We start from the raw sequence: 70,268 nt of genomic DNA, 5'->3' as shown, positions 1-70,268 counted from the left end.
GAGCGTCTGCATTTGAGCAATCAGCGCGCCAAGGAAGTCACAGGTGATATTGATGAGTTGCTAGAGTGGTTCCGTGATATGGATACCACTTTGCGTGAGGCCGATCCACCTGCTATGGAGCCGAAATTGGTGCGCGCTCAGTTGCAGGAACATCGCTCCATCAATGACGACATTTCCAGTCAGAAGGGACGCGTGCGCGACGTCACCGCCGCCTCCAAGAAGGTGCTGCGTGAATCGCCGCAAAGCGAAAATACTGCAACGCTGCGCGAGAAGCTGGACGACCTTAAGGAGATTGTGGACACCGTTGCACAGCTCTGCAGTGAACGTTTGGGTATCTTAGAGCAAGCCTTGCCACTTTCCGAGCACTTTGCCGACTCGCATTCGGGTCTGACCACCTGGTTGGATGACATGGAGCAGCAAATCTCACGCCTGAGCATGCCAGCTCTGCGGCCCGATCAGATCACGCTGCAGCAAGACAAGAACGAGCGTCTTCTGCACTCCATAGCCGAGCATAAGCCACTGCTGGATAAGCTGAACAAAACAGGTGAAGCTCTGGGCGCTCTGGTCGCCGACGAAGATAGCGCCAAGATCAATGAGATTCTCGACACGGACAATGCCCGCTATGCGGCGCTGCGTCTGGAACTGCGCGAACGTCAACAGGCGCTGGAGAGCGCTCTGCAGGAGTCCAGTCAGTTCTCTGACAAACTTGAGGGCATGTTGCGTGCGCTGGCCAACACAGTGGATCAGGTGAATCAATTGGATCCACTGTCAGCACTGCCACAGAAGATACGCGAGCAAATCGAGGACAATGATGCTTTGATGGATGATCTGGATAAGCGTCAGGATGCTTTTAGCGCTGTGCAGCGTGCTGCCAACGATGTCATTGCTAAGGCTGGCAACAAGGCTGATCCTGCTGTGCGCGACATCAAAGCTAAACTAGAGAAGCTCAATAATCTGTGGAACGATGTTCAGAAGGCTACCAAGAAACGTGGCAGCTCCCTGGATGACATACTCAGTGTTGCGGAGCCGTTCTGGAAGCAGTTGAATAGCGTCATGAAAACACTCAAAGATCTGGAGGAGACGCTGTCCTGCCAGGAGCCACCAGCGGCACAGCCGCAAGATATCAAGAAGCAACAGGTGGCACTGCAGGAGATACGCCACGAAATCGATCAGACCAAGCCCGAAGTGGAGCAAGTGCGTCGCCATGGTAGCAATCTAATGAACATGTGCGGTGAACCTGACAAGCCAGAGGTCAAGAAGCACATCGAGGATTTGGATAATGCCTGGGACAACATTACAGCGCTTTATGCTAAGCGGGAGGAGAACCTTATCGATGCCATGGAGAAAGCCATGGAGTTCCATGAAACACTGCAGAACTTGCTCAAGTTCCTCACCAAGGCTGAGGACAAGTTTGCTCACTTGGGACCTGTGGGCTCCGACATTGATGCCGTCAAGCGACAGATTGAACAGCTCAAGTCGTTCAAGGACGAAGTCGATCCGCATATGGTCGAAGTAGAAGCATTAAACAGGTAAGCTTTAAATTGCTTGAAAATTTCAATTCTCATATCTAATAATTTGTAATAATGATATATATCAACGCCGTGTTTGTGTGGTCTACCTTCAATCGTACAATTGGCAGAGGTCTAGAAAGGCAAGATAGTTTCAAAATTTCGTACGTTCTCTATTGTTCGTTCGTAATTGTTGTGTACATTTAAGAGCCTGCATTGTGAGATGTGAAATGTGAAATGAGATGTGATCAGCGATCAGAGATCTGTGATTTCTATAAAATTTCTTATTTTTAATCTTCAATCTTTGGTCTATAATCTACGATCTGTAATGTCTGATCTGTGATCCCCGATCTCTGATTTGTGATCTCTAATGTGCTTTGCGCATGTTTCTTATGATTTACGCCAAAAGCCACTGGAGCCAGCGGTTCCAAAGTCGCAATTGCATGTGCACCGGCAAGCCGCCAGTTTTTATTATTATTGTTGCGTTCTGCCTGCATCTTGAGCACCAGCCATACACAACGCATGTTAATACTTTCTTGACCAATTACAGACAAGCTGTGGAATTAACGGAACGCACTTCGCCGGAGCAGGCGGCATCGATAAGGGAGCCATTGTCCGTAGTCAATCGCCGTTGGGAGGCATTGCTGCGTGGCATGGTCGATCGGCAAAAGCAGCTGGAGCATGCGCTGCTCCATTTGGGACAATTCCAGCATGCACTCAACGAGCTGTTGGTCTGGATTAACAAAACAGACAGCACATTGGATCAGTTGAAACCGGTAAGATAGCGAAGGAGTAGCTTCCAACTGGCCAAAATCTAATTACGTGTCTTATTTGCAGATTCCCGGCGATCCGCAACTACTTGAGGTTGAGCTTGCCAAGCTTAAGGTGCTGGCCAATGATATACAGGCGCATCAGAACTCAGTGGACACTCTCAACGATGCCGGACGCCAGCTGATTGAGACAGAGAAGGGTTCTGTGGAGGCCTCTACGACGCAGGAGAAGCTGCGTAAGCTAAACAATGAGTGGAAGCAACTGTTACAAAATGCCAGCGATCGCCAGCACGAGTTGGAGGAGTCTCTGCGCGAAGCTCAAGGCTACATTGCTGAGGTCCAGGACATATTGGGCTGGTTGGGCGATGTGGATGCCGTGATTGGTGCCAGCAAGCCGGTGGGTGGTCTGCCAGAGACAGCGACCGAGCAGCTGGAACGCTTTATGGAGGTCTACAATGAGCTGGAAGAAAACAGACCCAAGGTTGAGACAATACAGGCGCAGGGTCAGGAGTACATTAAGCGCCAGAACCAAATGAAGGTCTCCTCCAGTAATCTGCAGCATACACTGCGCACACTGAAACAACGCTGGGATGCGGTGGTTTCGCGTGCATCCGATAAAAAGATCAAACTAGAGATTGCACTTAAGGAGGCCACCGAATTCCATGAGACACTTCAGGCCTTTGTCGAGTGGCTCACCCAGGCTGAGAAGCAGCTTTCCAATGCTGAGCCCGTTTCGCGCGTACTGGAGACCATTCAAGCCCAGATGGAGGAGCACAAGGTCCTGCAAAAGGATGTGAGCACACATCGTGAGGCTATGCTGCTGCTAGACAAAAAGGGCACGCATCTTAAATACTTCAGTCAGAAGCAGGATGTGATTCTTATCAAGAATCTGCTCGTCTCAGTGCAGCATCGCTGGGAGCGTGTGGTCAGCAAAGCGGCAGAGCGCACACGTGCTCTGGATCATGGCTACAAGGAGGCTCGTGAGTTCAATGATGCCTGGAATAGCATGATGCAGTATCTGCAGGAAACCGAACAGGTGCTGGATCAAATCATCGAAGAAGCAACCGCCTCTAAGGAGCCGCAAAAGATCAAGAAATACATTGGCAAGCTAAAGGAAACACATCGCCAGCTGGGCGCCAAGCAGTCCGTCTACGATGGCACAATGCGCACAGGCAAGAACCTCATGGAGCGTGCACCAAAGGGCGATCGCCCAGTGCTGGACAAGATGCTGCTGGAGCTAAAGGAGCAATGGACTCGTGTCTGGTCGAAGAGCATTGAACGTCAGCGCAAACTAGAGGAGGCCTTGCTGCTCTCCGGACAGTTTAGCGACGCTCTGGGCGAGCTGCTCGACTGGCTGAAGAAGGCCAAGAGCCGGCTCAACGAGAACGGACCCGTGCACGGTGATCTGGAGACGGTGCAGGGCTTGTGTGAGCATCACAAGCACATTGAACAGGATCTTCAGAAGCGCTCCGCTCAAATGCAGGGCGTGCTGAAGACCGGTCGTGACCTGGAGCGTTCGGGCAATAATCCTGAAGTGGGTCGCCAGCTCGACGAGCTGCAATCCATTTGGGAGGAGGTCCAGAAGGCTGTGGGCAAACGCGGAGAGCGACTCCAAGTGGCTCTGGTGGATGCTGAAAAGCTTAATGCACGCGTTCAGGCTCTGTTCGATTGGCTGGATCATGCGGAACACAAATTGCGCTATGCCAAGAATGCGCCCGATGATGAGAAGGTCTCACGCGAAATGATGGACATTCACACCGAGTTTATGCGAGATCTGCGCGTGCGTGAGCGTGAGAAGAGCGAAACGTTCGAGTATGCAGAGGAGATTATTGGCAAGGCCTATCCGGATGCCATACCCATCATCAAGAACTGGCTATCGATTATACAGCAACGTTGGGAGGAGGTGCGACAATGGGCCATCAATCGCGAGTCGAAGCTGGAATTGCATTTGCAATCGCTCAAGGATCTGGATGATACCATTGAGGAGCTGCTCGCTTGGCTCAGCGGACTCGAAGGCACCCTATTGAGTAAGTTATCCATATTGGCAGCTTTTTGGTCGATTTCTATTTCTGTTCTCCTCATATAGATCTGAAGCACGAACAGCTGCCGGATGAGATACCACCTGTTGAGAAATTGATTGAAGATCACAAGGAGTTCATGGAGAACACAGCACGTCGCCAGAATGAAGTGGATCGCGCCTGCAAGCCTCGACAACTGCCTCCTGGCGCGCGCAAACCATCGCGAAGTGGCAAGACGCCAGTGTGAGTATTTCGAAATTGTCATCTGACTTTTGTATATATGAGTATTTTATTTTATTTTATTTTTTATTTTTATTTCTTTTGCTATTTTTCACCAATTTTATTGCTACAAATATCAAATATTTTCCCCTGCAACGATTTGCACACAAACTTTTGCCTATCGTCTACCCAAAATATACCACAATATACCAAATACTCTACACCTTGCAACAACAACAACTCTATATATATATATACAACTGTAGTCGTGGCTCCAGTCACGATCTGCGCGAACAGTCGCCCGATGGTCAGCTTCGACGTCAAAGGTTTGACAGCTACTTTATACTGTACTCTAAAAATTGCAAGCCACTTAAAACAAAGAGGCGAATGCGCTTACCAACACTACCTCACACACACGCACACATTACCAACTGGTTCAAGACTGCATTTTGCTTTACATTGCAACATTAAACAATATAAAAAAAAACTCAAATATCAGGCAAACCATTGCTTAAATATAGCTATAGCTATATCCTATGTCCTATGTAGTGCTAAAATGAGCTAACATACTAAGTATGTTTGCTAAGCCCACCTGTATCAACTACCATACCATGAGCTCATCACAACAACATAAATAAATTGTTTCATAATTAAAGAAATCCTTTTTAACAAGAGCAAATCTATACCCTATGTCCACTGCACGCTAGTTGAGTTGTGTTAACTAAACTGGCAGCTGCCCCGCCTGGGCTATAGATATTGCTATACCTGAACTAATGTATTTATAAGGTATATAGCTTGTAACTATTACCTGTGCATTACTTTAAAATAATACCTTATGTAGCTCACAAGAAAATGCTAACTTATCTACTTAGTTAGTACTTATACCATCTACCACACCACGTAGTATCCACTGCAATACATGCACCTCGCACACACTGCCTCGTTCACAGCACCCGGCTTATACACACTGCTGCTAAAACTGTTGCTTAATCTTGTTTTTTCCAACACTGAGTTTTGTGCAACTTTTTTAATATGCAAATGCTACCCTCTTTTTCACAGCTTCAAGGGCTCACGCGATCAAGGACTCAACGCACGCAAGGGCAGGTGAGTTATCAGCTTTTTTAAGGGCGGTTCTTGAATAGTTCCAAAAATAACTGTGCATGCACTTTCAAAATTATCAATGAAATTTCTTTTGTTTTTCTCAAACTTTACTTTTTTGTTGGCTCTATGCAACACTATTTTTGGAAATGCTGCGAAATGTTATTTATTTTATGTGTATATATATATATTTATATACAAATTTTTGATAATCGTTATTTTTGTCTTTTACATTGTGTATTTGTGTATATTGTTTCGTTATTTGATCGTTTTTGTTTTTGTCTCTCTCTTTTGTCTCTTTTTTGTGATTCTACTTTCATCACGCTACGTAAACGTTGTCTCATATCAATCTCTATGCATCTTGCTGCTTAAATATTTGCTCTGCATCATCAATATATCAAAAATATATATATATATATATATATGTAAATCGCCTGTACAGTCGTGTTACGCCCACGCGTGATACGCCCGACAGAGATCGCCTGCCGCACTATGGCCCCCGTTTCTCGCCAAGGTAAGTGGCCCGCCGCTCTTCATTTAACATTCAGTGCAGCGCAAACTGTGCGCTCATGCTAAATACTCTGTTAAATATTTTGTGTATATTAAGCATTTTGTAGTTTCGTTATTTGTTTTTTTCTATCTAATTAGCTGTCTTTATGTAATACGCCTTATAACTATCCTATAAACTTAAGCATATATTAATAATATTCAACTATATCCAAGCAGCTCTACCGGTACCGAACTTGAATTCCGTTCACCACGCGCCAAACTCTTGTGGAACAAGTGGCGCGATGTCTGGATGCTGTCATGGGAGCGTCAGCGTTTGTTGCACGAGCATCTCATGTATCTGAAGGATGTGGAGCGTGCTCGCAACTTTAGCTGGGATGATTGGCGCAAGCGCGTAAGTAACTCCCCATATATAGAACTGAGTAAACAATCTATATACTTCCAATTTCCAATTCCTTTAATTTGCAGTTCCTCAAGTACATGAACCACAAGAAATCGCGCTTGACTGATTTGTTCCGGAAAATGGATAAGGATAACAATGGCATGATACCACGCGATGTCTTTATCGATGGCATACTGAATACGAGTAAGTTTTTAAAATAAACATAGTTTTCTTTCTGCAGCTTTTCTCATGATATTTTTGAACCATTTTCTATTAGAATTCGATACTTCTGGCCTGGAAATGAAGGCTGTTGCCGATCTGTTTGATCGCAATGGCGAGGGTCTCATCGACTGGCAGGAATTCATTGCCGCTCTGCGCCCCGATTGGCAAGAACGTAAACCCGCCAACGATTCCGATAAAATACACGATGAGGTCAAACGTTTGGTCATGCTTTGCACATGTCGTCAAAAGTTCCGTGTGTTCCAAGTTGGCGAAGGCAAATACAGAGTAAGTTTACATTTTCCTAAGAGTTACTCAACAGCAGTTAACGGTGTGTGTTATGTTAATCTTTACAGTTTGGTGATTCCCAGAAACTGCGCCTGGTACGCATCCTGCGCAGCACTGTCATGGTGCGCGTGGGTGGCGGCTGGGTCGCCTTGGACGAATTCCTGCAGAAGAACGATCCTTGTCGCGGTAAGTTCTATACTCAAACATAACAGACAAACGCTCTCTATAAATATTTAGTACACGTACATACACGAAAATTATCGATAAATCTTGTTGGATTTCATACATTTATCGCATATTATTTCTAGTGTAATTTTTGTAGTCCACCATATCACAAAACTTTAAAAAACATAAACATTCCATTCCCATCTCAGCTCATGCATTTTGTCTATACCTTAGATTAAACATATATGCATCATTCTTTTTAAAAACCATTTTTGATCATGTCTCTTAATTCACATACATAAACATAGGTACAGTTGTGCTTAACAACTAATTATACAATTTTTTCTTACAAATGCTAAACATTTTTTAAAACATACCAAATATCATATTAATAATACCAAACGGATATGGTCATTTAACCAACAAATAAAAATATATATTAAAAAGAAAACTTGTGCCTAAAAAAATATTACTAGCATATGAACCCAAAAGAAAAACAAAAACAACATAACCTTAAAACAAAACATAATTTTTGAAAACCTCATTAATTTGTTTGGTCGAAAAGCTGCTTAAAAAATACAAATAAGAAATTAACAGTGCGCCTTATTTTTGAAGAATTTTTTGCCATTTAGTCGGCGCCTATTTTGACGCCTCTCATACACACAATAACCAAACGAGATCAAGAATCTAAACAAAAACCAAAAACCTATCCTCAAGCCCGAAAACTGAAAAGCTCACAGTGTAGGGTTGCCATTTAGTAATCATGCTCATATTTTTGTTGCTTTTATATGTTAACTCTGCGTTTTACCCTACCCCATTCCACACATTGTATTTATCTACTTATATAGTATTATTTTTTAATCTGGGTTACGAACCACTACCTATATTGCCTAGAATCTAACTTAACCAAAATTTGATCTAAAAAAAAAACTTGCTTAGTAATTATGTAGTGCATGATGCTTTCTTTTATTTTGCTTTATTCTCTTGCTACAGTTGTGCTGGCTGTTAACTAACAGCTGTGCCGACCTTACTTAGCTGTAACTGTACTTTTTCATGTCACGCTGCGTAAATTTGTTCATTTCTGTATGTTGTGCGTCCAACTTTTTGAATACTCGAATTTTTGTATTAATAATTTTGTATACCGTTTTTCGTTTTTACTAATCAAATTTTATGTTTTCCCCCTTTTTCTTTTTCAAATGTTTTTTTTTTTGTATTAAAATGAAACCGATAACGATAACGCAATGTGCCCGATATTTAAATGTAAACCCGTGTGTACCACAAATATCCGCTTGCGCTGCCCACGCCCACGCCCACGCCCAACATGCACTCGCCTGCGCCCAAAAATTACCACAAAAATACCAACAACAAAATACCAAACTCTGAAAATTACTATGCGGTAACAAAATTTCGTTGTTATTGTTGTTGTTATATGTTCGCCCTGCAACAAAATCAAAATTACAAAAAAAAAAAACAAAACAACAAATGCACACGCTCCCACAAACGCGTGTTTGGTATATATAAATATATGTATATGTATATTTGTATAAATATATATATATATGTTTATATATGTACCACATGGTATATTCCCGGCATTGAACGGAGCAGCCAAGGGACGCACTAACATTGAGCTACGCGAGCAATTCATATTGGCCGATGGCGTCTCACAGAGCATGGCCGCCTTTACGTCCAGACGTTCCACGCCCAATGCTGCCCAAACTGCCAACAGTTCGCAAAATGGCGGCGCCGGTAGCCCCAACTTGCCGCCATATATGAGTGGACAGGGTCCCATCATAAAGGTAAATCAACAAACCAGTGACAGTTGTGGGTTAACAAAAGAAATAAGAAGAAAACAAAATTTCCCTAAAACATGAATTTCCCCCACAATCCCAACACTATTCCCAAATACTCTAAGTGTATATCCCATGTTAGGCTTTTATAAGTATTATCTGAGAGGTAAGTTTTGAGCTTTCGTTTTGGGTTTATTGTGTGTGTTGTTGACAAAAACAAAAAAAAAAAAAACAAAACATCTTTTCAAACAAAAAATATAATCGCTCGCTGCTGCCGCTGCGTCGCGCTGACTCTTGATTTTTGTGCATGAGAATTTATATAATTCTATATATATTTATTGTATTGAACGTATTGTTGTTGCTATACTACATACATCGTATATCGTATATATCTTTTATAAATATTTATTTGTTACTCCTTGAATTGTTTTATGTTACGCTGCGTCATATATTTTGAGTTGAATGCTAGATAAATTACACCTGCGCGCGCTCTCTGTCGCGCTTTGTGAGGTTAGGTTCCATTGAGGTTATGTGCAGTCATTATGAGGTTATGTTGAATTTTCTTTGTATAGAGGCCAGTTGCTTAAATGATCATATACCGTTTAGTCAGCTATAAGCTATATTGAGCAAAATGCCAACAACAACAAAATTGTATTTCTATATATGTAGCTGATGAGCACTTGGCCGAGTTAATGCCAATATTTGAGAAAATCCGTGCACAAGACCAAGTCCCATGCGCCTTTCCCATACACATGGGCGCCGGCGGCACAGTATTCGTGCGCTGCAATACCAGCCGCTCGGTACCACTGAGTCCACATGTGCTCCATTGTCATCCAACAACACACTGGGTAAGTCGAACTCAACTGAGGAAGCAGACGGAAGTAAAGCAACAGGAAACAGGGCCATTAGCAGGGGGCACTAATAGATACCCACCCCCCCAAAAGATTGCATCACTAATCTTTCATTTTTGTTTACCCAACACCACCACCAGGTACGCGAGCGTTCGGTACGATCCATACCGATGTCAAGGCCATCGCGGTCTTCGCTTTCAGCCAGCACGCCCGATTCGCTTAGCGACAATGAGGGCAGCCATGGAGGACCCTCTGGCCGTTATACGCCGCGCAAGGTCACCTATACGAGCACACGCACGGGTCTGACGCCAGGCGGATCGCGTGCCGGCTCCAAGCCCAACTCACGCCCGCTCAGCAGACAAGGCTCCAAGCCGCCGTCACGCCATGGCTCCACGCTCTCGCTCGATAGCACAGGTAGGTGCTCAATTCAAATGAAAAGCAATCAGATTTGAACCAACGCCTTTTCGTTGCAGATGATCACACGCCATCGCGCATACCACAGCGCAAGGCATCCGCTGCGAGCACCATTAGCGGCACTGGTACCACCCCACGCCCGGCGCGTCTGTCTGTAGCTACAGCAGCCACACCGGGCAGCCGGTTGAATGGCACCAGCACCATCACACGCAAAACGGCATCCGGTTCGGCAAGTCCAGCGCCTACAAGGTAAGAATTCGTCTTGTCTTTCTGTTGGGGGCTTAGCGGGGGTTTTCGATAAACTAATTTTCAATTTATTAATTTATCAATTTATTTTTGAAATTATTTTCGGTTACTGCATTAACTTTTGACAAAACTCATACAACAACATAAAAATACCAACAAAATATATAAAAAAAAAAAAAAAAAACAAAACATTTTCAACATAATACCAAAATCACCATTTTACATGCTACTTACAAAACGAATTGGCTTATATAAAAAACAAAAATCATTAAATACCAAATATACCAAATAAATACCACCATTGAAACGCTAACCTTCAAAACGAATTGGCTTTGTTGAAATCAAATATCATATCAAAATTGAAATGCTTGAATGCAACTAACTGCAACATCAAAATACTATACAATAAATACCAAAAAATATACCGACTTGTGCCTGAATCAAAAATTATAAATACTGCAAAAAACAGCAATGGAGGCATGAGTAGATCATCCAGTATACCAGCACTAACAGGCTTCGGCTTCAAACCCACTAGGTAATGCCCAAAAACAACAACCACAAACAATACTAAACATAACATTATCTTATTATTATTATAATTTTATCAATCTAAGTTAAATCAATCAAGTCTTAGCGCTAGTATTTTAGCTATAGCTCGTAAGATATACATTTTGGTAATGGTTGTACTTATGCTAACTATTCACAAACATATACTAAAGCCGCCCATCACGGATACCGGTTAAGATACCCCTCAACGATTCCAAAACATCATCGCCCACCAGCTCGTCTGCAAATCCAAGCAGCTTGGGGTAAATTTCTATATATCATATATAGAGAGTGCTATAAGCATATATACTTATATATAAATAAGCATCCACTGTAGACAGTTATGAAATTATTCAGCAAATAGTAGCAAGTAATTATTATTATTTTTATATATATTTATTTATGTTAATTGTTTCAAATTGCGTTATCAATTGTAACCAGTGCATGTCAAACTGCAATTGCCTGGATTGTTTTCTAATTCCGACTAATGCTTTAAGTACTATTTTGTTATATAACCCTGCAGAGGATATTATGATTGAGAGTCAAAACGAGAGAGATAAAACGTCCGAATGTAAAGAACTTCACACCATATAATGCAATTTTATAGAGCCGCACGATAAGTAGAGAGAACTATTCAGTGTCTTCTCTTAAAAAATAGTTAATAAGTTTAAAAAAGGATTTAAGGGAATCGCAGCTGAAGTAAGCTAACGGATTGGAGAAAATGATTTGAAAAAAGTAGATAATATTTTGATAGTTATTCAAATCATTTAATTTAAAAGAGACGTTTTATTTATATCTTCTTAAAAGTATGACCATTATTACTATCTGGTAATTTGATCTTCTGTCTTGTCTTCAGGAATTTTACTATAAAATTGTGTGCTCTAAAAAAGTTGGGCAAATATTAATAGGATTCATATATCTGCACGGGTATTAAATCTTCGGCACGCCGAGACTAGCTTTTATTGTTCGCATATATATATTGTTTATTGAATTGTTAAACTGTTCTAGTTTTTCTTTTAAATTGAAATTTCCAAGTGCCTTGGCCTATACTTATATATTTTTTGGACTTCCTTTCCATAGGCGCAACATCAGCGGCAGTTCAACGCCGTCGGGCATGCAGACGCCGCGCAAGAGTTCCGCGGAGCCGACATTCAGCTCGACGATGCGACGCACATCGCGTGGAACCACGCCCACTGAGAAGCGTGAACCGTTCCGGCTTTAGGGCGGACGCAACAGTTGCCAATAAACAATTAAAAACAAATAACAAAAAAAAAAACAACACAAAAATCTTAAAACAACTAACTACGCACTGAAGTTCTTTCAACTAATCAACCACAAATTATGAACTTTCCCCCTGACCCCCGCCAGACTCTACACACGCAACAGAGAGACTACATTGCTGTAGAAAATGTAGCAACAGGAACCAGTTCAAACAATCGCTGAGAATTTATACAAAAAGTATTTTGTAAAAAACAGCGTTAGAAAATTTGCAAATCTTGGTTAAGCGTAAAAGACACAAAAAAAACTCAACAAAATGAGAGTTTAGAGAACTGCAAAAATAAGTTTTTATAGCAACCGTTATAAAGAAAACACACACACGCAAAGTTGAGAAAGCTACTTGCAAGTAATACTAACTACTACGAACCTTTTGCTACTACTAATATTTAATGCCTACTATATACTAGTTGTACTTTAATATTGATTTCCAAATTTATAATTTGTATATACTTATATAAAATTCAAAATACACTCCAAGTGCTTAAGCCAATTCAAAATCTAAAAAAAAAAATGAAACAAAAATTATAAAAATTAACAAAACAGAAAATGAAAAAAAAAAACAAAAGAAAATGAAAAAACATTCGAATTAAATGTCGCTGCGCGCTGTCATTAGTCCTTGCAGTCTCTGAATGCGTACACAAAATCGCCAGTTTGTGGGCGTGCTCAAGCTGTGGGCGTGCCAGTTGCGTATGCGACCAAAAAAAGTAAACCCAATCGTTTAAGAGAAATTTGATTTTGTTCTGTTGAAACTAATAGAAAAAGTAAAGCTTGACAGCCGCATAAAAAAAAAAACAAAAAATATTTAATTATATACTAAAAGTCATTACTCTAAGTTTAATTAATATTTAGTTAGTAAGCCTAAAACAAGAAGATACCAACCACACACACAATTTGTAATGCATAATTATTTTTTGTTTTTTATATGCAAGTGGAACATATAACTAATATTATAGAGTGAAAGAGAAAAAGAAAAAGAAAAGAGAAATAATGCAAAACTTTATATAAATATTGTATAATACTAATACTAAATTATTTTGTTATACGAAACAATAGAAATGCATTCAACGTTTTTTGTAATTCTATTAAATTAAAACAATTTAAACGAGAAATAAACCTTTACAAAAAAAAAAAAAAAAATTAATAACATAATCTGACATGTGTTTTTAGTCACAGACATTCAAGAAATATTTTCATTTATTGTGTATATACAAAAGTGTAACAAGTATTTTTTGTCGATTTGCTAGCGTTTTCTGTTCGCCTGGTAATTTGCTCAGTCAATCAAAGAAAATTATGTTGGAAACATCGATTAGCCGAGATACTAAAAAAAACTTTAAATGGCTATATCTCGGTTAAATTAAGTCAGATTATGTCAAGATATATCTTGTTCATCTCGTGAATTTACATAGAATTGAATGGAATCGAAAAATTTTGATTTCAGAACAGACCCCATTTTTGATAAATTTGTGATGTTACCCCTTGCCATTTTGATGAAAATTGGTAAAATCTCAAAATGGAAATATTTGAATAGAAATCGATAATCGGGGTCCGTACGAGTTCAAAAGGCTATATCATTCGAAAATCCGACCATATTTACCTGAAATATACAAGTTTGAAGTCGATGACTCGGTCCAATCTGGGGAAAGCTTTGTATCTACAAACTTGTTTCGATAACACGTTTTTATGGATTGCAAATAAATAAAATATCGTTTTATGTAATGGAATTGAATTTATTTATGTTAATTTTCAGTTTTTTTTTTTTTTTTGACACATTGAAATTTGGTATTTGTAGTATTTGCCTTGCCTCCATTTGGATTGCTATATTTCTGTTCTACACAAACATTTTATTAGTTAGACATTTAAATATATGAATGCAGACAATGTGTGTGTGTGTAAGTCTGTATATTATAGTTGCTAGCATTATGTACTTGTAATATCGGTTCTGTCATATGAAACTGACTAGAATGGCGCAGATAATTGGGGCGTGCCCATCATTTTTGTGCCTAACGGATGACTTTACAATAAGTTTTCTCTTTATTTTATTTTTGTCATGTATCTTGTGCTAAGCTGTCACAGAAAGGAACGTTTGAGGGGGGAAATAGTTACGAGTTAAACATTTATGCTAAAGTTCAAGTGCGAATTGCAGTTTATGCGTTTAGTAAATATCAGTGTGTGCTTGTGTGTGTGTGTGTGTGTGTGCATGCATGTGTGTGTACGTCAACGCCAGCGCTGCCAGTTGGTGCTGCTAAATATACATATATTTCGGAACGCCCTTAATGTTCTCCTAACCAATAATATCGTGGGCACAATGCCGCAAGTCTTTTGTAAGCCTTTACAAATACAAATAGATGTATCGTTATATAATAAACATAAAACTAAATACATAGTTATAAATATACATATACAATATAGATCAATTGAAATTCGCTAAACCACGCTCGCCATACAGCTAAACTAAACATAAGTCAATCAATCAATCATCAATCGTCATCTGAACCAACTAGTTGGTTCAGAAATTCACAGAAATTGAGTGTTGCACAAACAAATTAAAATAAACAAACTAAAGGAGCGAGTTTTAAAGGGGGCGGAGTGTGTGTGTGTGTGTGAGTATGTGTGTGTGTGTGTGGGTGTGTCGTTGTTGTTGTTGTATATTAGCAGCAGGACAGCAGCGGGTGCAACAGCTTGGGCATTGGCATTGGCATTGTTAGCGTCAGGGCTGCGTCTTTTTTAATTGGAATCGTAAGCCGCAGCAGCCTGGTGCTGCGCCAGTGTCACCTGGCATGGCCGCTGCCGGCAGTTTGCGCCTTTGGCTGTTTGCCTGCACCAGAGCTGGCGCCACTGCCAGCTGCGGCGCCAGCTCCAGCTCCAGCTGCACCTGCGCCACCTCCACCAAGGGCAGCTGCGCCCGAGCTATGCGCTGCCTCGGCGCGCTCGCCACGATGATGATGATGGTGATGATGATGATGACGCCGGCCGCCGCGATAATGCCGACGATTGTGATGCTGATAGTTGTTGTTTGTGGGCTCCGGCAGGATACGCTGCGTCTCCTGCACCACGGGTGCAAAGTTGCTGGCGGCGGGCTTGGCCGGTGCCGTGCTGCCGGCAGCCTCTGGAGATGTGGCCAGTTTCTTGGCAGCTTCGGCCTCTTCGCGACGCTGGCGCCGACGCACATCCTCTTCGGTCTCTATGGCAATAACGGTGCCGGCCTCGGCCTCGGCATCGATAATGGCTCCACGACTCTTCTGCTGCAGATACAGCTGCGACATGCGCTGCTGCATCTGGCGCAGTTCCTGTGTTACCTGAAATTCGGGCGCATTCTCCAGCTCGGAGGGCGGCATTGCACACTTGAGGCTGTCCGACTCGTCGTGTATGTGCTCCCGGCAGACGGGGCACAGCGCCTGGAAGGGATCTGCAGTCTTTTGCAGCCAAGCCGGCAGCTTGTCGTACTCCTCCTGGTAGCTGCGACGCAGCGCATTCAAATGCCGTGCCAGGCAATAGCTGTGCAGGTAATGGAAGCACTCGGTCCGCGTGAACTCATCGCCCTCGCTAAACCCATACAAACAGATGACGCACTGGCCACTGGGCAAATTGCTGCCGGTCAAGTGCTCCCGCACCACCTCAATCAAATCGAAGACAACAGGCAGGCCGATCGACTCTTTGATCTTGGCGTTGCAAGCGCTGCGTATGGCCTCCAGGCGGCCATCGTCCAGGCCGCGTGGACGCAGCAGCTTGAACGTGGGACTCACATCCGGATAGCCAGGTGGGGGCAGCACCTGGAGCGTTACGCAAATATATTGCTGCTCGTCCTCCTCGCCGGTCAGCGGCAGCACCGTGGTCTCAATGCTGTCCACAGCGCCGCTGCAAGCAAGGCAGAAGCACCAAGCATTCATTCATGTGGTGAGAGGGTTATATTAATTGTGGGACTCACTTGGGACCTCGCGCAATGGTCACATCGTCCATGAGAATCGCCTCCAATGACTCCAATTCCTCGTCTAGCAAACTGCCGCAAAGTGCATGGGATGTGAAAAACAACAATAACTTCATTCGATTTTAGCTTGATACTTACGTCTCCATGTTCGTTGTTACTTTTGTTGGGGTATTTTGATTTGGTTTAGTGCCAATTTCTTAAATATTATAAAAAAATCGATTGAGACAAAAATTTTGCGCCTGACAACAACAACTCAAATGGGACAGTCGCAGTGCAACGTTGACAGGGCGGCCAGTCACAGCGATCGCTAACATGAGACAGCCGCTTATGTGGCGCCATCTAGTGCCTGCTAGACGAAACAAGTGTTTACATAGCCTTTAGCAGCCAGTTTGCCACAGCAGAGCTAACCCTACGACTATGTGTAGTTACAGGCTGTTACCGTAATGTTAAGAATACAGGCTCGCGCACTTTTTGAATAATTGAATAATGAAATTATAAATAGTGCTACAAAGAAATATTTTAAAAATTCTAATTTAAAATGTCCCAATTTATTACCTTTTCTTATTAGCCCTATAGCGAATTATGATTGTGCTCTTTAACATATGTATACTATTATGACTATTCAATTTATTAGAGCGTGTTCAACTATCTGTTTTTTACGATCTCCTTCTAATTTCCTTCAGTTAAATTGTATGTTTGTTATAATTAATGTTACGTAAAACTAAAACTTACATATGAACTTATTTTTATTATCTTATATATTTTCGTCTGCTCAACCTCCCTCTGTTTCTTTTGTTCTCTTTCTCTTAAAAACACTAATAAAAGGACCTCCCGCCATTCCCTTAAATCCTGCATACACACACACACACACATATACAATCTCTAACACACAGAAAGCTTAGCAGCCGCTAGGGGTTGGCTGTGTTTTGGGCTTGAATTTTTTTGACATCCTATCCAAAATAATTTATGAATTGAAAAATTTCCATGCAAGAGTCCTGCCGCCGCCCGGTTGCGTCAGTTCTCAGTTGTGTGGTGGTGTTGGTTTTGCTCGCTTTAGTGCTTTGGTGGTGCCTGTGGTGGGGTGGTGGGTTGGTGGGTTGGTGAGTTGTTGTTGTTTTCTCGTACGCTTTTCACCACAGCGCGCCGTCGTAAGCTGCTCGCGTTTGTTTATCGAATGTAGGAATTGAATTGAAATCGAATGAATATCGCACCCCAAGGCAGTCGCTATTAAATGGCACTGGCAGCATTTTCGTTGCTCGGCGCCAAGCGAAAAATCAGTTTACAACGGAAAGCACAAAGCGACGGTCGTGAGAACCGAGCAAAGCTATTCACGTGAAATTACAAAAAAAAAAAAAAATATATATATATATATATATAAAGAAAATTTAACGCAAAATTTGCGTTTGAATAAGAAAAGTTTTTGAAATTTCTGTGCGTGTGCGCGTATGTGTGAGTACTACATCAAATTCCAAGAGTTGTCAGTAAGTTGGTCAACAAGGATAATAAAACGGCGCGCTGTCAACTTGTGTCCTGTGTGAAAAAATCCGCCCCTAAACGGAACATCTAAAAAGAAGCTAAGCCAACCCAAAGTTTGGTACGTTGTGGCTTGAAATAAGAAGAGATGAAATAGCGCATAGAATTTCACAGCACTTTTGTCCTGACGTGTCCTGCGCACGCAGCACATGTACACACACACACACACACACACACACACACACATATGCATATAAGCAAAAAGGATGCACGTGCTTTGTCTATACTGAGACTTTTACAACTACAATTATTCATTTATGTCCCATTTAAATATTTACATTTTTGTGCATTTACAATTTCGCTAAGCAAAGAAATGCGAATTTACAAAATCAACAATCAGCGAATATTTTCATGCAAATTATTTGCACGACTCGCACGTCGAAGTTGTGTTATTTTTTGTGCTATTTTCATTTATTATTTATTGTTTTTTATCAATTTTACAAAGAAAAATCAAACAAACAAATTTATGCCCGTATGGGGGCAGCACGTGTTGCAGCAGCTCCAACAATTGCATAAAGCTCGTTAAACAAGATTGATGTGTATAGTATATTATATGATTTCAGTAATTTTGAGCAGATCATGTGATTGATTTTTGCATAACACATAAACATAAACCGTTTTTAGCCAGGGCAAATATTATATATCCAAGTGCTGTAAAACAATTTGATTTTCCCACAAGCTTTCCACGCCTGCTCTCTCGCACTCCTGCTGCCACAGTCCCTTTCTCGCTTTCTCTCTTGCGTTCCTGCTCTCTGGGTCCCATCTTCGTTGTGTGGTGAAGGGAAATTGCATTGAGGCTGGCAATGGCATTGGCTGGGGGTTGTTCTGCCCAAAAACGTAGAAAAACCTTAAAAGCTCACACTCAAATACAACCCCCTTCCTCTCGGATACACATTCGCGTCCGCAACTGTAGCCGCAGCAGCCCAACAGACCAACAGTTGATGCTTTGCCAAAAAAATAACACGAAAGTGAACTTTGTGCTTGGCTGATTGCATTTTGGCCCTGGCGAATGCCAGTCTCACTTTCCATCTCCCTCCCACTGCCGTGGCCAGAGTGAGAGCGAAAGTGCCGCTAAACTGTGCATACATATATATATGTAGAAGAGAAGCTCTATATAAGGTACTGGTTCTTTACTTTTTTTTTTTTTGGCATTTCCCGAGTGCAACCGTCAACCTGATGAATTGATCTTATCCGTGCCGCAAAAGTTTTCTATGCACTTGCCCCTGAGAAGTGTCGCACTCAAATTTTTCGTAGTAGCACTGGGGAGTGCCTTACATATATCAGCTGCTTTTGCATGCCGTATAATCATGGGTTTCCATGGAAACGAAACCAAATAAGCTGCCTTTTGCGAATCTAGAGCGAAAAACAGCTGAGTTACAATCGGCTACAGTTGCTTGGATAGTTCATCGACTTTCTCTTTACTTTTAATTAAATAGATTTTGCATATTTAACGTTAAGGAAACTATGCAAATCAAAAATTATTAATCTACAGCAGAAAACAGCTGAGTTACATGGGCTTAAAAATAAGTAAATGGCATATCATTGTATATCCCAATATTATTCATACTTAAAATTGTAAAAACAAACTCAACGAGACTTTGTTTGCGGACTTACATCCACAAGGATCTGAGTTGCATGAGGCTTTAAATTGATGGATAACTATCCTGATGATCTGCTTATTAATCGATGATGAGAGAAAATAGATACAAAAGCAACAAATATAAGAGTTCGGTTTGGCTTTAATTTGGTTCCATTGGAATAAAGACCAGCCGCCGGCTTTAATTAGCAAGTGCATGGTATCGTTATTTACTCTTTAATCTATAGATATTCCATAATTTAAGACACCGTTTGTTGACATAAGATTGCACAAAGCAACGCTACAATAGGTTTACAATAAATGAATGAAACTTTGTGTAAGTATCTACCATAAATTATTATAATCTATGCATTTTCGCTAGAAACGGAACTGAACAAATCTTGAAAAACTAACCTAGAGCAACCATAAAGAGAGCTCCAATAGATAATAGTTAGCGCAACATCTATTGAATATTTTAAAAATTTTCCGTAACAGAGCATCTATCAAATACTTAGAAAATTTTCCATAGTCCCAACAGCTGTGCCACCCATCAGTTGCATGTGTTTATATAAGAATTCTGGCAAGTTGCAATAGACCAAGGTTAGGGATGCATAAACAATACAAGCCAGATGAAATACAAAACCATTCAATGGAGCAGTTTAAGCCAAACCCAAAGCAGTTTGAGCAGAGCCAAGTGGCTCCAACCAGTCCAGCCCAGTCTATGCCGCTTCAAAAGACTAGCACAGATTTCCAAGAAGCCAAGGCGGGGGTGCAGGCGCAAGCAAAGCTGAGAGAGAGAGAGAGAGAGAGAGAGAGGGGGCGAGAGAAAAAAAGGTGGGCGGCAGCGGGTGGTGCACTTTAATTTTACCATCGAATATATATTACATAGATTTTCGGCGCCAAATGAATTACTTTCATTGTTAGTTCAGAAAAAAAATCAAATAAGAACTTTGGATGGGGTGCGACCACTTGCTCAATACTCTCTACACAGTTTCAAAAAACAGCATTTTTGAGTCGTTTCCTTTCTTTTGTGACTTGTGTGGCCTGGGTGGACTGGAAGAGATTTGTTTTGGATCCTTGGAGAAACTCAATAATCCACCTCTGTCATATATTTATATAGCCTAGTATATAGACTAGTATATATGCCAAATTTTCACCTTGCCTAAGTACAATATACTCTTTATCTTTCTCCGAACAGGGTATACAAATTAGAAAAAATAGTTGTTCAAGAGCAGAGGCCAAATGTAATGCCTGGGCTAGATTTCGCCGAGTGCCTCACATTGCAAATGCCAAAATGCATCGAAACAAAAATAGCTGAAAAATTATGTATATGCAGCTATTAACATGGCTATTGCCAGTGTGTTTACAAGTGCAGCGACTGTGTGTGGGCCTGGAAGAAATTACGAATGCGAAAAAAGCCATAAAACTTTGCAAATCGACGGCATGAATCGAATGTGTTTTATAGGCAATCACACTGCATGATTTATGTAAAATAGTTAAGACCCCAACAACTATCTCGCTCCGGCCCTGCATCTGCTTCGCCCTCTCACTCGGGTCAAGCCGCGTCGACTACCTCAATTCGCTTATCGATTTGCTCTGACAAACACGCCATGTCAAATGCACTCAGGCTCCCCCGTGTGCCATATCTGGCAACCCTTCCTTCCAAAACGTGTGTCTGTGTGTGCTTTGAACTTGCCGGAGCTAGCGTCAGCAGCTTTAAAGCAACCCCGCGCGCACCCTACCTGGGCCAAGCTGTTTAAGAGGGTTGAACTTTAAATACCCTATAAACACAAATTGTGTGAACAGAATATGTTTGCGAAGCAGAAAACTTTTGTGATTATGCAAGCAACCTATAAAAATACTTAAGATCTTCTCCTTCGCGCTCACTTATATCTTATTAATCTTGGGGTCTTTACCATCAAAGGCTATTAAATTTATTTTGCATTCTGCTCAAAAATGTTTACAATGATGTTATAATATATAATAAAAGACTATCGTTTAAATATGTACTGCGATGCATATATTGAAAAAAGAGAACATAATTTGCCTATTAAAAAAAAGCATAGCTATCGATCTCTTTATACTATATTTGATAATGATTAGATATTATTGGTAATCATATAAAATTATTGTTCAAAATGATAATAATACTTTTCATACTGAAAGCACATAAGGATATATAAACAAATATATTAGATACGGTGGATATATAGATAGCGTTGTTAAAGCTGATAAAAAACAAACTCTGCACGGATTAGTTTATTTACAAGTTTGACAAATTAACGGTTTCTCTTATAGCATTGACTACAGGGCATTTGCTAGGCGAGCATTCCGCCGACCGAGCGCTCTTTCCTGTTTTAAATATAATTTTGGCACGACGCAATTTCGAAATGTCCTTTATTCGGGTTTTCAAGTTGAGCCGCACTGAAGAGACACCAATACAAATGCGAAATGGCAAGCTTTTTGCTAGCACGTGTGAGTGTGTGCGGGGTCGCCTGTGTGTATGTGTGTGTGTGTGTGTGTGTGTGCGTGATAGGTAGCGTCGTTTTAGGGGTTATGCGCCTGGTATATTTCCATTCATTTAAAATTTATTTTTGTGTCAGTTCGGCTAAAAAAAAGTGCTTTGCTATTTGCGGCGCTCACTGGTGAAATAAATCTGTTTGCATTGCTCGGTTATGTAATTGGGCCTGTGAGGGGATATGAAATCCATGTCTATATATATATATTGAATAAATTGATGGACCTTTTTGGTATAGTATTTGCTGAGCTATTCGCTTGGCCTATCTGAGTGGCCGAACAAAGCCGTTTGGCTTCTATTAGGCGTTCAGTCTTGGAGGCTATTATTGAGTAATTTCCTATAAAAACAGTTTAGGCATTGTTTTGCAGACCACTCAGTGGCTAACACTCACACATACACACACACACATATGCACAGCGAGACGCTGACAGGGCCAGGGCCAGGCGTGTCCTGCGAAAAGCAAAAACTTGACAGCTTGAGCTTTATATAGAAAAAAGCCGGTAGGGCGGTTGGGCGCTTAAGCCTCGAAAGACGTAAGCCAGCTGGCCAGGTGGTTTAACAAAAACAAACAAAAAAAACCAACAAACTGCGACGGAGAAATCACAGCTTAGCAGCAACAACAACAGCAACAACAATAAAATAGAGAAAAGAACAACAATAGCCACAGCTCGGCGATGGGCATTCGCAGGACGTTTATATTTGCGCTCAGTTTTACGTAACGTAAATGGGATTGTGTAATCAACGGAGTGAAAAGATTGAAAGGCCAAGATGAACGGACAACAATGCGTGCACAACAACAAGAGCAACAACAACAACAACAATAACTAGAACAACAACAACAACAGCAATTGTAAGGACTGGGTCAAGGGTGTTCGCTGTTCGCCAAGCTAGAGAATTAAAATGCGTAATGTTTTGTTTTTGCCTTTTATGGCATGTAATAATATTTTCAATTATTGCAATAATTAATTACAAATATTGTCGGCCTATGAGTTCCGGAACATAATGCCTATATGCCAAAGAAAATTGTACGAAATACGCAATAGCCGTTGGCTGTTCGGCTGCCAAAGACGTCATAGCGCATTACGTATACGCAATGTTGGACAAGCCAAGAACATCAACAACACAGATACAAACATGTACACACATAGTGTGCGCCTCCTACCTAGGCGCATTTTGGCATCAATGAAGCGACTGCCGCAGCAGGACGCCAACAAAAAGCTCTTCGCTTAGCTTTTACCAGACTCTCTCGCTCGCCCTTTGCTAGCCTCTGCTCTATCTTTCGCTGTCTCTCACTTGTGGTGAGTTTCTATTCAGTTTGTGCAGCTGCTGCTGCTTCTTGCTGCACAGCTGCTTACACACACACCCACGCAGCGTCTGCTCTCTGTCCTTTCTACTCCCGCTCTCTTTGGCGGTCCCTCTTTCTCTCTCTCTCTGTCTCTCTCGTTTTGTCCATTACGCTTAAGCTTCCGCCTGGCATGACTTCTGCTAACGACAATTTTTACTACGTCAGCAGGCGAGACGAGCCTCCAAGTAAATAGCACACAATACATAGACAGAGACTGGCCTGTATATATGTATGCATATACACATGCATACATATGTGAGTGTAGTGTCTGTGTGTGTGTGTTCCTTTTGCTTTTGCTTAATTTGCAACGACCTTCTGCCATAGATTTGGGCAGAGTCCACCCTCTACTAAGCCACATGTTTTGAGTGCATATTGGCAGGGCGTGAACTTGGTGCAGTGACTGTCAAACTGTGGCAAAAACACACACAGATATATATAGCAGCATGCATAAATGCATGTTTGTGTGCAGTTTAATTAGCTGCGACCTTTTCATGGAAAACCGTTGACATTTGACTTGAACTAAGGACAGCAAAAGAGACAAGGCTGTGCATAACGGGGAGGGCCCTTCAAATTGTTTTTAGCAACTAGTACATTACAAGCTCAAAAATATAAAAGAATTAGTCCCAACTACTTTAGCTAAGTAACTTAATAAATTTATGTATACATGTTGGCACACAGAAAAATTGTACACGAAAAAACTTTCCTTAATGGCCAATAATTAGGGCATAAATTGAGTTAAGCGTCAGGACACGAACCGCCCACGCGCAAAACCACTTGAAGCCACAGCTCAAGGACGGGACACAAAAATGGCAAACTATAAGAGATTTACATATAAAATTCATGGGTACAACACACACTCACACACACATTAACACGCATATACCTAAGGAACTTTGGCCAACTTATTGATCAAACAGCCGGAGTGTCCTTTAACAGATGCATGCTGTGTGTGAGTAAGGGAAATATATGTAGTTAGGGCTGCAGAAAGAAAGAGGGAGAGGACTGAGGGAACTGTAATGTATAAAATCATCAAAAACGTTTAGATTTTCGCACCGACTTCTATTTTGAAAAAAAAAAAAAAAAACGTGATGTAACCCCTTGCCATTTTGTCGATTTGGGTCAAAATTTTGAATTAAGCACTTATGATAGTAAAAGGAAAAGGAAAAAATAAATCAAAGTCAAAGACGAACAATTATTTTAATCATATACTATAATAAGCTTTTAAGTGTAGACACTGTGAAATTTGAACCTCATGTTAAGCGACAACGTACTGCAGTTAAACTAAATGTTAAATCGAACATGTTCTTTGTGAAGTCCATTAAGGCGAAACATTAACAACCCATGGAACCATCGCTGCATTAATCAGGACTTTGTCATGCCTTAGAAAGTATATGCATTTGATTGCGTAGTAGAAGTATAAACCTTGTTTTGTCTGCCACAAACATATGCTCAACATTGTAATTTGATGACTACCGGGTATAATAAGCAGTTTTGAGCTCTAGATTGAGCACATGCAACAGCGCATTCACTTGCCATATGTCTTGTGGCACACACAATTCTCTAGAGACTGGATATTAACTGTTAATTCCAGCAGAGTTGTGTGACCATAAGCCATTTAAGTTGACGGCTTTAGAAATTAAAGTCTAATTCAGTTTTTTATTATTAATATTCGTACAGAAAACGGCTCATTGGAACGGCAACAATCAGAGTTAACTCCCAGCGTTGATGGCTGCCACGAAAATCATTGATGCACCGCGTAACGGTCACGAAATGGCGCCCCTGAACACAAGAGCACGGGGCGACGGCACCCACGGGGTGACCATTGTCCTAACCGCACCGCAACGTAATTCGGTGCAATCGGTGGATATACCAGGGGAACCGGATCGCGCCGCCTGGAGCGGCAAGATGCAGTTCTTTCTCAGCATTATTGGCTATTCGGTGGGGCTGGGCAACATCTGGCGTTTTCCGTATCTGTGCCAACAGAATGGTGGCGGTGAGTATTACCTATCTATCGAATTACCCAAAGCGTCTCCGGTAACAGTCGTTGATCGACCAAAAATTTGCAATATGTGGCACTTTTTTTCCTTGTGTTTTTTGCATTCGCGTGCGCCAATCACTGTCTGCACTTGGCAACCCGATGATAGCTGACAAATCCCCCGACCAGTTCCAATTACAATCCCAGTTCCACTCCCAGCTAAAGTCAATCGGCACCTGTGCGACGTTGATAAAGCTAATTACTTTGACTGCAGCTGCTCATATTGGGTGCAGTCCTTACCAGGGGCGGCGCTTATTATATCGTACAATTGGGCGCCTGTTCAATGGGGCCGCGTATTTGTACGGACTAAGAACTAACATTAGAGCTATAATGTTCTATACGATTAAAAATTATTGGAAGCAACCATTACCGCTCTTAAAATAGTCTTCATTAGTAACATTTTCAATGAGGGCTCTTGGGCTCATTCAGTTCAAGTCCGCTCCTGTGTATTAATTAACATTGTAATCGAAAAACCTAGAGCAACAGCTCGGGCGCCGGCAACAGCTTTTTGTCCTACCTAAGCAACACTTTAATCTGCCAGCTCCTATTATTAGCCCTTTTAGGCGCCTTTCACTCCAAAGTCCGCTCGTGTTCTCTATGTACATACATAGCCGATATCATGTGACTGCTAAAGCTAATCAAATGCGCAGCTTTGACAATAACATTATGAGATTTAATGTGAACTAATTGCAGAGCTTACGATGGGTGAATGGTGCGTTTGGGGGTTTGGGTGGGCTGGAGGGCGGGGGTTATTTGCACATTACTTTTGCGCCTGCCGGAAGAACTTAATTGAAGGGTCTTTTTTGGGCGAACCGGCTTTGACTTGTGCGCCTCGTGCCAAACAACGCATTTTTATTGAAAGTCACATTCCAAGCTTTAATCCCACATGGTTCTTATTCAATTACGAACGAGACGAAAATAAAAGAAGCAGCTGGTAAATGCATCGAAGTGCAAATACCCTAACATATGTATAAGCTGAGAAGCTAGAAATATATAAATGGTTTGGGGCTAAATAATCAACTGAGTTTTGGATATCGCTTTGCATTTTTTAGGTGCATTTCTGATACCCTTTATGATCATGCTGATATTGGAGGGCATACCCTTGTTTCTCATCGAGCTGGGCATTGGCCAGCGCATGCGTTTAGGCGCTCTGGGCGTGTGGAATACCATACATCCCTGGCTGGGCGGCATTGGCATCTCCTCGTGCATTGTCACGCTCTTCGTGGCGCTCTACTATAACGTGATTATCACGTGGGTTTTCTACTATCTGTTTAATAGTTTTCGGGTAAGTCCAAAAGTCGTGCATATTTATTTTCGTTTCTAAATACTCTCACGTTCTACGTTCACAGTACCCGCTGCCCTGGTCCACCTGTCCACTTAATGGTAGCGGCTTTGAGCTGGAGGAGTGTGCCAAGTCATCGGAGACTACATATTTTTGGTACCGCACCACCTTGGATGCGGCGCCCTCGATGGATGAGCCCGGTGGCCTCAAATGGTGGATTGTATTGTGCCTGCTGCTCTCCTGGACCATTGTCTTTTTCATTGTCATGAAGGGCATACAGAGCTCCGGCAAGGTGGTCTACTTCACCTCGCTCTTTCCCTACATTGTGCTCACCATATTCTTCGTGCGGGGCATAACGCTGCGCGGCGCCGGCGCCGGTCTGATGCACATGTACACGCCCAAGGTGGAAAAGCTGCTGGAGCCGACAGTTTGGCTGGATGCGGCCACACAGGTCTTTTACTCATTTGGCCTGGCCTTTGGATCGCTGATTGCCTTTGGCAGCTATAATACGCCCAAGAATAACTGCGTTCGGGATGTGCTGCTGGTATCTGTTTGTAATGCAGTCACCGCCATTTATGCGAGTGTCGTCATCTTTGCCATACTTGGCTTCAAGGCCACTGTCAATGTGGATCGCTGTGTGGCCGGGTAAGTTAATATACCCTATAGAATGGCTAAAAGACGGTATACGGGCCTCGCACCAAAGCATGTAACAGGCTGTAGAGGGCATCTCCCATCCCATAATCTATACTTATTCCCAACCAGAGTCGATGTAGCCATGCTCGTCTGTTGATGAATTTTTACCATATGTATATTCTCATTTATTATCAACTCCGTATAGGGTAACTCCCCCGTCGGGCATTCTCAAGTAGTGCACACTCATTTGTTAAAGGTTGGGGTCGTGTCATTGCAAGTTCAACAGCACGCATCAGCGGGCAGCGTATTGGGTGGGTCAGTTAATCAGTTAGTCGGTCAGTCAGCCAGCCTGTCAGTCGGTCAATCAGTCCATCACCTAGTTGTAACCGCTTCGGGCGGCGGCTTTGTCTATCTTTAGATTTGTTATTTGTTCATTGATAGGCCAATCGATACGCGCTCCTCTGTCCGTCCGTCTCCCTATCTGCCCGTCAGTCTGTCAATTTGTTTCAATTAATGGGCGCTGCACAGGTTTCTGCATTGTGTCCCCGCCCTCTCGCCCGTGCCTTGAGTTATTGACAATTGCTCTTGAACTATTTGCGTGGCCCATTTAAGCTGGTGCCGCTTAGGTATTGAGCTACTGTTCGAATCGCTAGCTGTAGCCGATTTTAGCTAGCTATCCAATAATATCCCCTCTCTCCTTCATTCTATTCCTCTCTCGCTCTCTATTTATAGCAATACGGATATATTGGTCAAGCATGCGCTGCTGCCCTTCAAGAATGCCAGTAGCGAGGATTACGAAACGGCCATACATAAGATAAATGCAACCGAATTCAGCTTATTGCATCTCAGTGAGTGCAGCCTTTCCAAGGAACTAGACAATGTAAGTAGTATATATGGCATACAATATAACTTTGAAAATATTATGCGTAGTACAACATTTGCTTCGATTTCTTTTACACCTGAACCTGATGAGCATTATTTTCAAGAAGAAAAACTCATAATAGTTCTATATTAAAATACATTGCAATTTCTAACTGTTGCTTTTCTTAAAAATTTGTTCATTTTAGGCCGCTGAAGGCACCGGCTTGGCATTCATTGTCTTTACCCAGGCCATAGTCGAGCTGCCCGGCGCACCGTTCTGGGCGGTGTTGTTCTTTACCATGTTACTGTCGCTCGGCTTGGGCTCACAGATCGGCATTCTTGAGGGGATGCTGTGCACGTTGTTCGACATTGACATCATCAAGCGGGTTAAGAAACAACATGTCACTGGTGTGGTATGTCTATTCTGCTTTATTGTCGGTTTCATCTTCTGCACAGGTGCCGGCGAATATTGGCTCAAGATGTTTGATTCATTTGCCGGTACAATTGGTTTGGTTGTAGTTGCCCTAATGGAAATGATTGCTGTTATATTTATCTACGGACATGAACGGTAAGTCCTGACATCCAAATATCAATACACATTGTTGGCTTACACGTCCTTTCACAGCTTCACTGAGGACATCTATCAAATGACGGGCTACAGACCCGGCTTGTATTGGCAGTGGACCTGGCGCTATATTGGCCCAGTTATCATGGTGTGCATATTGGTCTCCTCCATAGTCTTTATGGTCATACGTAACCCTACATATGGCGCTTGGAATGCCGATCTGGTACGCGTATATCTTCAATTTTCCTAAATGGTTTATTAATATTTTCTATGGTACTTTCTAGGGCGTTGTTGAACAAAAGAATTATCCCAGTTGGGTTATGGGCGTTGCTCTGGCAATGATCCTGGCTGGTGTGCTGCCTATGCCTATTGTGTTCCTCATGCGCAGCTTCCAGTGCCTCAAGGTGGATCTGGATATACACCAAGGCTCCATAAGGCGAAATGAAACGACTGCCTCAACCAAGGAAATGATTGATAATGATGATGATGTGAGTGATAAATGGTTAAGCTTGTGTATTACCACCTTCCTTTTTACGGGATCTTTACTTTTGTATAGTACTTGTATCCACATTTTGGTCCAAGTAATTTGTTGTGTTTGTTTCGATACGTATTTAAGCTAAGATACTCTTTCTCTCTATCTCTATCCTTAAATGTAACTAATTGTCTTTCTCTCACTCAATGACTCATCCCACACATTTACGCTTGTTTCTCTATCTAAAAATGCTTTGAAACAATACCGAAAAAATACCGAAAAAATTAACATTCATCACGCTCTTAACGCGCTCAATGTCGTTCAGAATTTGAGTCCGGATATGCCACCGCAAGATTTATTAGCGGCCACACGCTTCACAATTGGAGACTTTGAAGTAAGTTGTTTGTTGTCCCGCCCGAAAACCGCAACCGTACCAATCCCTGAAATACACGCCCCTTAACTTGCTGCTAATCACAAAATTCTCTACTCTCTTCTTTCTCTCTCTTCCCCCTTTGTGTTCTACTCATCTTACAGAACTAGACATAAAAGAACTAAACATGTTTAAAAAAAAGAATACCTAACCTAACCCTTTAACTAACTCAAAAAGTAGTCTCCCGAAAAATAAAATCCGTTCAACGCCTGTCACCCACGCTGTAAGGATAAATTTCACGCGCCGTCTGCCTGACTAGAAAAAACCCTAAACAAAAATCTCACCCATACGTTACGTATCGATTCGAACCGATCCGCATAAGCCAATAAGTAAAATATTAATAATTTAAAAAAAACGCACAGCAAATACTCAACTATAGCAAAAAAAAACAATCGCAATGCCATTTAAATGTAATAGAGTTCGATAAACGATAAAGCGTTAAGCTTCGATAAAACTAGATAACTCGTCAGCGCCTTCTTTACAAAGAACAAGAAAAACTTAAACGTAAAACAGAAAAAAAAAGAAATAAACAAAAAACGTTTACAATTATTTACCAGCAACTTAGTTTAGTGCAATGTTTATAAACGAAATGATAACCAAAAGTTTAGACAAGTAACATTCACCTAGACAGCTCAATATTAGGCTAAGGTCGGCAACTGCAGCTCAAGGGGCTGCTAAGCGAATAAAAGACTCTTTAAATTGGCTAATGAGACGGTTCAGTAATGCAAATCAAGAAGGTAAAGTACAAAATTATATCGAAAATTAATGCGAATTTCAAACCCAATATTTGCCCAACTTTGTGCTCTTGTTATTTTTTGGTTGGTTTTGTATTGTAACGAGTTTCTTCTAAAGAGTTAAAGTATTTATTTTTCAAGAATTTTATTATGGTTTCTAAGTGTTTAAGAAAACAGCCACTGCAAGCGCTGCTTGCGGCGCCCTCTGTTGGTTGTTTTTAGAAAGTGACGCTTTTTGAGAGCTTTTTGTCAGCTTGACGCTTTGTGATATTAAGCATACGCCGCGTGCCCATATGTTTTGTGTTTATCAACAAATAAACTGAACATACAATTATTATTTTAAAGCTTTATATTTAGAATTTATAGCTCAACATATATTAAGTGAAATATTTAAGTGAATTTCGTTTTAAATGAAATATTCTCTCTATGATAACAGGATGACGATGACGATGATGAGAATGACTTTAGTGGGCCCGCGTTGGGAGGTCATGTGAAGACTCAGAGCGATTTCTCAGAAGATGATGAGGAGGACAAGCCCATGACAATGCGTATGATGATGATGCGTCCAACAACAAATGCAAACACGCCCCTCAAAAACCTGGGCACCAATCATCTAAATGTGCCAACAAGCAGAAAGAAGAACTACAGAAAGAACACCTACGATGTGTAGACAAGCAAGTGTGGCAAGGGTAAGCGACCTCTTAATTCTAGAGGTTAGGTCAAAAAAAAAAAAAAAAAAAATATATATATAGAGAACAACATGCTATATATAAATCTGGTCTTGCGATTAAAGCGCAAAAACCATTTATATATTTACACTAAGTATTTTAACATAATTTATATTTAAAAAACCTTAAGTTAAGCAAAAAACAAATTCAACAAATATTAAACAAAGAAATTTAAGAAGATTAAAAAAGAAGCTATAAATATGTAAAACAAAATTGTTAAAATAACATTTTAGTGCACACCTACACACACTCACACACAACTAAACTATGTACAATGAGCTACAATTGAACTAAAAACGGGTCTCTGAAGAGAGTTGAAAAAAAAATGTTTATAATTTCTGTTGCCGTAGCATTTAGTTAAAAACTGTTTTTTAGAATTTAACTGTTGAGCACAATACAATTGTATTTGTGTCCTTATAAACCCTAATACATATATATTATATATATACTATATATAACCCAGTTGTATACCCTGCCTAGCCATGAGAACTTTTAATTGCAAAACGCTTTTTGTAGTGTAACCCAAAGAAACTTTTAACCAAACGCATTTCCAAGAGTTTAACTCATTATTTTTATTTACTTAGTAGCATTCAGTTTCAAGTTGAACTTATCGCGCCCAAATATATATTCAGTTTAGCTCTATACAAAGTTAATTTAAATATATACATATATGTATATGTATAAATGCAAAAGTATTGTAATAATAATAAGAATAAATTCATAAATTTAATATGAAAAGAGATCGAAAAGGTTAGGCAAGTTTAAATATTAACTAAAGAATTACTAGTTCAGTTGTTAACTGCAAATAAAATAAGAAAATACAAAAAATACCAAAAAAAAAACGACAAAAATACTAAAATTTACACGCAGACAAAATAGAAAAAAGTAAAAAACAAAACAGCATGGCATGTGTGATATTCTAAATAATATCCTCGAATTGTAGTCTAAGGAAATATCATCATTTATGTTTATGTTATACAACTTATTTTCACATACAGCCACTTGCTTCAACCTAATCTCAAATATTTCAGTATTTTAATATTTTCTGCCCTCACATGTTTATTTTTCACACACTGAAAGTATTTTCTTATATTCAAAAACAAAAAGAAAACTGCTGTGAATAGTTTTAGTGGTTGTAAAATGCTATTACAAGAGAAAGAAGAATTACAAGAAAATAAACGTTATGATTAATTATATGAATAGTTCTTAAGACGGCATTAAATTTTGATCTGACTTAAAAAGAAACAAAAGCAAACTCATACACTCACCTATGTTCCCTTGATCAGGTTCTGAAAACATAATCCTATTTCAAATTCGGTTTCCGCAAAGCACTGCAACAGGTTTTTTATAATCAATCCAGAAAGCACACACATCCAAAAAAAAAAAACTAGAATTTCTCGATTTCGGATCAGGCAAGATAACTGTAATCAAAAAAAAACATGGAATTTTTCAAAGTACTCGTAAACGGCAAACGTTGAAGACAATAAAACATAAAATTAGAACAAAGAATACTTATGATATGAGCCTCGTCGCTATTTGTGAATGTGGGCCACCAACTTGACAGTTTCGATGGATTTTTATTATTTTGAAAACCAAACAGAAAATCAAATTGCTTTGCAGTGAGAAAAATCCTACAAATAACCAGTATCTGGAAGGGCTATATAAAAAAGAAAACTTATAAGAAAAGAGCCCACCCAAAGCTCGACAAATGTACCTTGCGCAGAGACAGGTGGTTGGTTAGTTGGGTTAGTTGATAAGCTTATAGACGGCGAGCTAGAGCTAGAGACATGAGAGTTAAAAGGCCAAACAGTTGTTTTGTATATGTTAGTTATATATATTCAACTCAAAGATTGATATAGGAACTACTCGTAAGTGTTATAAGCATAGCGCTCCGCAGAAGAGTTGAAGAAGCATACGAAAGCCACAGTTAAGCCCATCATGTCATATCCTCGCAAACCGTAAACCGAAACCAAATAGTTACCAAATTTAATTGTATGGTTTATTTTCACCTTATTCCTAACTCGAACATACGATCCTATAAACATATTCTATATCAATTATTGTCGTAGGGCTTAAGAGAACTAAGCGATATATATATACATATATACATAAATATACAATTATGTATGCGAACAAAATGGACTCGTGTAAATTTGATTGTATTTAAAACGTAAAGTGAAATTACTTATGTGAAACATTATTATGATATACGCAGGTAATTATTATTTAAATAAAGATATATTAATAAATAGTGCGTTAAGTTCAAGAACAAGAGAAGTTTGTGTTTAAATGAAGAACTTATTTATATAGTGTTTGGATGTTGGCCTTTACCCAAAATAATGCATTTGTAATAACTGGGTGAAATAATTAATTATCTTATTATAATAATCAAGATCAAAGCATTCCCTAAATGTCTAGTAAACAATTTCTTCAGTTTCCAAAAAAATAATTATTAGGGTATTGCTGACTTGACTTTATTTTCTGGCAACACATACAAAGTTCTGTGTAATATTTTCTACAGGGTCTCGAGAACGAAATTTATGGAGGTGTGTTATTCTATTCATTACGATTTTTTGCTGTTTTTTTTTTTTCTTAAGTTTGTTTTCATATTTGTCGCCAGCACTTTGCACTGAGAGTAAAGCTTGCCAAAAGCTGAAAACGCTCATTCACAGATTAGGCTTATCGTCAGGTTCAAGTTTCGTTTGGCAAATTTGGTTTTTGCAGCGGTGCAAAAGTAGCACTTGATAAGTCCAAAAAAAAAGCAACGCTCTACCTCTCCCTTTTTCATCATCTGTCTCTATCTCTCTCTCTCTCTCTCTCTCTCTGTATTTCTTTCGCTCTCATTGAACAGCGTATTATGCAAGTGCAGCGTGTGTGACCTTAGTTCAAGCAATTAAAGCAGCTATAACGGTAAAAATACCATTTAATATGACATTGAGTCCCTGAAGAATGCCGCCTCGTACGCGGGAATAATATTAATAAACATTTTCGATATTGATCAATTGATAAGCTTGGCATATGTCAACAAAAGTGAAATCTTTGTTAACAAGAGTTAGGTATTGACAAGAAGATGCCCTGTACTGAGTTTTCGAAAAAATGCCTCTTGTCTGGAGCCTTTCGGGAATTGCATAATGACAGATCTTATTTCACTCGGTGTATTGTGCTTGCACTGTTCGGTAAATTATGAAGATTTTCGTATTGGTTATTAGATACCCTTCATATTATATCAGAATAATTTGTTCGACCCGAAAAGGCTCTAATGCACAACTAGAAGATGCCCTATATTTAAATAAATTTAGGAAACTGAAAGCAAAATCCAGAAAACCATTATTTCAACTTTGTATAAGCATATTTCTAAGTAGCCTAATATGCCCTTTTGCTACTGTGTATCATATATAACATTGTGTAGTGTTCAGCAATCGTGAAATACTCTAAGCATGCTCGTGGCTTTCGCTTGGTAGCTCAGCAGCTCCTCATTCAATATACCCTTTGCTGTGCACTTACTGCAGGGTATGAGAAATCAAAGCCGTGTACAACTACACGATAAGCCGCGTCTACTGCTGCTTCTGCTGCTGCTGCTTATGGTTTCGATGTCAGCTGATGGATGATGTAAGCTTAATTCGGGGCAGACGCGCAGCAGGCCACAGGCCACAAACATTGATAAGGAAGCCGTTAAATTGAAGATGGGGCAAGAGAGCGAGACAGCTGAGTTGGGCGGATAAAGTTGTACGGCAAGTGAATTGAGTATAGCAGCAGGAGGCGCGGCGTCTGGTGCATGCGGTAGGCGGCACGTAGCAAGCGGCAGGCAGCGTGGGCACGGCTGTTATCTTATCAGCCAACCGGCTGTGCATAAAAACAGAAAGAGCGCAAAATAAAGACACACACATACACAAAGCGAAATGGTAGACAAAAATGTACATATGTACAAATACTCTCAACAATTTGTAGTACATCTGTTACTTAGGCGCACCGACTGACATAGAGTTTCAGTTTCGATTGTTGTGTGAACGCAGCAACAAGTGCCCCGGCAGCAACATCAGCAACAGCAGCGACAGCAACAGTTGCCGAAGCGCAACAAGTGCCACGAGTGGAGGCAGATACTGGCAACTAGAGAGAACGAGACCGAGACCGAAAGCGAGTGAGGGGGAGCAGTTGGAAGAGCTAAACGCGCGACACGTCCCTTCAATTAGTTTCTGCAGTTATATTTAAATTTAAATTCGCATTAAGACTTGGCAATTTGATCAAATTAAACGTTAGCGCAAGACGAAATAAATTCATTAAACGACTGAATTCTATTGGCAGCAGCAACAGCTGAGCGCAAAAACCAAAAAAAAAAAAACGAAAGAAAAAAAGTGAAAGGAAACAGCCAAAGGAAAAAGGGAAAATAAGTGTGAAAATGCTGTTGAAAGGCGTGCAACTGTTGCGCAGCGGGTGAGTCTCAAGACTTTTATATAAACTTTATAGCTGTATGTACATACATATGTCCCCCCTATATAGAGCATTAAGCGGATCAGTGTCAGACTGCGGTTGGGTCCAGGCACTGTCTGGCCTTGGGTGGCCTACTTGGCTTACCTGTGCGTTTAGTTAAGGTCACGCCGGCAACTAACTTGGCTAATAACCTACCTCAAGCTTAGTCCATATTAGGGCAAAAGGGGTCTTATCGCGGCGATAAAGCCAAATCTTTGCTTCATTCAGTTAAAGCAGAGGAAAATTCCACGTTGATCGCACGCACACACAAAGCACAGCTCATGCACACACGCACACACACATGCTGCCAGAGCAACAGCATCAATGTTAATGTCGCAGATAGTCCACGGATCAATGCACTCGCTAGGGCAAAAGAATAACAACCACAACCAGCACAATGCCATCTAGAGCAGTCTGTAGGTTTTCACCCCTCATCTTTCGCATATATCTGCATATATCACTAATTCCGCCCAACCCTAGCTCTGCCCCGCTCCTATTTATTATTTTACACACATTGTTTGTTTATAAACAACTTTTCACGCACGCTTTCAACCCGTGCGCCCCTACCCAGCCCTCTTTCCCTAACAAGTTTTATCAATGAATTCGTGGCAACTTTATTTAGTTGCTCACATAAGTTATTTTCTTGCGCTCGAAAGTAGACAGCGTATTTCAGATTTGCAGCCAATTGTCGTTGCTATGGCAAAAACCGCAAAACAAATTTCATTGTATTATAAATTATATAAAAGTTTATTAAAGTAAATAAATTTTGGGTAGCCAGTTTCTCAGTTGCTATTCCATATCTTTATTTTAATCAACTTATAGGTAGCTCAGCTGTAAGTTACGTTTTCTTTTAAATTGATTGTTTTGTTTTTCATTTTAATTAAGTTACATTTTGGCTTTTAATTCATTATAGTTGGACAGATTTCCTATTATTGTTTATTACATATACGATTTAGACTTTTATGTGGCTGCTAGATTAGGTTGGCTTGAGAATGACCAATGGCCTCTTAAGATTTCATACCCAGTTTGAAGGTGAAGGAAACTTTACCTGACCCAACTTAACCCAACATAATCTAACCCGACTTAAGCCAAGTATCCCAAGCCAGCATCCCGCTAATAGCTAAACGCCTTAAGGAAATAACTTTATAGACTTCTATTTGAATAAATACAGCTATTTCGACGTTATGTTGCGTTACGCCCATAATCATTTAAGTTCCTATCAATATCAATTGCCGCGAAGCTGTTTGCAATAAATGTAGCATAATTTCCAGCTGCTCGCTTCATACAAAATTCGACTTTGCTTCCGTTTACTTAAAATTTGCATAGCATACTTTTGTGGGTTTTCAAAGCTTTCGAAAGTCGAGCGTTTTCTTTGTTTGCCTTGTGTCTTGTTCTTTGTTAGCTTTACAATCAGCGCTCGTCCGACCCCTTAGCACGCCCCGTCTATTTACGCCCACGTTGTATAGTGTTTTTGTGTTTTTGTTTTGGCTCCGGTTTTTTTTTTCTCTCTGCGCTGTGAGTGCTTTGTGTGTGTGTGAGGGAGAGAGCGATCGGCGGGCGGCGCTGCAGTTGACCGACGAGTTCTGCTGCCGACGCCCCTTGTCTGCCCCACTGCGACTTGTCTGTGCGTGCGTGTGTGTGTGTGTGAGTAAACAAAAACAAATTGCTGCTTGTATTGGTGTTGCCTTTGTTTTTGAGGGCGCTTAGCAACAGCGCCGGACACTGGAAATCAGTAAAAATGAATACAAAAATCTCTTTGGCTTTTTTAGTTTTTGTTTGGCTTGCTGTTGGCTTTTGTTTTGATAGCCGCTTTGGTGTGTGGCGTGTTTTGAACTGGTCAGCACTTTGTGGCCTGACAAACAACCTTTTTTAATACCCTGTATAAGTTGAAAATAGGTAAATTAATCTGTAAAATCAAGTGGTCTGTCTATTCGTCTGTCTCAGAGGCTCTTAAAGTCAATTACTAAAACGTAATCTGTTTATATGGGCTATTACCTGTGGATACCCTGTACTCAACACTGCCCTACAAGTTAAGATGAAAGAATGTCATAGCAATTCAGCGCTATATAGAGGGTATCTCCAAGTCATTCACCCTAGGTAAGAGGTTTAATTTTTGCATTCGCTTTGCATGGGTTTCCTCTTGGCAAGTAGCTTTTAGGAAGCACAGATATGTATCTGTCAGATACACTTCGCGTTCAGACGTTGTTGGGCTTGTGTAATCTACAGACAGCTGGCGACAAGAACGTCTGTCTGAACTCTCTGAATGATAACCTTACACAACCCGGGCAACGGCAACAACAATGACAGCAATAATATTGTTGTTATTGACGCTTCGCATTGGCATTTATTTATTTTATTTTGCTAGCCGAGCCCCCCAAGCGAGCGTAACAAAACAGAAATAGAAATACGACAAAAAAAAAGAGTAAAATAAATAATATTCGAATAATACAATAATATTTATGAATTTACCAGAACAGTAACAACAAATTAAAGTTAAATAACATACGCAATTGCCTAGCGCAATTACATGTGAATAATATTTTCCAGCTAATTGCACACTGAAGAGTCTCAATTTGTCATTGCTGAAAGGAAATGCCTGAACCCGAAAATTCACTTGCTAATTATGTCGCATTGTGTTTAGAGCTTATCAGTTAATTGTTTGTTTACAACAATATCGAAATATTTATCGCTCGATTTCGTTTCGGTTTCAAAGAATTTCTTTTCATGAGATTAGATAAGATAGCTAATGATCGTATATGTATATGCTTTATTTCGATAGTTTTGGGTAAACACATGTTTTTTTATGAGCAATCGCAGACGTTCTCGATGACGTGTAATATTGCCATACAAAGGTACACTGCAAAAAAAAAACATTTATACAACTAGTTTGTTTTGCTGAGAACAAGGTTTTTAAGTCGGGTACCGGAAACGAACTGAGGTTCTGTCGTGTGACAGGTAGGCGCCACTTCAATATGCAACTTGTGATCTGAGACAGAGAAATTCAGGGCAAAAGAGAGAGAGAGAGAGAGGAAAATAGGGAGAGAGAGAGCGATGGTAAGATTGTTATAAGATGGATTTTGGGTGGATGGGTGATATTTTTTAGTCTCATTTGCTTGATAATTTAATCCAAAATTGGCTTTAATGGCAAATTCTATTGCTCTGCTTTTATTAAATGGAATATTTTTTGTACTGTGCACATACACGCTATATATATACATATATATAAGTATTACACGCTCTATGCGGATCTTAGCATTTTAATTGCGCCACAGAAACTTTACGCCCATCCACCCAGATCACCCGCATAGACATTGATTGCGATGTTGCGACGCGTATATTACCTACCATATAATATATGGAATACTCTGTAATCTACACAGACCTATAGGCGTTTATACGCCTACATTATGTTTGCTTATCAGTTGGTAAACACACGCACATACAGACACACGAAGTCGTTGCTTCTGGTTGTCGCTTGGACTTTGATATGCCATGGAGCTCATTAATACAAAGCACTATTCTCGGTTGAACAAAGCTAATAAGTACCAGTTCTCACTGGAACTCAATTTTTGTGGGACAAAATTCAATACAGTTTCTTGACCTTGGCCTTGGATAGCTGGCATATTAAATTGTCTGGGTTGCCTAAGAACATATTGGTTAATATTTAAACGTTTTATTATCTAGCCGTTTCGTTATATTACAAAGATATCCCCGCCAGTTACAACCTCAACATAACAGCAATGCACAATAACAACCAGTTTTTACTGGAACTTTCAATGTGGGAAAAACATGAAACTCGATTAGCTGATCTTGAGCTAAATAAATTGTTACTAGGACAACTTCTGATCATGGTCTTAAATAATGTAGTTAGGTAATTTGTTAGGCTATTTGCGCTAAATACACTATGAGTCTTTAAAGTCCTTACCATGACTGTCAGGCTGCCAATTAATCAACGGAACCTATCTTCTTAAACATTTCCTCCTCACATTTTCTACACAGAGCATGTTTCCAGTCAATTGTATTGAAAAACATTTGTTGAGAAATAATTTATATAAATGTTCTCACGAAATTAGTGCCATAATATTAATCATTGCTGATTATGTGGGCGAACTTTATTTCTGTTTAGACACGCGCATCAGATTCGAACCCGGATCCCTTAAACAACTCATCTTTAAATATAAAATTTCAATAAAACCTATAGTTTTCCAGCTTTTGTGTAGTCTAGAGATTAGTATGTGACGTCAAAGCGTCGGAAAAACCTTTAATAAGAGGAATAAAAAAACACTAGAAATAGTTATATAGAGCAAGCGCTCGTATATGGGAGGTTCGAAAAGTATCATATTAATTCTGCACTTCAGACCCAGAACGAAAAACCCAGCAATACAGTTTTTCTCAGCGTCATTTCAGAAACGAGCTGCTGATATTGCAATATAGTAGTAAATATTTTGTCGGCTATAGCAAACTTTCCATCAGCTACCGTGCGGCTGAACGACTGTGACTAAGGGAAGACTCCCCCAGTGAAACAAACACGTCATAATAAAACGGTCTGTAAATAATTTGGCACGTAAATCTTGTAAGCCAAAATAAAGTAGTCTTGTTTTTTGTGTTCAACTCATTACGCGATTTGCCACGCGTCGTCATCAATTTTTTGTTTGTTTTTGTTTTTGATGTCGGCGACAACTGGTTCAAACTGGAGCTGGAAAACTGGTTTAATTTCTGAGTGCTTGGCCGACTGGCGTTGGCCAGCTGATAAGATTGAAAAAGGAGGGTCACATCGATGGGTAAATCTTAATATATATGATTACGGCTGCCCTTAGGCTTTATGTGTGTGTGTGTGTCCGTGTGTTTTATTTCGGTCTGTCTGGTTCTGAAACTAAGGCCAAGGCAACGTGGCAAGTTAATGAACTTGTTCAAAGCCAAACTAAAGTTCTTTTAAGGTACAGACTTTCAAAGAGGAAATCATATGAAATCAATTTATAATTTTTGTATTAAAACAGCCGAAAATGTCCAAGTATGAAATTCCCAATTCGGTTGCCACGCATCCAGAAATAAAAATGCCACGTCAAAATGTATATACACCTAGACATATATGTACAGATATCTATAGGCACTACTATATACATATATAGTTGTTGCCATAGAGCTATAAATTTTCCATATATATATATTTATATATGGGGAGAAAACACGCGCTTGTTAATTTTCTGCGTATTCATTTTCGCAACGCATGAAAATCTCAATAAAAATAAAAATAAATACACGGCGCAAAAATAAAATGTGCCACAGCAATGGCAACAAAGCAGCTGCCGGTCCGTGTTGCGGCATGTCCAAAAAAATGGGCGTGCGGCCATATACCCAGCACTAAAAGGATATAAGGTGTATGTTAGGTTTGCTCAAAGTCAAACAAATAATCTGATGCTTAGTCTCTGTGCTATAACCAAGGCTTAGTCTAGAGACTGATTATCCTTTAGACTAACTGGGTATTCCTTAAGTCTTTAAGAGTGTAACGTCTTCTAAATAACATTAGAAGAATTTTTCTTATATTTCGTCTCTATAAACTTGTAAGATCTTTGTTGGCATGAGCTTAAGCAAGTTATACCAGGGTATATTGTAGTCTATCCGAGTGGTTTGCTTTATTAACAAAGCAAGAAAAATTACACATACATATTTATTATTTTAAAATAATATTCTCACGCTTTTATTAAAAATAAGTATCTGAGTATCTTGTAGTGAGCAGTGTTATTCTTCGATTAACGAATGTGGTTTTACATCAGGTTTTTAACAGGGTATATTATTGATCAGAACATCTCTGCCCATGTTAAATAACTCGAACTCTTGTTCTGCTCTAAATGATTTTATGCCTTAGGTTAGCTGGTCGAGAAGAACTTTAAGCCTTACAGGGTATCCATACGCAAATATATTTTATATACCCACTTATTTTAAATTAACAGAGCATAAAAAGCAGCAATGTGTGAGTGGGATAAAAATGCACTTGCCATTTGAAAAATGCCAAGAGAACAAACGCACGCGACAGCGAGTCGAGCGAAATAATGTTGATCCCATTTCAGATTCCCGTTCCCATTTCCAATACCCATTTGCCTTTCACATACCCAGACCATTTTTGAGTTCTAATCAGCTGAAAAGTGGACTCTTAGTTTGTTTTGAGCGCGTGGCACCCATCAAATATTGTAGAAAAGTCTGTTCCGAATAATTAGCTACAAGTGTCAAAGCTGATAGCGAAAATATCGCTGTTGAAAATTTGTTTTAAATAAACAAAACTATTTAACTATGGTCAGTTCTTATCATTAGCAAAGTCATGGCACATAAATAATGCAAAAAATAAATACAATTAACAGCCCCATAAACCCGACCCATAAAACCCGCCAGACGGCAAACAGCAGCAGCAGAAATGTACGTAAATATTTAATCTGGATTGGGTTGGGCTTAGGTTTCGCTTTACGTCTTAAATCGGAATGCAAATAAGCCAAAGAAGTTAGCAAAACTTGGTAAAGATAAACAATAGAGCTATGCGTATCCCCACAATGCTGTCAATTTGATAAAAACGAAACAAAAACAAAAAAAAAAAAAAAAACACAAACATTTATTAAATAATCATTCGGTTTAAATTAGCACACAAATTAATTAGCGCTTTGCGATTTGATTTGACGTAAATGAAGTAAGGTTAGTTTCAGCAAATGACCAAAATTTCGATTTGTCGATTTCACAAGCATTTTCATATAGTATATGAATATATATTTCACGTTTTCTATATACCCTTGGAGAAATGGCAAGCAAACAGGCACAATATATATTTACTATATAGTAAGTAAGCATCATAGAAATTTTAAGTTTTAAATTAACTGTTTTACTGGGAAAAAAGGAAAGGTCTCAGAAAAAACTGTTGACAAATTTCCATTGAAAGCATTCAAATAATTTGTTGTATTTTAACAAATTCCTTTTCTCGTCAATTCAACTACAAAAAATCAACATCAGTTAATATCATGTATAAAGTTTTTCAAAATCTAGTAATCTCGGTAAAATTTTACAACGAAATTTGGAAAAAGATTATATAAGTGGTATGTATAATAATAATAATTATAACTAAGTATAACACTTATAGAAGTGTATCTAAATTGAATGACTCTGCGGATACTTGTTCCATGGGCTTAAATTAGTTTGATGACATTTTAGATACAGCATCGAGTATTTTATCATGTGCCAGCCATGCAATGTGTGTTAATGACTCCAACCAGGGCACAGACCATATGCCACACACACACACACACATACACACATACGCACAGCGTACATTCACATATATAGATACAGTATATACCACGCATGCATAGAGTATTTGAGTAGCTAAACGCGCCGCTAGAAAATGCGCAGTTTCAAAAAAATGGTCGTCTGACAAACAAATTTAGATTACATAAACGCATGTGACGTCACCAATGGAACAGGCCAGCGAACGACAATGGCGTGAACAGTCCATGGACTTTGTACCGCCCTGTCAATGTAACTAGAACTACACAAGTGCCCAGACATCAAGATATGAATGAGAGCTGATTAATTCGATAAACGAGAAAAAAGAGCGAGATACATAGATCATATATATAGAGCTTTACCAGCGAAAGCGCATAGATAAACTGGGGCTGGTTAGCAGTTAACTGAAATGTTAACTGTTGGCCAAGTTTGGTATTTGGCAGCAGTTGGCTAACAGCTGTGCTGAGAATCTTATACTCTAACCATAACAGAGAGCACAACATAGCATAAGTAGCAGACCCAGAGGCTGTCTGATGAAACATTGCATCATTCAATTCAGTTCAGCCAGTTCAACGAGACGATCTCTTTGACCAGATGAAAGTGACGCAGTCATGACGCCTTCATATTTTTCACCTTCCCCCTCGCTCACTCTCTTTCTGGCTGTGTCTCCCTCTCCCTCTCTCTCTCTATATGCGGCGGCTGCGTCGGAGACAATTGAAGGTTGTCTCTCTGTCGCTGCTGCTTTGGAATCCCCAAACCGAACGCGCTGTGCAAAAGTCTGAGCAAGTTTTTCATGAATTCAAAAACAGAAAGAATTAAAAAAAACATTTAATGACTTTCAGATGCTCTGTAATTGAAAGTACATCCATTTTTCTGTCATTTAGAGAACATTAGCTTTCACTTAGCCATTGAAAAGTATAAATACCTACTTATTATGTGGATACATTACGAATTAGCTCTAAATCTCAAAGCTAATCTTAATGTTTGATAATAACTTAAAATTCATTTGTTATTTTCAAATGAGTTGGATTCGCTTGTTTGCTAAAACTAATCTTTTAAAATTGTGCTGATAGTCAAAGTACGATTATGGAGAGTCATTTGTTTTGATCATTATCATTGTTCCTACACTAAGACGATGCTGATCTATATAAATATAAAAACAATATATAAATAGTCTTCAAGATTTATAAATACAAACAGACATTATAAAATTAGCCCATTACCTAAATTAATTTATATAATATAGGTAATTTAATTTATATATAGGTATATAACAGTTAAGTTAAGTTTTAAGGATAAAAGGCATCAACTGGACCCTCCGTTCAGTTCAGTTAATAATTTGATTTTAGCTCAATAGACATAGGAACGCCTCCCTCTGACACACAACCCCCATTTGGCGCCATTTGCTTTACAGGGTATAGGCAGAAACCTGCACTACCAGCTAACAGCTGATTAGCCAGTTTTCGTTTTACAATTGTGTGTGGGATAAATGCGACGGCGACTCGGCTCTTTTTTCCAGCAGCTGGGGCGCACATACTTAGAATACTGATTGAGGTACAGTTGTGCACAAAAGGCGCCGATAAAACGGGGTACGGCCAGCGTCTGTGCAGGCATTAAAGTAGGCCCAAGAAGCAGCTGTGTTAGGGTTTCCACCTGTACCTAACCTCCAATTAGGTAGCCACAGATCTTACTTACTGAACCAAGGAAATTCTTTTCTTCCACAGGCTGGCCGGTCCACCAAAGTGCTACAATTTTCGTCTGGTCTGCCGTGCGCTGTCCGTGCAATATGGGGATGCCAAGACGCTGACGCCCGCTGTCCGGGATTATGTGGATAAGTGCGTGAATCTGTGCCAGCCGGAGCGTGTGCACATCTGCGATGGCAGCCCGGCGGAGAGTAAGCTGCTGCAGGGTCTGATGCTCAAGCAGGGCACAATTCTGCCGCTGCTCAAGTACGAGAACTGCTGGCTGGCGCGCACCAATCCCGCTGATGTGGCACGCGTCGAGTCCAAGACGTTTATTAGCACGGAGCGCAAGGAGCAGACGGTGCCGGTGACGCCCAATGCCACACCGGGCACGCTGGGCAACTGGATATCCGAGACGGATCTGCAGGCAGCCATCGCGGAACGTTTTCCTGGCTGCATGAAGGGTCGCACTATGTACGTGATACCCTTTAGCATGGGACCGGTGGGCTCACCGCTCTCCAAAATAGGCATTGAGATCACCGACTCGCCCTATGTGGTCGAGTCCATGAAGATTATGACGCGCGCCGGCGCCCCAGTGCTGCAGGTGCTGCAACAGGGCGATGGTCAGTTCGTCAAGTGCCTTCACTCGGTGGGCACACCGGCTAGTGGTGTACAGGCTCAGGCCTCCTGGCCGTGCGATCCCGAGCGCACCATCATTCTGCACAAGCCGGCCGAAAACGAGATCGTCTCCTATGGCTCCGGCTATGGCGGCAACTCGCTGCTGGGCAAGAAGTGCTTCGCTCTGCGCATTGGCAGCACCATTGCCAAGCGGGAGGGCTGGCTGGCCGAGCACATGCTCATCCTGGGCATCACCAATCCGCAGGGCAAGAAGATTTACGTGGCTGCCGCTTTTCCCTCGGCCTGCGGCAAGACCAATCTCGCCATGATGACGCCCACTTTGCCGGGCTACAAGGTGGAGTGCGTGGGCGACGACATCGCCTGGATGAAGTTCGATGCACAGGGCGTGCTGCGTGCTATTAATCCCGAGAATGGCTTCTTTGGTGTGGCGCCTGGTACCTCGCGTGCCACCAATCCCATTGCCATGGACACCATCTTCCGTAATACGGTCTTTACCAATGTTGCGTCCACTTCGGATGGCGGCGTCTACTGGGAGGGCATGGAAGAGGCTCAATTGGCCAATGTTACTGTCACCGACTGGCTGGGCAAGCTCTGGTCCAGGGAATCGGGCAAGCCTGCCGCACATCCCAACTCCCGATTTTGCACGCCCGCCGCCCAATGCCCCATCATTGATCCCGCCTGGGAGGACAGCGCTGGCGTGCCCATCTCAGCTATACTTTTCGGCGGACGACGTCCAGCGGGCGTTCCTCTAGTCTATGAGGCTCGCGACTGGGCACATGGCGTCTTTATAGGCGCCTCCATGCGCAGCGAGGCTACCGCCGCGGCGGAGCACAAGGCCAAGGTTATCATGCACGATCCCTTCGCAATGCGTCCCTTCTTTGGCTACAATTTTGGCGACTACCTCGCCCATTGGCTGAGCATGGAGAAACGCGGCCAGGTGCCCAAGATTTTCCATGTCAACTGGTTCCGCAAGAGTGACGAGGGCAAGTTCTTGTGGCCTGGATTTGGCGACAATTCGCGCGTGCTGGACTGGATTTTCCGTCGCGTGCAGGGCGAAAATTGTTTTGAGGAATCGCCCATTGGCCGCCTGCCCAGTCAGGGCGCTCTAAATGTTGCCGGCCTGCCGGGCAATGTGGATCTCAAGCAGCTGTTCGAGCTGCCCAAGGAGTTTTGGCAGCAGGAAGCCAAGGAAATCGAGCAGTACTTTGACGCTCAAGTGGGCGGTCACTTGCCGCGCCCTGTGGCGCAGCAGCTGGCCGAACTGAAGAAGCGCGTGGCCAGCATGTGATGTGTTGTTGCTCCATGTTGGGTTCCATAGGTTATTGGTAATCTTAGTTTAATAAAGTCTAACAAAAAAACCAGCAACAAGATTTTTTTGTACCATGGCATTCCATGGCTGCCCCATTATATGGCACGGGGCGTGGCTATCGGGAGGCCCGTCCACAAATTGGCGTAAACAAGCATATAAATTCATAATCGCGTTAACCTCTCTGCACCGCTGCGAATTATCAAGATCGCGCGAAAAAAAAACAAGTAAATAAAATGGTAAAAAAAAGTACACCAAAATTTGGACACCAAAAAAAGTTTTATAGAACGTTGATCTTGGTGGAAAAGCAAACGGGCCTCCGCAGTTGTCAAGGTCTGATTAACGCCTTGCTCGTGAGGTGGTGTGATTCTACATGTAGCAAATCGCCAAAGAAAAGAGGCCTCAACAAAAAACTGATAAGCCAACAAGTGTGCCCACGAAAGGGGTCTAAGATCCGGTTAGCTATTCAAAAACAATTCAAAGCAAGTAATGGTAAGATAATAAAGGGTAGAAAGGCGAAGTGTACATAGAGTGCAGTAAATATTTGATAGTTATGCCAGGGTTTTATCCGACAAGCCTCTAACCGATCAAAAAAAAAAAACTCTGACAATTTGATAAACAAAAAAGGTTTCGCAGTTCGATAAGTTAATGGTTCCTAACATAATTGGAGAGAACAGGGTAACTGAGAGGTACGTATCTAACTGATTAAAATCTTTAACTGCAGTTGTAAAGGGATATTTTTAGACCTCAAGTCAAGGTTAAGGCATTCGACCAGAAGTTATCATAGTTTTATAGACCTTAGAGTTGATAAATATATTTATTTTAAGGTTTAACGATAAGAGCCATTGGAACAATGATTGGTAGTATCTTTAAAGCAATGTCATAAAAGGTTGCTCTTAGTCTTTAAGAAGAGAAAAATGTAATAGATGTCACCAAGATCCTCTGGAAAATACTCGTAACTGTTTGTCAATTTTCAGATCCGGTTAGCGACCAACATTATGAACTAAAAACAGAGCTCAACTCTATATTTAGAATAGAATATTTTCCACTGCTTTCCGAGTCTAGGGGCTCGTTTACCAGATTGATAAGCCGCGAGCTGTATTACAATTTGTATGTCTATAGCGTTATGTATATTGATTTTCATTATTTATTTATTGATCCGTCGAATCATTGACGTAAATTCAAAAATAAAGTCAAGTCATCAAGCACGCTTTGCTATAGCAAGGCGATCTTTGCACGTCGCGGGGCTTAGGCATGAGGCATGGGATTTGAGGGGAATCGCAAGATCAGGCAGGGTAGAGGTGTGTGAACACTGGCAGCACAAGCAGACAGTTGATGGTGATGCTGCTTATCAAGCTGAACTAGAAAAACAAGTCCATGGTATAAAAATAAACACACGAAAAAAAATTCCGCGAATTTTTAAACATTTTTTTTTTTTTGCAATTTCAAGAGACGCGTGGAGGTAGGCTGATAAAAACTTTAACTGGTATATAAACAGACGTCATACAAGGATCACAAGGTATACCAGTTCCTTAATAAATAAATATTAAGGTCAGTTCCTTGATCAATATGCTATATGACTTGCTATAACCCCATTTGGTATTTGGGCACCTTCATTTCTCCTTCCCAGAACACATGATAATATCCATGCGTATATTTTCGTGTGTTTATGCGAATGCCAAAAAAAAAAAACTAAACCGTTCTATCCATTCATGGCCTCCAAGCCGTTTGGCTGATGGCCATGGCCAACATTATAATAGAACGCAATGAATTTGGCTAGATCATCAAAATCTTTCCCGTCACCAGTTTTGCCAATATGCGAAAGTGGCCACACAAAACGCTCTGGCAATTTGAAAACAAGTCGCAACAGCCATGTGATGTCGGAGCGTAAGGCGTGGGTGGGCGCGTGTGGTGCGCATTAGGGGGTGGCGGCAGGTAGGTTTTACTACCATGTGCTTATGGGCGGGAAATTTCCTTTATATATATATTATGTATTAAATAGATATGTGCACACAAGCGAATTGTTTGCCCACATCGCGAAACGAATGGAAGGACACAATACACCCAAAAAAGCAGAGTAGGTTACGATAATTAGACGTATGTAGATCTTATCGAGAATATCTAATAACGGTGTACATCAATTGCAGGCGATTTACGTACTCGAACGATATCGAATAGAAAACATAACCAAACAAAATAATTAAATTAGTGGCTGGCGAGGAAAGCAAAAACAAATATCAGCAAGTGGAGCACAAATAGCGCTAAATGACTCTTATCAAAGCGAGCGAAAGGCGCGCTATCAAAATAACAGCAAAAATGAATTGAAGAGCGGCAATGCAAATAAAATCTATATATACAAAAAAAAAGACACAAAAAACACAAACAAAAAGAAAAACAAAAATAAGCTGAAACTTGCCACAGCGACAATGACAACAAGGCCTGTTGCCAAGCGGCGGCGGCCGTAATAATAACCCCCCTCACACACACACAACTCCCCTGCGCTGGACAAACGCTGTGAAAAACCAAAACAATTGCCGAGCCTCCCGGCGAGCGGCCAATCAGCGTGTCCGACGTTTGACCTGAGGCGCGCGCGCGCTTCTCATAAAAACAAAGCGAAACAAGTGCCCAGCCGAGCCGAGTCGAGCCGAAGACGCAGCCGAACGCCAGCCGATCGTGCGGCCCCCGTTAATCATGTTCTAGTCGCATCGGGCAGTCACCAGCGGCAGCGCTGCCGCGGAGCGTATAAAAGGCCGACTGCAGCGAGCAGTTGGCATCAGTTACTCGTGGACTGAGTAAATGGAAAGATCAAGTGAAACATTTAATTTCAGTGATCTGAAAATCAAATTGATTTTTGACAAAAAACTCTGGAGAAACATATGAAAGCACACACAACAACCAACTAAACTAAACAAAAAAACAAATTATAATACAAATTGTGATAATTAAATTGTGATATTTGACAAATTTCATTGTTTTTTGCCAAATCTAAACGCAAAATCAAAAGTTTATTTGTGCGCCATATTCCAAAGTCTTTGAAAGAAAATAAATTTCTTATTATTAATATAAAAAAAAAAACAACAACAACAAAATGCCTGAGCTCATTGAACAAAGCAAAATTATGTAAGTACGAGTTGTACGAGAAGCAAGAAAAGAAATCCAAACACACATATGTATACATCACCACACCCAGAAACCTCTAGATGTTGCATGCCCCAGAAAGTATTTTTAACAAAACACAAACTTTTCATACTAACAAGACTGAATTCTTTGAACTATTTTGATGTGCAAAAAAAGAGCTAAACAAATATCAAAAATATGTTTTGTGCATATTATGATAAAAATATATAAATTAAATGACTAAAGCTTATTTGTTTTACCGTCAAATTTTCTGAATCATTTCCTTACAAAGAATTATAAGAAACATGTTTATACAAAAAATTAAAAGCAAAAGAATTTACTACATTTTTTGTGGTCTTTAAAAATTTTAATTTATCCGCGAACGGTTCAAAATGTTGTTGACTAAATATTTTGAATAACTTTTAGTGTTAAATTGGGAAAAGCAATTTACCGATCTTTTTAACTTACTGTGCACGAAATCTCCATCTAACATCTCAACTCTTTATAAAACTCAATTCTAGCTCTTTCTTTTTTTTCCACCTTCCAAGATAACACTTTATTCACGCCTCACCCACTGACCCACTGCCTTCTCACGCAACACTCACTCATAAATTCCTTATTTTCCACTTACAGTTCCGCCAATGGCTGCGGTCTGCCCCAGCTGCACAAGCTGCGCCAGGATAATTGTGGCCTGTACAGCCACATCCGTGGCATTCCCACCTCGTATGGCGATGTTAGCTCCTTGACTGCCGGCGTGCGCAGCTTCGTAGAGGAAGCAGTTGCTCTGTGCCAGCCTGATCAGGTGCACATTTGCGATGGCTCCGAGCAGGAGAACAAGATGCTTATCAAGACGCTGCTGGAGTCGGGTACCATTGTGGCCTTGCCCAAGTACGAGAACTGCTGGCTGGCCAGGACTAATCCTGGTGATGTGGCCCGCGTGGAGTCCAAGACATTCATCTGCACCGAGACACGCGAGGAGACCATACCCACGCCCAAGGATGGTGTCAAGGGTACCCTGGGCAACTGGATTTCCCCTCTGGACATGGAGGCCGCTATTCAACAGCGCTTCCCTGGCTGCATGAAGGGTCGCACCATGTATGTGGTACCCTTCAGCATGGGTCCAGTGGGTTCGCCACTCTCCAAGATCGGCATTGAGGTCACCGACTCCGCTTATGTGGTCGCTTCCATGCGCATCATGACCCGCATGGGCGCTTCTGTGCTCCAGCAGCTAGCCAAGAAGGAGGAGTTCGTGCGCGCCTTGCACTCCGTGGGCACACCAGCCAATGGTGTAGTGGAGCAGCCTTCCTGGCCCTGTGATCCCGAGCGCACCATCATCTTGCATAAGCCCGCCGAGAATCTGATTGTCTCTTATGGCTCTGGCTATGGTGGCAACTCGCTGCTGGGCAAGAAGTGCTTCGCTCTGCGCATTGGCAGCACCATTGCCAAGCGGGAGGGCTGGCTGGCCGAGCACATGCTCATCCTGGGCATCACCGATCCCAAGGGCGTCAAGAAGTACATCACTGCCGCCTTCCCTTCGGCCTGCGGCAAAACCAATCTGGCCATGTTGAATCCCTCCCTGTCTAACTACAAGGTGGAGTGCGTGGGCGATGACATCGCCTGGATGAAGTTCGACTCACAGGGTGTGCTGCGTGCCATCAATCCCGAGAATGGCTTCTTTGGCGTTGCACCTGGCACCTCCGTGGAGACCAATCCCATTGCCATGAACACCGTCTTCAAGAACACCATCTTCACCAATGTGGCCTCCACTTCGGATGGCGGCGTCTACTGGGAGGGCATGGAGAGCAGTCTGGCTCCCAATGTGCAGATCACCGATTGGTTGGGCAAGCCCTGGACCAAGGAATCTGGCAAACCAGCTGCTCATCCTAACTCCCGCTTCTGCACACCGGCCGCCCAGTGCCCCATTATCGATGGCGCCTGGGAGGATCCAGCTGGCGTGCCCATCTCTGCCATGCTCTTTGGCGGTCGTCGCCCAGCTGGCGTGCCCTTGATTTATGAGGCTCGCGACTGGACACATGGTGTCTTCATTGGCGCCGCTATGCGCAGTGAATCGACAGCCGCGGCTGAGCACAAGGGCAAGGTGATCATGCACGATCCCTTCGCAATGCGTCCCTTCTTCGGCTACAACTTTGGCGACTATGTGGCCCATTGGCTGAGCATGGAGAAACGCGGCCAGGTGCCCAAAATCTTCCATGTCAACTGGTTCCGCAAGAGCGATGCTGGCAAATTCATGTGGCCCGGATATGGAGAGAACTCTCGTGTGCTTGACTGGATCCTGCGCCGTGTCAATGGTGAGCCCTGTTACGTGGAGTCTGCCATTGGTCGCATACCCGCCGCAGGTGAACTCAACTTGGCTGGCATGAAGGAGCAGATCGATGTGGAGCAGCTGTTCTCGCTCCCCAAGGAGTTCTGGACACAGGAGGTAGAGGCTATACGCAACTACTTCGAGACGCAAGTGGGCGCTGATCTGCCCGCCAGCATCTATGCGGAACTGGACAAGCTGAAAGGACTCGTTGCCGACTTGTAAATGCAGTTGCCCAGCAGAGAATTTATCACAAATCTTTCACCCGCACGCACACAAACACGCATCTTTACCCGCCTTGCACCACCTATAAACCTAAGCAAAACTATCCCACAAAACCTGCAAACATATAACCTAAAACCCCGCCCACAAAAACCAACATATATACTCTATATAACCCGAAGACTATGCTAACAATTTATTTTTTCACTTAGTCGTTTCTCTAGAGTTTAAGCCGCAGACTTCCAAAACTATTTATTATATAAGTGTTTAGCCTTAAGTCTTAAGTTAAGATCTGTATAAAAGAAAAAACAAATAATGAAGAAAACAAAAAAGTAAAAAACATATAATTCTAATAAAACCAAAAGATTTTATCATAATCATATTCGCATACCTTTTTCTGCTGTTTTGAAAAGCAAATAAGCTAATAAGCTTAAAGGAAATACTTTAACAAACAAATCAAAGTTTTGGCAAATATATCAAAAAATATGTCTACTGTAAAAACTTTTGTTGTCTATGTTCTACAGTTTGGACTATGATCATAGAGCATTAATCTGTCAATCAGCTACAATCAATGGAATTTAGATATTTTGCTACAAAACAAAAATGATTTTAAAAAAAGTTCACTTCAGTTCCCCCAAGAATTTATGTTCACATAAGAAACCAAAAATGAGTTCAAGGGAAAAAAGAAAAAATTATATATATATTTCTTACTAAACTTTTGTGTTTTATACTGTTTTTCAAATTATTTATTTTTTGTAAAAAAAGGTAGAAGCAATTGTCTTAATAATTATAGTTTTTATAATTGTATTTTATTTATGGGCTTATGTTTTTTTTAAATTATCTAATTAATTTTAAGTAGACTGCAAACACTTTTACATTGATTCTAAAAAAAACTTGCAACAAAAAACAATAATTGGCATTCTTAAAAAACACCTTTAAAGCAAAACAAAAGTGAACTCTAATGCTTCAGAAATTTGAGCAGATAGTAGGCAGATAAAATTCAAAACAAAAAGAAAAGGTAATACAAATTATATGAATTTGCAATCATTTAATTTAAACTACGTAAAATACTTTACTTAAAAAGTTCTTAACTAGACAAATAAGTAACAGCCGATTAATTACATAAAAGAAAGTAAAAGAAGCAGCCAAATTTACCAACCAAAGACTTAACCACAAAAAAAAAAAGTCATATTCCCTAAAGCCAAACTACATAAAGCCATTATTAAGGCTAATTAGTGATAGAAGAGCAAGCTCTTTGATTAAAAATATAAAATCAGATGTGCGCGAAAAGGTATGCTTTAATATATTTACATAATATTAAGCAATACTTTGAACCACAAACCAAAGGCAAAAAACGAAAACAGAATTTTTGAAAAGTGCTCTCAACAAGTGAAGGACTTCCAGGCTGGAAGTGAGCTTTATTTGTGTTGTGGTTGCGGCTGAGCGAAAGCTTCATTTGGCCAGCAACAAAAATGCAGCCGAGGCGCGTGGCATGCCACAGTTCAGCTCGAGCAGCGTGCGCGCTCGGTCGGGCCATATTTTCCGGCAGCCAGCAAGCGGCACCAGTTGCAGCGCGCGTTCAAGCGGAAACGGAAGTGCAGCGCAGCAGGCAACAGCAGCAGCAACAACAACAACAACAACAACAAAACAACAAAAACTGTGCAAACTGTTGCTCGGCTAAACGCGTGGTTTTCCGAGTGTCGCAACGCAATTGAGACAATTAAAAAAATATATTCGGGAAATTAAGAACAAGCGGTGTTTGCAGAAATTTAATGAAAATAAGAGAAAATTCATTGTTTTTTAAATGGTAAAAATTAAAGTCAACAGTTGTACAGTTATGTGAGCTGTATGCGTGGGTGTGTGTGTGAGTGTGAGTGTGAGTGTGAATGCTGCTAAGCTGCGATTTGACATGTTGATTTATGCGCTGCCTCTCACCAATACACGCGCGCTTCATCTGCCTCTCTGTGTGTGTGTCTGTGTATGTATGTCTGTCTATCTGTGTGTCTGTGTGTGTGGAGGTGTGTTTTACGCTGGGATTATGCGTGTTGTGCCTGTTGGCACTTGTTGCGCTTATGCCGCGCACACAGGACACTCGCTTAATTGCTAATCCTCGCGCCCAACTTTGACGCCAGACGCGTCTAATTACACGTAAATTGCCACAAAACGTTGCCCACCTGTCACTGACAACCACCCCCCCCCCCCCCCCACCCCCCCCCCTCCCCATAGCACTCCCTTGGCAGTCCGTAAATGACGCATTTAAAAGCAAATTGGCCGCCGAAAGGAACTGCTCCCCACTTAATATGCCATCAACATGAGATTTGCGCAAATGGCGCGCGCCAAGAATTATGTGTGGCAATAAAATCGATTGCCTACGCCGGGGGGACAGCTAAGGGCGACGAGCCGGCGGCATGAGGGCTGCTCTAATAACTAAGTTTCTGAACGTGACTTTTGGCCCACAATTCTAATTTGAACCGAGCAGCTGACCAGAGACCGCCTCAACCGCTAAGCAAACCGCACAGGGCGCCGCTAAATAGGCTACAGTTTCCTGACATCTCTGGTATATTGTTTGATCCTAAGTGTTTTATGGACTTTCCTTGTTTATGCTTTGGCCATACACTTCGCACACACAGACAGACATACACTATCACACACACACACACACACACACACACACACACACACACACACACACACACACACACTAGCACACTGACATGCATACGCATTTATTTTTACAACAAACGCTAATTCTGTAGCCAAGTGCTGGTCAGAGCTTGGCATTAGGTGCAGAGGCGTGTGTTAAGGGGGGCCAGCAGCAGCAGCAACAGCATTGTGTGGCTGCTGAGAAAATATTTACGTTTGCTTAATGTGTGAGTGTGTGTGTGTGTGGGGGTGTTAAATATGTGCTTAACGGGTGCGAGCATGTAATTAAGCAAAGTTTACTAAAAGGGTTGTCCAGGAAAGACCACAAAATACCAGCTAAAGTGTGAGCTAAAGTGGAGGCTATGCACTCAGAGAAATAATATATCATATCGTTTTTATCTACAGGTCTTAAGCAGACTTTTTCTTAGTTTGGATTTAAAGTATGATATCTTTAAAATAACCTTAAGAAGTAAGAATAAAACGTTCTTAATTAAAGTAAGAAATGGCTTCAATAGACTCTCTGAGTATTGCTTTTAATGTGGAATAGACAGTGTAGCGGAATTTGCAGACTTGAAATAAGCTTTAAATCAACATTTCACTTAGGCTAAATACTGTATCTGAGCCTTACATAAGGGCATTTTCTCAAGAAATGTAGAACTTGTTTATAGCTTCAGCTTCAGTTTAAATTTATATTATTCCCTTATTTTCTCTGAGTGTATGCCTAACCACAATTTAATAGCTGCAAGAAATTCACTTGAGTTCATTACACCCCAGAATGTTAACAGGGATGTGGGACCCGACACTCATAAGGCAGCAGACGCAAAGTTTGCGCTAGAGTTCACAGACATTTGAACTTTTTTTGATGACTGCTAGCCAACTATTTCATTTCGCACGCGTAATACTCACACAAATTACATTGTCAATTCAGTCGAGTCTTTCAAATATGCAAATCCTTTTCGTGCTCACCCGTTTTTTTGCGGGTTCCTTTTCTACCCACACAAATCGTACGCTAAATCAAATCAGTTTCATTCGGTTTGACCCTCAGGTTATTTGGATCGAATGTGTGCATAACATCCTAATACAGTCGAACTACATTACGACAAACCTATCTGTAAGAACTGGGTAATTGTAAAAGCGGTTTGCGTTTCCATAGTTGAATGTTCAGGCAGGTTTGTATTAGCATTTCTTCTGCTCTACATAAATCATTTGATTATGTCCTTGAACATCACTTCATCGGAAAAAGCTCATAGTATTTAAATAGATTTCATAAATTTCTACGAAACAGTGCTACACAAATTGTTTAAATTCATTTTTTTTTTCTTAGAAAAAAACATTGCTACCAAATGCCGAAGCACAAATTTTTTTCTCACTAGATTGTTAAATGTAAATAATAAAAAACGTTTTTAGCCCTGCATAACTACTTTTTTTTTCATTGAATGGAACTTTGAGAGCTTTTCCTATTACATTTTTTTTTATCACAGAAAATTGTTGAAGCCTCTTAAATGGACTTTAGGGATGTTTTGAAACTTTTTGCTGTTGCCTGCCTCTTTTTATCATAAAAAATCGTTGGAACTCTTCAAGAGTCTTTTACAAAATGTTTCAAGTTTGTAATTTTAAAGTTTCACGGAAAACATTTTGAAATGACCAAATGTTTTTAAAGCCTTCATTTGGTCATTTAGTTCACTATAGAGATGTAAGTCTGCATAAATTGGTTGCATAGTAAAACAGCTTTAAGTTTTTTTCTAAGCTAGTTTTTATAAGGTGCAAGATTTCTTTAAGCAACAAGTTCATCGTAAGGAAGTACTACTGTATTCAAGGCACTATAGGGCAGCTTTATAACCTTTTATAACCTTTTAAAGTTTGTGGCTTACACCGATTTGTTGCTTAACTTGACATTTCATCAATTATTTAACTCCAACTTTGTCTTTCAAGCATCAAAGGCAATCTGACTGACTGATTGACTGATAGACCAATTGATTGAGCGAATTAGCTTTTACAGTTAAATATTAAGTTTATTGTCGCACATAAGCTTTTACATCTTGAAAAACCCAACTGCTGCCTTTTCTAGTTAAAATTCTTTCAAATTCAATGCATAAAATACAATGCCATAAGCCACAACCGAAGCTTTTGTGCGAAATAGCTACTGGTTGGGGTTGGGCATAGATTTATCATTCATGCATATACAATACAAATAATGCCAATAGAAACCCAAAATGAAGACCAGCTGAATGTGAGTTGACACACGGCTTTATTGGCAGACAGTTGAAAGCTGAAGCTGCTTAGTTGGGATGGTTTTTATCCCATTGATTTGCTGTTGGCTGTCCACAGAATTTTGCACAGCCAAAAGTGTTGTGTCCATGCGTTTGGCTGGCCTTGAACGAATCTGAACTGTTTTCTATTCAACATTTTCATGATTATTCCATCTATGTGACAGTGCTGACCCTCCTACTGCTTTCCACCTGTTCCTTTCTGTCTATCTGGTTATGATTGGTTGCTGTGGCAACAGGCCAGGTTACGTGTTTCACAAGCTAACGATTGACAAAACGCAGAAAATTATTGCGAAATACCCTGTAATTGGGTCCAAAAGCTTGCTCATCCAGGTCGGCGTAGTACGAACCTGTTGCTTACCTTTTGGGTAAGGAAAATAATTTAATACGATAATAAATTCAATACTTTAAATTTCAGAAAAAATATATTTGTGTAGGCTTAAACAAAAACAAACATAGATAAATCGAGAATGTAATAGGCCGAAACTTTGTTCAACTTTGACATTCAAGAAAAACGCAGAAACAACCTACTGCCTAGAGAGAAAACTAATAGGAAAGTTAACAGCAACGTTTTGGCAACTTTAATAGATTTAAGCCCAGTTTTATATGTCTGTCATGCTTCTCGCATTTAATCTCGCACAACGTAAACATGGCAAAACTATTCCAAGCGTAATATACTCCCAGTGGAAACCATATTAGGTCTGTATAAGCACCAACAGGTACCATATAAATACTCATTTGTACGTACATATGTATTCAGTGTATTCGTATTCGTATTCACATTCATATTATTTGCTTTACAATATGAACACGTATTCACGCTTTGTGTTCACGGTTCTGTGTCTGCGGCGAGTGAGTGGGTGTTCGGCTATTTGTGTGAGGCACAGACAATAGATAAGTTAGTTTCAGCGAGGGGGTCAGGTGGCTGCAGAAGCAATGCGAAAAACGAGAATGGCAACAGTTGGGATTCACGTAACGAGCCATGCGGACAGCAGCTGGAACTAGAGCTGGACAATAAAATGAGACACTAGATTTCTTCATGTAAGTGACGGGGCAATTTGATGCCAGGATAAATATTATTATTATTTTTCTCGTTCATACGCTGAAACAGCGTAATTAGTAAAACGAGGTATAAGAGAGTTGTCTAGCAAAACAGTCCTATGTATTCAGGATTAGCTGTAGAAGCCACTCGACTGTCCCTTTACATGATCTGATGCAAAAGGTTGAGCAAGCTCTTGCATTTCGTCTCAAACTCAATAATAGACTAAAGCAGCTTGAAAACTAATTACAGGGTACCTTTCGGTAAATCCCTCTACGCTTAAGCATTCAGTCCGGCTTTTATTGACCACGGGGAGCAGACAGTCATAAAACTATAGTACAAATAGCTTGTATGGGCGTTTTGGTGCTACAATCAAAACAAAATCAGTTGACAGCTACTCTCCCCAGCACTTTCAGTAATACTGCAAAATGCTCAACACTTTCCCAGGTAATGCCGCAAGAAACTGGGCAACTTATTACACCTGAGTCAGTGGCAAGAGCAGCAGACGCAGCCGAGTTCGAGTCAGTCGCAGACTCTGCTCAAGTTAAGCAACTGCTGCAAAGTGCTTGAGAAAACTTCTCGAACAAATCTTTTGTAGCCAATACAATAAGTTGAGTGTGGCAGGTGTGTGTGACAGCGTGTCTGTGTGTGCCAGCATGTGTGTGTGTGTGTGTGTGTGTGTGAGTAGGTGTGTGCGGTCTGTTGTGAGTTGGCAAATTGCGAAGCCAAAGCAAGTAAAACAGCAACTAAGAGTGCTCTAGTCGTGTGCGCTCAACTAGCACATGCCCTGGAAGGGTATCAAAGCAATGCAATCAATAAATCAATTCTGAAAACTCGATATTTATCGATTTTAATGAAATACTGAAGTGATATCTATGGACTTGTGCATGTGTGCATATCAAGCATATTTATATTCGTAGATGCACAACAATAATATACCCCATTTAACCCATTTACAATGTGCTACAGGATATAACGGGCATTAATTTTTAACGCACAGCAAGAGAAACTGTTGCATGCAACATGGCTGGGAAGCTTGCAGCGCGAACGCTTTGGCTTAATACAGGCCACCAATACAGGCCGCAAGAGGGCCTGGTAGTTGGGTGGTGAGGAGAAAAGAGGGCGGGCTTGGCTCGTTGTGGTCGGGGGCCACGGCCACTTGGGCTGTCAACTTAAAGTGAGATGAACGCACATTTCACAACAATTTGCTGACACACGAAACACACGCACACACATACGCCTGCGCTGCCTGTGAGGCATTTAATGTTGAAAATGTGTACAGCAATTGGAGTTGGGAAGAGGGAGGGGGTGGGGGTGATGTGGCACTCAGTGGAGCCGTTTTATGAGTTTTGGTTTTTATTTTAGTTTGCATTATTTTATTAAATAAAGATAAAACCATAAATTATGTTTGCCCACTGCGTGTGTGTGTGTGTGCATGTGTGTGTGTGTGTGTGTTGAGTAATGGCCCATGATATTTACACATGAGTGGCATTCAACTTACAGCAGCTGCCGCAGTAAATCTACACTCGCAAAACCACGCCCAATCCTCGCCAGCATTTGGTAAATATGGCACAGCAGCAGCATAGCTGGGATGGCGGCGATGCCTCTGCCGCCGGCACGGGCTATGGCGTTCATGGACATACACCAACACATACACATACACATACACATACACATGGTGGACACAAGACGCCAGCGCGTGCGGCCAGCAATCCGTTGCCGTATAAAGGCGCCACGCCAAAATCGCCCAGGTGAGTCGAGCAGTTCGAAGCAGATGTTGTAGCAACAATTTAACACTGGACTTGCCACACAGAAGCTACCATGCGGCGCCGCCCTCGGTTTATGCCACGCCCACACAGTCAAGTAGCAACTATGCCTACGGCAGCTATGATGGGCCGCCGCCGCGCAGCCCGAAGATAACGACAACCTATGCGAATGACAGCTGCGATGAGGGAAGCAGCTCCACGCCCTCCTCATACTATCAAACGCCCACCTCGGGCTCCATGGATGATTCCTGTTCGCTGCTCAGCGGCCAAGCGACGCGCAGTCCCAAATCGCCGTGCAAATTTGTTTTCGATGCAGTCAGTCCAGGCGCTGGCATGGATCAGTCGGCATTGGGCAAGAAATTCGAGTATTATGAGCCCATATCGCCGGATGATGGTTCGCTGTACTATGAGCCGCCCAGCTCGCCGCGTCGTCAGGGCTCCAAGAAGCTAATGCGAGCACAGCCTCAGCAGCTGGAGCAGCGGCCGCAGTTGACCACCAGTCAAGGCAGTAGCAAGCGGCGCCGGGATGAATGGGAGCTGCCGGTCATAACCAAAATCGATGCACGTTGCCTGAACGCAACGGCAGCGGCAGCAGCAGCGGGCATATCCACGGGCTACTCCAGCGGCGGCAACAGCGGCAGTTACTTCACCCTGAAGCGGGACTCGTGCGTCACAGAGTGCACACAGCTGTCGATGGAGTCGGGTGAGAGCCAGACACAGCACACGAACAGCACGCTGGTGACCACTACCACCACCAGCTTCAGCTACACGGACACGGATGTCGGCGGCCAACAGCAACAGCACCAGCAGCAGCATCAGCTGCATCGCCAAAGACGTCATGCCATTAACATCACCTCGAATCCAGGATATCAGGTGCTGCACAGCTCTCACTCCACCTTGGATCGCACCTGCTCGGATAGTGTTGTCTCGCTGCGCTATCGCAAATCTACAAGTGACCTGACCCAGGATGCCGAGCATGAGCTCAGCGGCTGTAAGCCGTCTAAGCCCAAGCGTGATGCGGTCGAGTACAAGCCGCGGCGCAGGGGCAGCTCTAAGGGTGGACTTGCCTACTTGGCCAGTCGGCGCAGCTCACGCGAGTCCATGAAGAGCGCCTGCTCGAATGCTTCCATATTCTCCAACGATGACATCGGACCGTTGGCCTTCCAAAGCTCCAATCGCGGACGACAGCGACGCACCTCCAACTTTTTGGAGCTTCCAGGTGAGTAAAGCGTCTTTAAGTACCGGAATTATTCAGCTTTGTCAGGGTCAAGTGTTTTACTAGTTCATCCAATTTCTGGCCGTGAAATAATTCAAATTTATTAACTCAATTGCATTCAGTGGCTGTTCCACAAAGTAACAACAAAGATCTTTGAAAAGTCGAGCTTTTCCTCGTATTTGCCGATAGGAGGGGTGAATTTGCGAAAACAGATGAAAACGTATTTAGCTTTGTGTCAGTTGAAAACGATCGGAAGGTTACTTATCCAATGAATATTCATAAAATAAGTTTATGGTGTTCGGATAAAAAACAAAAACGTATATATAAATACTTTGACCCATTGTTCATCCCTGCAGAAGGAATATTTCAAAGTGTGCACTTAACTCACAAAAGTCAAGCAGAGTAACAGATACAGCTAACTAGTTCTTATATTCATTCAGTCAATCAGTCAATCAACAGGATAACAATTGTATATATAATAAGAATCTAATTTAATCCCTCAACTAGTTCCCGATCATGTACGTCCGCGCGTATGCTCGCTGCCGGAGCGTCCGTACAATCCACGGGCCAGCGATGATCTCTATCGGCTGCGCCACTTCTCCATTAGCAAAGGCAATGTGGTCAATTGTGGAGACTCGATAATTTCGCGACGTTCGCGCAGCAACACAAGCGTCAATTCCACCAATAGTCGGGCCAGCGAACGTTCGCCGTTTGAGGGCAGCTGCTGTGGTGCGGGCTATGCGAACGTGGACTCGCTGCCCGCCTCGCCGGATGAATCGGAGAATATGGAACCGCCCCCGCCGGCACGCTATCGTGTCGTTATGCTGGGCGATGCGGGCGTGGGCAAAACGGCGCTGGTCAATCAATTCATGACCTCGGAATATATGCACACCTACGATGCAAGCCTAGGTAAGTTGATAACTCTTGACGGTCTAGCCATCTGTCGAGCTGATCGGGGCGGAGTGCACAGAGTGAGTAGTTATTGATACCCTTAGATGGAACCTATGCGTGTCGTATGATCCACAGTTGATCCCATGCCGCTGGTTTCCGCTTGCGTCTATAGAGTTTAATTCTGATCTGAGTTTTAGACGATGAGTTCGGCGAGAAGACGGTCAGCGTTCTGCTCGATGATGAGGAGTCCGACATGGTATTTATCGATCATCCCAGCGTTGAGATGAGCGTGGAAAATTCCCTGTCCACCTATGAGCCGCATGGCTGCGTGGTGGTCTTCTCTGTGGTGGACAAGGGCTCCTTTCGCATTGCCGAGGAGATTATCAACTATTTATGGCAGGAGAATTACACCAAGGATAAGGCCGTCATACTTGTGGGCAACAAGGCGGACCTGGCTCGTGCGCGGCTTATCACGACACAAGGTGAGTTATTGGGTTTAGGCGGATTGTAAATAGAGATGGCAAACGATACGATTAAACACGACACAATGGAATGAAGTGAAGTATACTCATGCGAGCTGATGGATATTAATGAGTACTGATAAGTTTCTTCAATACTCATGAGTATTGACGATAAGTAAAAAGTATAGCATATATTTAAGAGTAGATATAAATAATGATGAATATCGTAAGTATAAAGACTATGAGTATTGAAGACTGTTTAATACTATATTTCAAGTACTTGTAAGTATTTGAGAGCATTGGAGGAGTATGAACAGATTAAACAAGAGTTTTTAAGCAGGTAAATATTTGATCATATTTCGTTTAAGCACTAGTTCAATTCGTGCTAAATATTGTTGAACACCAACAACTCCAATAAACAAGCAACCATCTCTAGCAAGTAGGGTGAGCCTAGGCAGGACTGTAACGGAAATCCCACGACTTAATTATGATTTCTCATTTCTCATTTCTCATTTCATATTTCATGTTTCACTTTTGGCCACAGAGGGCAAAACATTGGCCGCCTCACGCGATGCCAAATTTATTGAGACGTCCAGCGGCATACAGCACAATGTCGATGAGCTGCTCGTCGGCATACTGAAGCAGGTAAGCGCAGAGGGGGTCGGATTGGAGCCTCAGTTCAGGGTGGGATCGGCTTTGCGGTTATTCCGGTTTAGGTGCGAAATACACGCAACTCATTGATGCATGCGAAAATTGTGCAGGAAATAACTTAAATGGATTTGCGGTGAGCGGCAGAGCGAATGGCGTTCGGGTGTTGCTTTAGTGATTAAGTGGTACAGCCTTTCGCATCGGTTCACTAATTAATGAAAATTGAGTCGAGCCGGCTAGACGGACACGTTAATATTATTAAAACTGGGCCATCGAGCGAGGGGCTACAATTTTTCGATACTCATATTACATTTGCAGATGCGGCTAAAGGAGACGCGCGAGAAGAAAGCTACCTCATCGAAGATGAAAACCTCACGCACTCACATTTCGCTGCATCTGGCCAAGGAAATACTACAAAAAATTTGCCTTAGCGACATTTCCAAATCCAAAAGCTGTGAAAATCTTCATGTGCTATAAAAAACTTGGAAAATTTGAAACAGAAAATTACCCCAAACAAGCAGGCGCAAAAAAACAATAGCCGAAAAAAATTAAATAAATTAATAATAATAAACAGAGCTAAACAAAAAATTATTTTGCTAGCATTTAAAAATGTAAAAGTATACATAAAAATATATATGTATACAAGCTCCCCATAAAACCCATATACCATATAAACCATATAAACATATATATTCGTATTATATAGCCAATGCTCAGCTTGCATGTTTTGATGTTCTCTTTTTAAAGGCGTTTTTACGAGTATTATAAACATATACAAATTATTATGAATGTTGAGACAAGAAAAACAAAATATGTTACAGCCAATTTGTGTACAATATAGACCTATAGTATATGTATGTATATGTGCGGGTTGTGTGTTAAAGTTGCGAACAGGTGTTGAGCACAGAATGTTATAAATCATGTTGCAGACAATTGGTAATATTTGCCATAATATTTAGGCTCGATTCTCATGTGCTTGTCAAAGTTGACGATTACTTTGGCATATTCTCAAAATAGATTCAGTTTTCTCAGCTTGCTGTTAATTGATTTATGGGCTGGGATTAACAACAAGCATTTACATTGGACGGAAAATGTGAAACTTAATTCAGGTTAAGCCTAATTGAAATTCTGAGATAACTGCTAACGGAAGTTAAGCTGCTTTTATTTTTAAACAGCTTACATGGACGGAAACATGTGACGGAAAAATGATGTATAAAGAAAATGCATGAGAAAATTTGCGTAAATTTGTGGCAAGCTTTTGGTCAACTGACCTGAACTTTGACAGGATAATATGTTAACGTATGTCAACTAAGCTCATTTTAGAAATTGAAGTTAACTTGTCAACTAACATGGACTTTGTACTTTGTACGTCAAATTGACTGTTAATGAGCTGGTCTTAAGCTCGCCTAGCTTCTGGTCAACTGACAAGAACTTAGCAGAGAAATGTGGGAAATTGACTTAAATAAGCTTGGTTAAGAAATTGGAATAACTACTGATGTGACCTTGGCAAGAGTTAGATAGGTATTAGATGAGTTCGCTTTAAGCTCGGTTAGCTTACAGGTCATTTAGATGAACTTCGACATAGGCATGTGTAGAAGGTCGCTAAAACATCCACGCTCAGAATCTAGATTCACTTCTAGTCAACTTAAATTGACTCTTATTACTGTTATGTTGGATCCATGGGCAACTGACATGAATTTTGACAGGGACATGACCTAAAAGGCAACTAGGTTAGGCTTAAACAGATTGGGGTACAATGTCGATATTTGATACCTTTAAAAAATTATCACAGACGGTATAACGCCCCAGTCAGTGGCATTTGGCTGGTGCGGTCAGGCCCCCGATTTGGCGATTGTAGCGTTTTGTTTATAGCGGATGTTTTGATTGGCTTGCCAGTTAGACCCAGACAGCAGCAGGCAGCAGTTATCGCCAGTTCGAGCGTCTGGCCTTGGCATAGCCCCGAGCGCACCTACTTTTTGGTGCCAGAGCTGATAACAGCGAGCAGCAGACGCGACGCGTGGCATTAACTATTTTGCAAGATGGGCTCTGGTGGGAAGTATTGTTAGATCTCGCACACATATACATACAATATAATTAAATATAATTGTATATTTCTATGTGTTCCAAAGCAAGACAAAAATGTTTAATTCAATAATGTACTGTCAATTTTTTTTCTTAAAGCGAAAACAAAAAACGAAAACATGCTTCAAGTATAATCCGGCAGAAATATTTAAGTACTAATATGAATGTGTTTTAAGAAAATTTACATTGTTAGGTGTGTGTTTAACTAAACTGTATATTTATGATTAAAGCTCCTTTGAGTACTTAGACGACAAGCTTAAGACATATAATTATATATGTATATTTTCAAAATGAGCGCCAACCTTATCAAAATTTACTTGAAACTTGGTAAGCTACCAAAACACACACACACACACACACATACAAAATGAAATCTCTTCCAAGCAAACAAAATACAAATGCAAATGAAACTCATATCGGAATGACTGTTAAATGTTGACTGTTGTTTATTAACTAAGCCTAAAATGTTACTGAATTTAGTAAAAAAACAAAAAAACAAATGGAAAAACTCTATATATATATATATATATCTATATATACATACATATATTTATGTAACTCTCTTTTAGAATATCTAATGCGAAATGTTTAAGAAAAATATTTACACTGCGGCTGCCTGCTGTCTTTCTATCCTCTTAACTCGTGCGCTTAAATATAAATATATATATATATATACGTAAGTCAGAGTTCTACTTGTAGGTACTTTAACTATCACACACACATAGACACACGCACACACATTTAAATTATTTCGTATTCGCACATTGTATATGGAACTAACGAGCAGCTGCTTGCTTGCCACAGGACTAGCCGGGACTTTGGCTTTGTTTAACCTTCACTCACAGCTTTCTCAAGTGCACTTTATCATTTGGCAGACAATCACACAAACACACACAAACACACACAAGCACACACACACACACACACACAAGTGCACTGGCTCAACTTTAATGTTGATTCGACTGCAGCTGAAAATGAAAATATGAAAATAAAAAGTTTCGCTTGGCCCAACTTTTAATTTGCAGCAGTTTGCAAAGTGCGCAAAATAAAACCACGTCAACAACACAAACACACACAAAAGCAGCGCTAAAACCTAAAAACTCAACCAAACAAAAAAAAAAGAGCAAAAAATACCATATAAATATATGTACAAACAAGGCGTATACGCAATCTGCATCGCGCATACGCTGCGTGTGACGTCCCAAGCGGCGGCTTTAAATTTGATTTACGCAAAAAGAAAAACTCTCTCGCTAAGTATAAATTCAAATCAAAGCTAACTAAATGCCCACCGAATTTATTGTGTACTCTTACAATATATGTACATATATAATATGTATTTGTGTAAAACTGAAAACAACATTTAAACATTTATCTAAGCATTCAATTAATTAAACTATCGAAAGAGGCTCAAGGCTGAGGTCAGAGTGGCAGCGAGAAGCGTAGCGCAGAATGAAGAAGTGAAGAGAAGCAAAAGAGGGTGTCGAGGCGCAGTGAAAGGAACGCTTTAGAAAGAAAAGTGTAACGTAAAAAAGGGCATCTCAAAAAGTTGGGCAAGGCACGTGGAAATCAATTTATAGAAGGGAGAAGCGCGATAAGAAGTAAACTCTACTTTTCTGCTTGAAAAGCAATAAAACTCGCTGCGCCCAGCACAATATTAAATCATTCAAAATAACAAAAAAAAAAGTTATATGCTACTTTAATTGCTTCCTTCAGTTCTTATCCTTTAATCAGCTTAGCGCAGGAGAACAAAGGCAGGAGCGTAGCAACAAGTACAATTTTTATCGCAATTGAAATTGATTTTAAGAGTACTTTTTCAGCCAAATCGTTTGGCTCACAAGTCGCTTTGCGCAACTAAAATCAAGCTGCGCTTCTCTATTCGCTTCTCGCTGCCCATCCGGCCTCAGCCAAAGGCATAACTGTATATACATATATATTTTTCCACTGCACACTATGCAACAAGTAAAACTATTGACAACTTGCATAACTTAATCTAAATTATGCAATTACCAAAAACTCTGATATACTATTTTTTTCGTAGCGCAGTTTACTGTCAATTTCCAAAGTGCTTAAGCTGCATAACTTTCAACGAATTTGTTGCATAGTGTTTAATGAAATCAAAAACGAAATATGGCGGAACCAAAATAAATTGAAGGAAATGTGCTGATGTCACAAAGCTGAGTCTGCACAAAGATACGAAAAGAAAATTTTCGAGCCAAACTAAACATGGAGATGAAATGCAATTTTTTACTATTGTGATCTGTCTCTGTCTCTGTATATGTATCTGTCTCTGTCATACACAAACTATATAAGCATTATAAAGGACAAAGCCACACAATTTTTCAACTTGGTGTTTTAATTTGGGTGGGCAGTTTGATGGCTAATAGAACCTATAGAACCACACGGCTAAAGAAATAAAGGATCACAGTTTCAGTATAAAATCCTGTTAATAATAGCCAATATAAAAAAGTTCTTTTAAGAAACAACAGCTTACATCATTTGCAAACTTTTATTAAAAAGCTTTTCGACCGTTTTGCAAACTTAAACTGGTTGAGAATTGCAAGGCGTCAAGCAATAAGAATTAGCTCAGCAGGCTCAAATTCGCAACAGTTGGCAACACTGGCAGATACGAATTCACATGCTGACAACTAATGCGACTGCTGCTCAGCTGTTGCGCACTTGCGGCTCATTAGCAGCGGCCGCAGGGCGCACACACAACAAGTAGGCAGCGAAATGTGCTGATGGGGGCGTGTTGGCTGGAGCTGGTGTCTACTTTTGGGGGGCGACAGAAAAATGCGTTAAGTGCCCGATGTCAATCACAGTCAGCCGCGGGGCAGCAACATGACCGGATTACACGCTTCAGTGCATCAGCGAGTGAATCTTTTTCTGATTTCTAAGTGTCACTCGACTTGGCTCTCTCTCTCTCTCTCTCTCTCTCTCTCCGATTTGTTGGCAATGCGTGCGAGAATCAATCAAGCGCAAAACTTTCATAATTAACTTAAAGTTGACACTGCGCCAGCCTCAGGACGCAGTCCTCGGCTGATTGATGAAGCAAATGGGCAGCCAAATGGCATGGCAACCATAAAGCAGGCAATCACAGCTAGAGATGGACACGGGATTGTGCACGAATCCACTGAATTCAGCAGCTGCAACAACTAATTGGATGTGAGAAGTATAGATATTTAAGATCAAAATAAGCACACAGAGAAATTACTTAAGTGGATTAAGTATCGTTTATCATTTAAATTCTAGAAAACTGGGTAGTCCAAGCGATTTGAAAGTAGTAAAATAATAATTTTAGCTGGGATTGCAAAATAAGCATCAGACGGAAAGCATTAAGCCAGAGAATATTTGTACCTTCATTGAGAAGAATTAAGACTCACAGCTGAAGCTTAACAGAACAATAAAATGGTTATCTTAAATCGCAAGATACTCGGCAATATAACAAAAAGCCGTCTTGAGCAGACTTTAGTCGTGCTAAGCCAAAGTAAGTCGTTTTCATTTTTGCTCTTTCGCTTTTTTGCATTTACGCACATCTCTAAATCGCAGCCTGCCAGCTCGTGTATACCCTGTGATCTCTGCGCACCGCCACCTGCTCAGGGCTCATCATTTTAATGAGCTTATTTCATTATATTTAACGCGCTGGCTGCTATCATTTTGCAGGTCTCGTCGTTGGGGGCACAGGACTTATTATACAAATTGCAACGCCATTTTGTAACTTTTATTATTTTTCGTTGTGTGTGTGTGTGTGTGTTTTATATTTTGTGTGTTTTGTTATTGTTTGCCTCTCATCTTATTTCGCTGTCATTTACAATTAAGTTTGTTGTTTGTTTTTGGGGGAACGCGGGCGATGGCCAAATAAAACTAATTTAAAGTTCAATAAAGAAGCCCCAAATGCGTATATCCTGTTGCTGTAGCCTTAGCTCTGCCTGTGGCTGTCCTTGCTGTTCGTCCTTTCATCAACGGCCTCGTCATCATCATTGGCATCAACAACAACCGAAACAAATATTGACATACTTTAAATAATTTATGAAAATATCGCAACGTCATTGGGAATCGAGCGAGAAATTCAAGGTGCCCGCCCCCTTGTTGCCGACCCGCAGCCACCAACTGCTCTTTGCCCTTTGCGTTGCGGTGTCGTAATCGTAATTGAGTCAAGTCCACTGAGGTGAAGAGGGCGCAGTATGAGCGAGTTATAGCGTATCCAAGGCGCACCCTGTGTGCTCACAGCAGACACAAATCGATTAAGAACTTAACAAGGATTATGCCAGGATAACATGGCCCAGCCTAATATGCCTCCACACAAAGGGGAAGCGTCCAATTAAATCCACACATTTCTTTCGAATCGCTACGAGACGAGACAATGACATGACGGTGTGAAGTCAAGCAGATGGCGCCGACTCGAACTAGACATAAATATAATAATGTCTCGACATGTCCTCATTAAATAAGACAAACTACATGAACTACTGAACCAAAGAATTTGAAAAGGTGTAAATCATAAGATCTCAGCCTACACTCGTCTTAATAGGGATAAAAGACTTTATTATCTTTTGAAAATATCTTTTTAAAACTTAAACTTACAGAAAACTTTAAGAATAACATATTTCTTAACATTTGTGCGAACTATCCTTAGCCTAAAGCGCTCTAAACGCTTGTAAATAATAAAATCAATTTAAAAATCCTCAGTTTTCCGTAATATGAGTCTCCTGTTTTTCTTTACACATTTCATTTTATTTGTTTGTTCAAATCTAAAATCATATTTCTGTATTTACTGTTAGATTAAAAGGCTTTGAAGCTTTGTAACAAGGCAGATAACGGTATTAGCTGATATCCCTAACCCTTCTAACGGATTAGTTGCTCCTCAACGTCAGCCCTTTCCGAAAAGGGATTTAGAGGGCAGCGGAGAGGATCAAAAAGGATGCCAAAGCATACAAAAATTTTATAGAACCCAAGCTGTGTTTGTGTGTGTAGCTCTATGCGAGTCTGTGTATGTGTGTGTGTGTGTGTATTAGTATAGTCAAGAATATATATAGTACACAGGCAGAAATTCCAGCTGGCCAGCCAATCCGAGGCAGAGATGCCGCTACACCTGCACACACAAACACACACAGACACACACACACACACACACACACACACACAGACACTCACATAGACACACAAAGTATTATGAAGAAATATTCGCGCTTAAAGGCAGCACACGCGAGACTCATAACCAAATAAGCTGAAATTTGTTTTAAAGCATACTTTATATTACTCTGCGCAAATTGCCAAAGAAACCACCAAACAACAATAACAACAAT

At 41.0% G+C, this 70,268-nt stretch overlaps 6 protein-coding genes across 60 annotated transcripts in view; 5 read left to right on the top strand and 1 right to left on the bottom strand.

The window, feature by feature from the left end:
* shot (dystonin-like protein short stop) overlaps positions 1-13,163 on the top strand; it is a 91,116-nt gene extending 77,953 nt beyond the window's left edge. For 14 of the 50 annotated variants that reach the window (XM_032437361.2, XM_070209863.1, XM_032437360.2 and 11 more), the window contains 17 exons: positions 1-1,529; positions 1,640-1,651; positions 2,059-2,284; positions 2,346-4,305; positions 4,365-4,539; positions 4,782-4,841; positions 5,575-5,619; positions 6,056-6,127; positions 6,337-6,514; positions 6,589-6,706; positions 6,780-7,009; positions 7,078-7,195; positions 8,783-8,973; positions 9,956-10,229; positions 10,289-10,478; positions 11,195-11,284; positions 12,102-13,163. The exon at positions 1-1,529 is cut by the window's left edge and continues 5,949 nt beyond it. In XM_032437361.2, the coding sequence (XP_032293252.1) occupies positions 1-1,529; positions 1,640-1,651; positions 2,059-2,284; positions 2,346-4,305; positions 4,365-4,539; positions 4,782-4,841; positions 5,575-5,619; positions 6,056-6,127; positions 6,337-6,514; positions 6,589-6,706; positions 6,780-7,009; positions 7,078-7,195; positions 8,783-8,973; positions 9,956-10,229; positions 10,289-10,478; positions 11,195-11,284; positions 12,102-12,243 (5,610 nt within the window). In that variant the 3' untranslated portion in view covers positions 12,244-13,163. Of the gene's footprint in view, positions 1,530-1,639; positions 1,652-2,058; positions 2,285-2,345; positions 4,306-4,364; positions 4,540-4,781; positions 4,842-5,574; positions 5,620-6,055; positions 6,128-6,336; positions 6,515-6,588; positions 6,707-6,779; positions 7,010-7,077; positions 7,196-8,782; positions 8,974-9,633; positions 9,813-9,955; positions 10,230-10,288; positions 10,479-10,944; positions 11,011-11,194; positions 11,392-12,101 lie in introns of all 50 variants that reach the window. The other 36 variants (XM_032437377.2, XM_032437353.2, XM_032437366.2 and 33 more) reach the window with 21 other exon arrangements.
* A 956-nt stretch (positions 13,164-14,119) lies between these two features.
* Positions 14,120-16,512, bottom strand: LOC6624792 (E3 ubiquitin-protein ligase RNF25). The gene is made up of 3 exons (XM_002049307.4): positions 16,363-16,512; positions 16,225-16,296; positions 14,120-16,154 (listed from the first exon to the last, which is right to left on the bottom strand). The coding sequence occupies exons 1-3, from the start codon at positions 16,368-16,370 to the stop codon at positions 15,068-15,070; spliced, it is 1,167 nt and encodes a 388-aa protein (XP_002049343.1). The 5' UTR covers positions 16,371-16,512; the 3' UTR covers positions 14,120-15,067.
* A 989-nt stretch (positions 16,513-17,501) lies between these two features.
* LOC6624793 (sodium-dependent neutral amino acid transporter B(0)AT3) lies at positions 17,502-32,408 on the top strand. 2 transcript variants are annotated; one of them, XR_011416897.1, is made up of 11 exons: positions 17,502-17,818; positions 24,874-25,189; positions 26,284-26,516; positions 26,581-27,158; positions 27,879-28,026; positions 28,214-28,575; positions 28,633-28,795; positions 28,857-29,060; positions 29,370-29,438; positions 29,579-30,211; positions 30,645-30,772. XR_011416897.1 is itself a non-coding variant. In XM_002049308.4 (9 exons), the coding sequence occupies exons 2-9, from the start codon at positions 24,922-24,924 to the stop codon at positions 30,876-30,878; spliced, it is 2,190 nt and encodes a 729-aa protein (XP_002049344.2). In that variant the 5' UTR covers positions 17,502-17,818; positions 24,874-24,921; the 3' UTR covers positions 30,879-32,408. The 2 variants fall into 2 exon arrangements, 1 of the variants encoding a protein (XP_002049344.2); XM_002049308.4 differs by lacking the exons at positions 29,370-29,438; positions 29,579-30,211 and having other exon boundaries at positions 30,645-32,408.
* Positions 32,409-34,957: 2,549 nt separating this feature from the next.
* Positions 34,958-46,355, top strand: Pepck2 (Phosphoenolpyruvate carboxykinase 2). Of its 2 annotated transcripts, none has more exons than XM_002049309.4 (2): positions 34,958-35,367; positions 44,391-46,355. In XM_002049309.4, the coding sequence occupies exons 1-2, from the start codon at positions 35,333-35,335 to the stop codon at positions 46,273-46,275; spliced, it is 1,920 nt and encodes a 639-aa protein (XP_002049345.1). In that variant the 5' UTR covers positions 34,958-35,332; the 3' UTR covers positions 46,276-46,355. The 2 variants fall into 2 exon arrangements, with proteins under 2 accessions (XP_002049345.1, XP_070066085.1); XM_070209984.1 differs by lacking the exon at positions 34,958-35,367 and adding an exon at positions 42,398-42,479.
* A 2,725-nt stretch (positions 46,356-49,080) lies between these two features.
* Pepck1 (Phosphoenolpyruvate carboxykinase 1) lies at positions 49,081-52,329 on the top strand. Its single transcript, XM_002049310.4, has 2 exons — positions 49,081-49,413; positions 50,044-52,329. The coding sequence occupies exons 1-2, from the start codon at positions 49,382-49,384 to the stop codon at positions 51,953-51,955; spliced, it is 1,944 nt and encodes a 647-aa protein (XP_002049346.2). The 5' UTR covers positions 49,081-49,381; the 3' UTR covers positions 51,956-52,329.
* Positions 52,330-52,799: 470 nt separating this feature from the next.
* Positions 52,800-67,290, top strand: Rgk2 (Rad, Gem/Kir family member 2). Of its 4 annotated transcripts, none has more exons than XM_015174251.3 (7): positions 52,800-53,759; positions 59,408-59,652; positions 59,715-60,886; positions 61,391-61,792; positions 61,966-62,256; positions 62,780-62,880; positions 63,202-67,290. In XM_015174251.3, the coding sequence occupies exons 2-7, from the start codon at positions 59,468-59,470 to the stop codon at positions 63,358-63,360; spliced, it is 2,310 nt and encodes a 769-aa protein (XP_015029737.1). In that variant the 5' UTR covers positions 52,800-53,759; positions 59,408-59,467; the 3' UTR covers positions 63,361-67,290. The 4 variants fall into 4 exon arrangements, with proteins under 4 accessions (XP_015029737.1, XP_002049347.1, XP_015029738.1 ...); XM_002049311.4 differs by having other exon boundaries at positions 59,405-59,652; positions 61,972-62,256; XM_015174252.3 differs by having other exon boundaries at positions 59,405-59,652.
* Positions 67,291-70,268: the final 2,978 nt, after the last annotated feature.

This window comes from Drosophila virilis, chromosome 5 (assembly GCF_030788295.1).
Source record: "Drosophila virilis strain 15010-1051.87 chromosome 5, Dvir_AGI_RSII-ME, whole genome shotgun sequence".
NCBI classification, from domain to species: Eukaryota; Metazoa; Arthropoda; class Insecta; order Diptera; family Drosophilidae; genus Drosophila; species Drosophila virilis.
This window is presented reverse-complemented; position numbering and strand designations above follow the sequence as displayed.

What these genes read in the sequence shown, in the direction of transcription:
- LOC6624792 (XM_002049307.4), bottom strand. An exon ending in ACCATTGCGCGAGGTCCCAA is followed by an intron (nt 16,155 to 16,224) that starts GTGAGTCCCACA and finishes CCTTGCTTGCAG; the next exon opens with CGGCGCTGTGGACAGCATTG.
- LOC6624793 (XM_002049308.4), top strand. Translation starts at nt 24,922, where the DNA reads ATGGCTGCCACGAAAATCATTGATGCACCGCGTAACGGTCACGAAATG. An exon ending in ATCTGTTTAATAGTTTTCGG is followed by an intron (nt 26,517 to 26,580) that starts GTAAGTCCAAAA and finishes CTACGTTCACAG; the next exon opens with TACCCGCTGCCCTGGTCCAC. An exon ending in TGATTGATAATGATGATGAT is followed by an intron (nt 29,061 to 30,644) that starts GTGAGTGATAAA and finishes CTATGATAACAG; the next exon opens with GATGACGATGACGATGATGA.
- Pepck2 (XM_002049309.4), top strand. Translation starts at nt 35,333, where the DNA reads ATGCTGTTGAAAGGCGTGCAACTGTTGCGCAGCGG. An exon ending in GTGCAACTGTTGCGCAGCGG is followed by an intron (nt 35,368 to 44,390) that starts GTGAGTCTCAAG and finishes TTTCTTCCACAG; the next exon opens with GCTGGCCGGTCCACCAAAGT.
- Pepck1 (XM_002049310.4), top strand. Translation starts at nt 49,382, where the DNA reads ATGCCTGAGCTCATTGAACAAAGCAAAATTAT. An exon ending in ATTGAACAAAGCAAAATTAT is followed by an intron (nt 49,414 to 50,043) that starts GTAAGTACGAGT and finishes TTCCACTTACAG; the next exon opens with TTCCGCCAATGGCTGCGGTC.
- Rgk2 (XM_015174251.3), top strand. Translation starts at nt 59,468, where the DNA reads ATGGCACAGCAGCAGCATAGCTGGGATGGCGGCGATGCCTCTGCCGCC. An exon ending in GCCACGCCAAAATCGCCCAG is followed by an intron (nt 59,653 to 59,714) that starts GTGAGTCGAGCA and finishes CTTGCCACACAG; the next exon opens with AAGCTACCATGCGGCGCCGC. An exon ending in CAACTTTTTGGAGCTTCCAG is followed by an intron (nt 60,887 to 61,390) that starts GTGAGTAAAGCG and finishes TCCCTCAACTAG; the next exon opens with TTCCCGATCATGTACGTCCG.